This window comes from Prionailurus bengalensis, chromosome E3 (assembly GCF_016509475.1).
Source record: "Prionailurus bengalensis isolate Pbe53 chromosome E3, Fcat_Pben_1.1_paternal_pri, whole genome shotgun sequence".
Lineage (NCBI taxonomy): Eukaryota > Metazoa > Chordata > Mammalia > Carnivora > Felidae > Prionailurus > Prionailurus bengalensis.
The window spans coordinates 9,738,181-9,807,704 of NC_057357.1; the positions used below are offsets into that span (position 1 = coordinate 9,738,181).

Sequence of the window (69,524 nt, forward strand, 5' to 3'; positions counted from 1 at the left end):
ATCCTCCTCCCTTCCACCCTGCTTCCTTCCCAGAATTCTTGCCCACGCAGCCCCCAACAAGGAAAGTGTTAACCAGTAGGGCGCCCCCTACAACTCCCCAGAATGGGAAAGGTAAGTAGGGGCAACATGGGGACCACCTGGGTCATAGGAGAAGGACCCCGAGAGGAGTCTGCCACCCTTACCTTTGATGGTGGGAAGAGAGGGATTACCGATGGGTGAGCTGGGACATTCCCTTCCCATCCTGCCCCTTGGCTGCTCACAGTCTGGCTAGGGAAAGAGGAGGCATTCCTGTGGGATGATTAAAAATAGCACAGGGGCTCCGACTGACTTCAGCTCAGGTCATGATCTCACGGTTTGTGAGTTCGAGCCCCACGTCCGGCTGTGCAGACAGCTCCGAGCCTGGAGCCTGCTTGGGGTTCTGTGCCTCCCTCTCTCTTGGCCCCTCCCCCACTCACACTCTGCCTCTCTGTCTCTCTTTCTCTCTTTCAAAAGTAAATATTAGAAAATATATTTTTAAAAAAAGTCAGCACAGGGGCACCTGGGTGGCTCGATCAGTTAAGGGTCCAACTCTTGATTTTGGCTCACGTCATGATCTCATGGTTTGTGGGTTCCAGCCCAGTGTTGGGCTCTGTGCTGACAGTGCAGAGCCTACTTGGGATTCTGTCTCTCCCTCTCTCCTGCTCCTCTCTCTTGCATGCTATTTCTCTCAAAATAAATAAACTTAAAAAAAAATAGTCAGCTGAGGGCACCTGGATGGCTTGATTATTTACACATAAGACTCTTGGTTTTGGCTCAGGTCATGACCTCACTGTGAGTTTGAGCCCTGTGTCAGGCTCCGTGCTCCTGGTGCAGAACCTGCTTGGGATTCTCTCTCTCTGCACTCCTCCCGCATACACACACACACACACACACACACACACACACACTCTCTCTCTCCCTCTCTCTCTCTCTCTCTCAAAATAAACTTAAAAAACAGCACAAGTTGCTAAAGAGGTGAGGACCGGAGCTTAATCCAATGGGAAACTCAGATATGTACAGAAATATGGCTAATGACTGAGAACGAGAAAATGAAAAGTGCCCCCAAAGAGGGACAGATTAAATAAGCAAGGAAGCCCAGAGGAGGAAGAGGGTCTCACCTACTAGAGATATGGGAGGGCTTCCTAGAGGAAGAATTGTTGGCAATGCACCTGGAAAGGTGAGGTTCCTTTCACTGCAGGAGTAAGTGAGGAAACAGCAGAGTGTGGACCGGTACCAGGAAGGTTGGTTTGAGGCAGAAAATGACCCAAAGCCAGTTTGTCCTGATCCCACAAACCTCCCCCAATCTGGGACCGTGAGGAGGAAGTGCCTTCGGGTAATTGGGTGAGAAGCTTCTCCTCGGTTTTAGGTGCTGGGGCCCCATGCACTGTGGGTACGTGGAGGGCCTGAGGCATTGGGGAAGCACTGGATTGGGTGCACTGTTGGTGGGGGAGGCACAGCCCTGTGGGAAATGCTCCCGGCCCACCCCCCCACCAGGTGAGGGCAGCGTGCGCCTGGTTGGGGGCGTGGGCCCGTGTCAGGGTAGAGTCGAGATCCTTCATGGTGGCCTGTGGGGCACGGTCTGCGACGACGACTGGGGGCTGCCGGATGCTGCTGTGGTCTGCCGCCAACTGGGCTGTGGGGCGGCCCTGGCCGCCACCACCAACGCCTTCTTCGGTTATGGCACGGGGCACATCCTTCTGGACAACGTGCACTGCGAAGGCAGCGAGCCCCGCCTGGCAGCCTGCCTAAGCCTGGGCTGGGGTGTGCACAACTGCGGCCACCACGAGGACGCCGGCGCGCTCTGCGCAGGTGCGGGCTCGGGGGCGGGGCTGGGCGGGGACCGGGGCGGGGCCCCGTCCTGACGCGAGCGGAGGCGGAGGCGGAGGCGGAGGCGGAGGCGGAGGCGGAGGCGGAGGCGGAGGCGGAGGCGGAGGCGGAGGCGGAGCGGGGCTTGGTGGCTCCCCCCCGCCCCCCATGCACCCTAGTGCTCTCCGGGAAGGCCCCAAAATTACTTTTAACGTCTCAGTACTGCTCAGTACTGCTCTAGAAGTGCCTCTGAAAGTCCCAGTACTCTTTGTGGTAGGTTTCACGGTATTGTGCCACCAATACTCCAGAATTATTTAGCAGTACCCCAAGAAAGCCTCCGGAATTTTCTAGCAATTTCTAAGTGCTCTTCATGGAATACTCCAGAGTAAAGTAATAGTACTCTAGAATTACCCCAGAGCTACTCCAGAATTCTCTCACTGTAGCCCAGGTATGCCCCCAGAATTACCAAGCATAGCCGTCTGTAATCCTTTGTAATCTGTAACCACAATAGTGTGTTCACCCACCTGGTCCCTCTCCCATTTTGAGATTTTTCCTGAGCAAATAGGAATAATAGGGCCAGTAATGGCACTTCACAGATGGACTCCACTCTATAGCATATAAATTGTTTGCTCTGCCTCACAGCACACCAGGGGCCATTATTCCTGGTTTACAGATGGGAAAGCTGAGGCCCAGTGAGGCAGAGCCTTACCCGTGGTCACATAGTGAGTCCTGGCAAAGCCACAGCTAACCTTGCTGCACAGTCTCCAGCATGACTCTTGCCCTTTCTAGTCCCGTTTTATCTGCAGATGGGGATGAGTCTTGTGCTGTAAGCCCCTCAGGACTGTGCATGGCCCTCCCTGGTGGGTAAGGCCTTCTCTGTCTCTCCATCTTGGACACACACTGGGCTTCTGAAAACACTGGAGAGAAACGAAAGCATGTGTGTCAAAGCCCTTTATAAACTGCAATGTGGACACCTGTGCACCAAAAGTAAATTACAAACACTGTCAAGTAAGACAGATCCCCGCCCCCACCCCAGCTTGGGAGTAAAATCTGTTGTGCTCTCCACGGAGACCCTCCCATCCTCCCCTGACGGCGCAAGGCTGACCCGGAACCAAAACCTTGGCCTCTGACCCTGCTCCCTTCTCTCCTGCTCTAGTCCTGGGCCCCCCGACTCTCACCGCACTACCACCCTTGGCCACAAGAGAGGACTGGGCCGGGCACACAGAGCCAGAAGGTAAGGAGCCCAGCCTTCTGGGCTGGAATGGTAGGGACAAGGCAGACAGGGCTGGGAAATAGAAAGGCTGTTCTGGCTCTACTGGAAGGCGGCCCTGGCTAGCCAACCAGGACTTTCCGCCCGATGGTAAAGAGGTGGGCGAGAGAATCACGAGCAGATGGAGCAAGGATGAAATCCAGAGCTCTGAAAAGTTCAGCAAGGTGGGAGGAGACAGTAAGAGATTTCTTCAAAGCTCTGAGGTACAATTTGGGTGGGTGCTGAGGTTGGAAATCGAGAGACCTTGTGAGAGGGTTGAGCTAAAGGTTGAATGAAGGCTAGAAGCACATTGGGAATCCCGTCTGGAACTATCATTGAGATTCAAATTAGAATAATGCCTGGAAACAGGATTCGGTTCATTCCAATCAAGTTTCCTGAGGACCACACCGGACTACACGGCGACACTAGGATTGAGGCTGAGTGTGGGGTGCAGGTGTGGTACAGCTGGGGGCTCGTAGGCATCGCTGTGCCCTGTTGTAGGCCGGAAGGCCTCCTCGTCCCCTTCACATGCTCTAGAGGCCCTGTCTCTGCAGCTACAGGCGTTGGTGCCCTGCCTTCCAGGGAGATGGCACTGTTCACCACAGCCACCTGGGTCGCGGGGAAGAAAAGTAAGTGGCAGAGCCAGGGTTCTGTGGGGGTGGGAGAGGGGTAGGACCGGGGCTCTGTCCCGGAGCCAGCGGCCCCAGCCCAGCCCCTATGGCCACGGGCCTGTGCGCCCCGCAGGCGGGCGGCTGCGGCTGGTGGGCGGTCCGGGCCCGTGCCGCGGCCGCGTGGAGGTCATGTACGCCGGGGGCTGGGGCACCGTGTGCGACGATGACTGGGACTTCGCGGACGCGCGTGTGGCCTGCCGCGAGGCGGGCTGCGGGCCTGCGTTGGGCGCCACGGGCCTCGGCCACTTCGGCTACGGGCGCGGCCCCGTGCTGCTGGACAACGTGGGCTGCGCCGGGACGGAGGCCCACCTGAGCGACTGCTTCCACCTGGGCTGGGGCCAGCACAACTGCGGCCACCACGAAGATGCCGGCGCGCTCTGCTCAGGTGAGGTGGCGGCGGGACCGCGCAGAGGCGCGCACTGCCGCGCGGGCGGGGCCGCGCAGCACGGCCTCCCGGGAATGGGCGGGGCCGCGCGCAGACGCGTACTGCGGCGGAGGCGGGGTAAGGCTGCCTCTGAGAAATGGGCGGGGCCGTGCGTGAGGGCTCTCTGCGGCACTGCAGCGTGAGAGGGGCTGGAGAGGACGCGCACTCCGCAGAGAGGCGGAGCCCGACCATAGACGCGCTCTGCGGCTGCGCAGCATGGGCGGAGCCGGGAAGGGAGCGCCCTCTGCAGTGAGAGGGGGGTAGGGCTTGGGGCGGGCGCGCCCGCTGCGGCAGTGAGGGGAGGGCGAGAGGCGGAAAGCTAGGGACAAAGTCTGGAAATCTGTGTGAAGGGAGGGGCAGGGTCTCTTTCTATCTGCTGAATCAAGGACCCGCAAAGCTCTAGGAAGCAGAGTTGATCAGCTTTCGGGGAGCAAGCGTCTGACCTTTGAGAATCAATGGAAAGGGGTGTTTGTAGAGTCTGACCTATTTTAAAATGCTCCTGTTTATTGATTGGTGTGGGAAATGCGATCTTCACCCTCCTTTGGTGCCCTTGGCCTAGGAGCCTTGGCCGCAAAGGGGTAGCTACAAAGGGTCCTGCTTTGGTTTCCAGGGTGAAAGAATCACAACCCCATTTCTGATCCAAGTGGCAGAAAGCAGTTCTCCTTCAGGGTCCTGTGAGGCCCTCCCTGTCCCTTAATCAGGCTCCCCTTGGGAGGGTAGACGGTAACCTGGCCTCAAGGAACATGTTCCCTAATGTGACAGCCACCTCTTTTTCTTTGTCCTTGCTGAGCCAGGCCCAGAGGAGCTAGGACTTCAAGTCCAGCAGGATGGTTCTGAGACCACCCGGGCGCCCACTCCTCGGCCCAGGGACGGTAGGTGCCCACAGCCCCAAAGATGGAAGTAGAGGCGTTAGGATCGGAAGGACCAGAACTGGGGGAGATCACAGCCTGAGGTTACACAGCTCAGCAGATTTGTACCAGGTTTGAGAACCTTTGTTTTGTGTTAGTCTCTGTTCTCGTTAATAAGGGTATGGTATCCAGAAGAGGGAGGTGGATTTTAAGGGAGCAATCTTAGAGATTTCTAGAGATGGGATCAAAATAAGGGGCTCCTTCCTGAAGAGATGAAAGGAAAGAATTCAATTTTAAGCCTGTGGGTGAGGGGAGATGATAACCTCCAGGGGACACAAGCACAGTCTCCAGAGAGTGGCACTGGGGCTGAGGGTCTGGGGTTATGAACAGAGGACTAAGGAAAGAGCAGACATGAAGCACTCAGCAGGGACACAGCACCCCACAAAGGCTCGTACACATTCTTCCAGTCCAGAGACTGAGTCTAGACTGCCACCCAGCTTATTTTAACCTGATTTATCTGCCCTTGTCCATCGGCCCCCAGAGCAATGCTGTGTCTGACATCACTACCCTTTGCCTTTTCTGTCTACCCCTTCCAAGGCCTGGCATGGGCCAGCCCCTTCCAGCCCTGGGCCTTGTCTCTCCACAGGGCACCTGCGTCTGGCCAATGGAGCCCACCAATGTGAGGGGCGCGTAGAACTCTTCCTAGGGCAACGGTGGGGCACTGTTTGCGATGACGCTTGGGACCTGCGGGCAGCCACTGTCCTGTGCCACCAGCTGGGCTGTGGCCAGGCCCTGGCAGCCCCCGGCGAGGCCCACTTCGGCCCGGGCCGAGGCCCTATCCTCCTGGACAATGTCAAGTGCCGTGGGGACGAGAGTGCCCTTCTGCTCTGCTCTCACATCCGCTGGGATGCCCACAACTGTGACCACAGTGAAGACGCCAGTGTCCTGTGCCAGCCATTGTGACCCAGCCCATTCTGCAGACCATCTCTTCTGGGAGCCTGCTGTGGCCTGCCCCTCTTCCTCCAGGAAGCCCTCCTCCTCTGACAACTTCAGTTCACTCTGCCCTTCCCTCCTCTTGCCTGGGAGAGAGGCTATTCAGAGAGTGTGGTCCTGCATGGGGGAGCCTGGCTCTACCCAGGTGACATCACCTGTCACCAATTATTGTGGGCCCAATTCAATAAGAGTTCCCACTTGCGGCTCAGCCAGAATATAAAATGGGGGGAAGGGAATGACTCATAACTGTTTTCTTCGGTGGGGCTCCTGTTACAACACCTGACCCTGCCTTCCTGGACCCTGGTCCAGGAGGCTCAGGGGCTCTCTATAAATGGAGTATCCCCCCTCTCCCCAACCCATATTGGGAGCCCCAAGAAGAGGGAAGGCAGGAGAGACCCACAGCTCTTACCTTAGACTGCCTGTGGCTGCAGAAGAACCTGGGTCGTTGCCCTGGCCTTCTCCGTGAGGGCCCAGACTCAGATGGTGCTTGGCTGGACAAGGGGACTGGAGGGGCCAAAGCAGGGACAGCGGCCCCTCCCTGCAGCTGGAACCAACATCTCTGATTTATGCTGCCCCCACCACAGAGCCTCCACTTTGCAGTAGCGAAGAACCCTGGGGGCCTGTAGCCACCTGTTTATAGGTGCCAAGTCAATAAAGCATTGTCCCCCCCGCCCTCCACCCCTGTCTTTTTACTTGCAGGCACAAGTGTATCATTTGTGGCAGCAGCAAAGACTGGTTAGAACTCTCTGGAGGAAACCGGCTCGGGGATGGAGGGCCGTGCAAGAGCATCATCAGAGAGCTCTCAGCAGGCCCGCACAGTCTTGGAAGTGCTGACTCGCAGTATGAGGCCTGTAAGGCCCCGGAGGGTCCCCAAGCCCACCCCTGCTTGCCTTTTGCATATAGAGAAACTTAAGTCCTGCAGAAGGAAAGGGTCTGCTCCAAGACACGTTGCAAGGTGGGAGAGGCACTAGAGCAATACTCAAGAAAAAGCAGGGAGATAAAAGCAAAGCAGCACAGGGGCGTCCCCGGGGGCTGCTCTTGGGGCACCTCACCTGGAGCTCCAGGGGCAGAAAGAAGTGGGCGATCTTGCCAGAGCCGCTCTCAGCCCCAGGGTAGGTGACCTGCCTGTTTAGCAACTGTCCTGGTCAAGCCTCTGCCCTCCACGTCCAGCACACAGGCTCTCTCGTTTCCTATGGCTGCTGTACCAAATTATCACAAACTGAGTGGCTTAAAACAACACAAATTTATTATCCTACAGTTTTGGGGGGTCGCTAGTCTGAAATGGGTCTCCCTGAGCGAAGGTCAAGGTCTCGGCAGGATGCTGTTCTTTCAGGAGAGTCTAAAGAAGAATCCGTTTCCTTACCTTTCCAGCTTCTAGAGGCTGCCTGCCTCCCATGCCTGCTCGTGACCTCCTTGTAGCCAACAATTGTATCACTTGGACCTCTGCTTCCACCGCCTCATCTCCTTTCCTGACATTCCTGCCTCCCTCTTCCATCCTCTGAAACCCCTTGTGATTATATTAGACCCTGGATAATCCAGGGTACTCCCCCCATCTCAAGGTCCTTAACTTAACCACATCTACAAAATCCCTTTAGCCATTTAAAATAACACTGTTCAGGAGCTCCAGGGATTAGGACATAGACATCTTGGTTGGGGGGAGGGCATTATTCTGCCTCCCACAGGCTCCAGACCCGGGTCCTGGCTCCCAGCCAAGGAGTGAGGCAGACACTTGAGCTCCAAAGTCCATCAGCGCTTGGCAGTAATGGCTTTGTCTCCATTTGTTAGGGAGCTCCAAGACCCACAGTGTCATTGGAAGGATGAGGATCTGAGCAACGAAAGGAATGAAAATACTTAAGGACTCAGGGAGTCGGGGCAGAGGGACCAGCCAGCCTGTAGCCCCCAGATCTGAGTGCAGCACACTCAGATCTACTTAGCCACTGCGGCCACGCCCACATCCAAGTGTGTGTCTCCTTCATCCTGAGAAGTGTTACGGCTTCCCATCCCTGGATTCCTCTTTCGCATCTAAACAAAGTGCTTTCATCAGTACCAATGCTCTGCCCATTAACCCTCATAGCAGCCCTGCAAGAGAAGTAACATCGCCCCCTTTTACAGACAGGGAAAACTGAGGCTCAGGGAGGGAAACTGATTTGTCCAAGTTTCTCAGAGTTTCCCATGACAAAACCTAAGATTTCTCTATTTTTTTAAAGTAAGCTCTACACCCAGTGTGGGGCTTGAACTCATGACTCCAAGATCAAGGGTCACATGTTTTACCCACCAAGCCCACCAGGTGTCCCCTTAAAGCCTAAGATTTTGATGCCTCAATACTGGTCACCAACATGTCCAATACTCCCCTTCCTGGCACACGGTGGACTTGTACTTCCCTGCCCTCTTAAAGTGAAGCATGGCCCTGTGACACGCTTTGGCCAATGACATGTGAATGGAAGTACCCCTCATAGAGGAGCCCTCAAGGACCTGAGCACAGTTTGCCACATTCCTTCCTTCAGGGTGACCAGTGATGTTCCAGAGAGTGGAGGCCCCATCAACCTGTGTCCCTGAGTGAGGGCCACCTGGAGCAAAGCCTCTGTTGACTCAAGATGGGCTTAGAGTGAGTGAGAAACAAATCTTTGTAAGTGGGGCGCCTGGTGGCTCAGTTGGTTAATCGTCTGACTCTTGGTTTCCGCTCGGGCCATGATCTCATGGTTCGTAGGATTGGGCCCTGCGTTATACTCCACACTCAGCGTGAAGCCTGCTTAAGATTCTCTCTCCCTCTCCCTGTGCCCTTTTCCCCAACTTACGCACTCATGCTCTTTCTCTCTAAAATAAAACAAAACAACAAGAACGACACAAACCTGGGTTTCCCTGTTTGGTAAGTAGCACTACCAACCACTAGCTTAAGCCATGAACCTGGGTGTTATCCCCAACAATCTCCACCCCCCAAAACCAATTAGTCACCGAATGTTACTGATTCTATCTCCCAAACCTTGCTGGAATCTGTTCACTTCTCTCCGTCCCCCCCATTTCTTACTACGGCTTCTTCACTGTCTCCCTGTCTCTAGCCTGTTCCCCATGCCACAAGAACAGTGAGCTGTTTACAACCCCGATGGTACCGCTCCCCTGCTCAAACCCCTCCCATGGCTCCCCAGTGCTCTTCCTCAACTCTTCAGCTCGGTTTGCAAGGTCCTGTCCAGGCTGGCTCTGCCTGCGTTTCCGGCATCATCTCTTGCCACTTGCTGCCAGGATCTCACCAGGCTGAACTACTTTCAATTCCTCTAATGTCTGGGCTCTCTTCCCACCGGGCCTCTGCACATGCTGTTCTCTCTGCCTGGGATACGCGTCACCCTCTCCCCTCCTTCCCCTGAGTCAACTCTTTTTAGCCTCATGTCTCAGCTTTCATTTTCTCCAGAAGGCCTTCTCTGATACCACCTCCTCTCGGTCTGGACTAGAAGCAGCCAACATCGCACCCTGTACCTCCCCGGGGACAGCACTCACCCCTGCTGAGACTGCTGACTTGGCTGTCTCCTCTCCTAGCTCAGGGGGCCTTTGTGGGCTGCGGCTGGGGCTGTCGTGCCCAACTTCATGCACAGGACTACACATAGTAGTTGCTCAAATAATATTTGTTGGGTGAATGGAGGACATGAGCAAATATTTCTGGAGCACCTGTGTGCTAGGTCAAGCACAGTGCCGTGCTCTGGGGCTCCAGAGCAAGAAGAAATCTAAAGCAGCTTCCTGTCTGCGTGGCACAGGGATTACCTTCAAGAGGAGAAGACCAGTGATAAGCCATTGAACATATAAATAGTTGAGAGAGAGGCGCCTGGGTGGCTCAGTCGGTTAAGTGTCTGACCCTTGATTTCGGCTCAGGTCATGATCTCACAGTTGTGAGATCGAGCCCCACATTGGGCTCAGCGTGGAGCACAGAGTCTACTTGGGATTCTCTCTCTCTCTCACTCTCTCTCTCTCTCCTCTCTTTGCCCCTCCCCCTTCATGCACAGGTTTGCCTACAGGCGCTCTCTCTCTCTCTCTCTCTCTCTCTCTCTCTCTCTCAAAATAAATAACTTAAAAAAATAGTCGAAAGAATTTGAGCTAGTGATAAGTGCTCTAAAGAACATAAAGCAGGCTGTCCTGCTAGGGACTGGGTGGTGAGGGAGGGTCTCCAAGGAGGTGAGGCTTGAGTTGGGCCTCAGTAATGAGAGGAAGGTGGCCATGAACCTTTTGGCCACAAAAAGGTTTGGGGAGACACATTCCAAATCCCTCAGTGGGGATTTAGCCTGAGCTGTAGACGGGCCAGAGAGAAGGGCACTCTATGATTGGAGCAAAGAGGAACGTGCTAAGAGAGGAGTCAGGAAAAAGTGGTAGGGGGCGAGATCACTTGGGGCTTTCTAGCCTGTGGGGAGAAGTTTTTTTTCCAAGGGCAATGGGAACCCATTGGAAAATGAGTGATACAGGTGCCCCAGATGTCAGCCTCTTGCATATCTTCCATGTCTTTCAACTTGCTGAGTGCACCTTGCCTCTCAAAATTTACTTAAAAGGACCCAGCCACGTGTCTCCTGTTACAGTAGGACACCCAGCATCCCTACCAGAAACCTCAGGAATTCTTCAGGAGCTTAGATTCTGCCAAGCACTCCTGACTTTTGCTGATGTCTGAAACTTCCATCTGCTTTTGCCTCCACCGTGACTCTCCTTTTTCCTGTTCACTAAGCCCTTCATTCCTGGTTGCACCAATTCCAGGCTGTGCCTGTACCACACTTGGCTGATGCTTTGGAGCAAGGACCGAACCACCAACTGAAAATTGAGAAGCAGATACTTTGTTTTGACAAAGCCCTTCTATATTCATACACACCACCCCACACATTCACATGCCCAGATAACTTTTACTCATTTCCTCCACTCTAGCCCTAACGGCCTATGCCAGTGCTGAAACCCTCCCTTTCTCCTACTATGCTTCTTTCTTTCTCCTCTCTGTTTTGCAAACCCTCTGACTCCTGCCTTTTGGTCATTGCGCTTTTTTTTTCTCTTTTAAATAAGTTTCATCGAGATAAAATTTGCTTATTGTAAAGCGCACCCTTTTCAAGTACACAGTGCAGTGGTTTTTTGAGTATATCCACAGGGTTGTGCAACCATCACCACCACCTAACTCCAGAACATTTCATCACCCCTCCTCCCAAAAAACCCTTATGCCCATGAGCCATCACTCTTCATTCCCCTTCCCCCAGCTCCTGGCAACCACTAATCTACTTTCTCTGTGGATTAGCCGATTCTAGACATTTCATAGATGCGGAGTCATGCAATAAATAGGTGGCCTTTCTAGTCTGGCTTCTATCACTTAAAATAAATAACGTTTTCAAGGTTCATCTGCGTTATAGCATGTATCAGGACGTCATTCATTTTCTTTTAATTTAATTTTTAATTTTTTTAAATTTACATCCAAATTAGCATATAGTGCAACAATGTTTTCAGGGGTAGATTCCTTAGTGCCCCTTACCCATTTAGCCCATCCCCCCTCCCACAACCCCTCCAGTAACCCTCAGTTTGTTCTCCATATTTATGAGTCTCTTCTGTTTTGTCCCCCGGACGTCATTCATTTTCTGGTGGAATAATATTCCTTTGTGTGGACTCAGCCAATTGTGTTTATCCATTCATCTGTTGATGGATACTCGGGCTGTTTGTACCTTCTGGCAATTATGAATAATGCTCTGTGAATATTGACGTACAAGTATCCATTTGAGAATTTCTTTTCAATTCTCTTGGGTACGTACCTAGGAAGGGAATTCCTGAGTCATGTGGTAATTCCCTGTTTGACATTTTGAGGCACCACCAAACTTTTCCACACTGGTTGCGCCTCTTACATTCCCACCCGCAATGACCTGGGTTCCAACACTCCACATCCTTGCTAACTTGTTATTCCCTCCCTATTAAAAAAAAAAAAATTCTAAGACAAAAACAAATGAAATTCTAGCCAGCCTAGTGGTTGTGAAGCGGTACCTCCTGGTTTTGATTTGTGTCTTTATTTTTTAAACATTTTTGGGGGCACCTGGGTGGCTCAGTCAGTTAAGTGTCTGACTCTTGGTTTCAGCTCACGTCATGATCTCACGATTTCGTGGGGCCAAGCCTGGCATCAGTCTCTGGGCTGACAGTGTGGAGCCTGCTTGGGATTCTCTCTCTCCCCCCTCTCTGCTCCTCCTCCACTCATGCTGTCTCTGTCTCTCTCAAAAAAAAAAAAAAAAAAAACTTAAAAAACAAAAGTGTCGCATGCTCCACTGACTGAGCCAGCCAGGCACCCTACACCTTTTTAATGACTAATTATGTTGAGTATCTTTCCTTGTTCTTATTGGCTATTTATATATCTTCTTTGGAGAAATGTCTATGCAAGGCCGTTGCCCACTCTTCAATTGGGTTCTTGCTCATTTCTCATGCAGAACTGTCTAGCTATCTTATCCAAAGCCTAGCCTCAGGGCTAGCTTTCCAAAACTGCCCTTTTTGTTTTGCTCATCAAAGCTGGCTGTCCTAATTGGAATTTTGCTGCCTTCTGTGTATCTATGTCATTTTGTCTTATTTTCACCATCACAACCAGAGGATGAAGGTAAAATCCTTCTCTGATTTTACACACGAGTCTTTGGCGATTGGCCAGGATCCCACAACTGGTTAACTAGGGGGAGGGATTTGCAACCAGAGTAAATTCCCAAAAGCCCCACGCTCTTTCTACTAACTAGCTAGTCCTAGCTTGTCTCAAGATCTCCCAGTATTCTTATCTCTACTGCAGAAAAGGGAAACTACAGAGAAGGCTCTGGAGCTTCTCCGGATCACATAGAAAGATCGGGGAATCAGATGTAAGGACTCCCACCCCAACCCACAAATCCTTGCCCGAGTCCCACCCGCTCAGTGCTCAGTGCCGCGGGGCCGAGAGGGAGCCACACGGCTTGGCCTTTCCGGCCCAGTCGGGTCGCGCCTTCCAGCTGAGTCACCGCCCTGGCGCTGGCGGGGCGTGGCGGACAGAGAAAAAGCGAGTAGGAGCCCGTCCCGCGTGGGAACTGAAGCCCCACCCCTGGCTCCGCGCTAGCCTCCCAATTGGAGAGCCTGGGAACGGCACAGCCAATCACAGCAAGCTGCGAAGTGCCGTCGAGACGAACCTAAAGCAAAGGAGACGCCCTCTCCTCCCCTGGAAATAGCCCCTCCCGGACGCACCCGTTGGAGCTTTTGGGAGTGTTCGGCCCCGGCCACTGGACGGGTGGGGCTGGCCGGAACCTGGGCCAGGGAGCCCTGGTGCAGCCTATCTCGGCGGCGTGGGAAGGAACGATGGGGAATGACCGCCGGGAGCTTGGAGTGCAGGCGACATTTTCTAGTCTGTGAGGCCTTTCCCAGCTTAAAAGACTGGCCCACCACTCGGGCCCGGCTGGGGTCTCCACTCTTGTTTCCAGAGGGAAGGATTAACCTACAGAGGCTTGTTAAAACTGTAAAGCCAGTTTTTGAGTGAACAAATTAGAGAAGGGCACCCTTGAACACTCCCAGACATGCACACTAGACTGAGAGTCTAACAACCAGCCGCGCTCTTAGAGGCACCCGAGCAAAGGGACGGGGAGGGGCGCAGGGTCATACTCTGAGGATGTGGCCCATGTGGTCTCTGGAGTTGGCTCTCAGGGCTTTCGTGATACAGGCAAGGCTGGGAAGGTGATCTCTGGCTCTTAGTGGATTCTCAAACTCATAGTCAAGGCCAGATGCTCTGTCTCGGAGGCTGGCTCTGCCCCTCTCTCCGGCCACCCATCCTGGCCTCTGCTCCTGCTTGCGCTTACTCTCAAACACTCCTTGCAGTCTGTTTTTCCAGCTCACTCAGCTACTCATCAGATATTCTGAGCCCCTTCCTTGTGCCAGGCAGGGATGAAAAGCTCCATTGCAGGGCAAACCAGGTCTATGCTCTTCAAGAGTTTACAGTCCAGGCGGGAGATGAAGCAAAGATTCCATCAAAGCCTGATGAGCATAGCAATGGGAAAGAACAGTGTTAAGTGAGGGTCAGGTTACAGGGGCCCCTAATTTATACTGGGGGGAGAGGCCAGGGAAAACTTTGAGAGGAAAGTTACTTTTCACAAGAGGAAAAGGAGGCTGGCCTTATTGGGGTGGGAGGAAAATCAGATGGCTGGAATGGAGGTTCAACCGAGATGGTGGGTTTAGAAGGGAGGAGAGCCTTGTAGGCTCATTAAAGATTATGGAGATTATCGTGAGGGTACCAGTTGGCTAACTAGCGGTTTATAAGCAGAGGAGAGACATAAGATCTGAATTTTATAAAGATCACCCTGGGCATCCTATGGAGAAGAGAGAGCTTGTCGGGTAATAATATAGAAGTAGAGAGACTAGAGACTGCCGCATTAATGCAGGGGAGGTGAGGGTGGTTGGACTCTGGTGGGAGTGGTAGACAGTGAGCACAGGATGAGCTGTTGACCTGTCTAAAGGGAGCTCTAATGCTTCCTGGGTTCCTATTCATTCATTCATTCATTCATTCTCCCATTCAGCAAGTATTTGAGCACCACTCTGGCCCAGAAATGAATGCCCAGTCTGCCAGGGAAAGGGGCTGCTGTCTGACCCAGTCAGGATAGAAGGCAAGAGGTGATGTCTGCAGAGGGGTTGGTGCACTCCTCTTCTGTGACCCCACAAGTGCACAGTATTTGGACATTGATGTGGGGGTTCCTACGCATTGCAGCCCTCACCGGGGCCTCGCCTCCTCTCTGCTGCCAGCCCGGAATTACTATTCCCGCTTGGCAGATGGATAACCTCATGCTCAGAAAAGGGACTACCCCGACCAAGGTCACTCACCTTGAGCTAAAGGCAGACTTGGAAACTGGGTATCTGGGTTCCCACAGCTTCTCTCCTGCCCCTGCAGCCTGGCTGCCCACATTTGGGTTGTTTCAGGCTCAGAGAACCCCTCCACACCGTCAGGCAGGGGAAGCTACAGACAGAGGGGCGCCTGCTCCCTGCCTCTCTGAGCCCAGCTCCGGCCCTGAGATTGCTATATCATTAGCAACAGCCCATGGCTGCAAGGAGTGTAGGGCCTCCAGCTTGCCAGGGGACTTCGCATGCAATATCTCATTTGATCCATCTGGCCACACTCGCAAGTGAAGATTATTGTCCTCACTTTACAAGTGAAAAGACTGAGGTTTAAAGACAGTAATTATTATGCATCGTTGAGGTTCAAAGACTGGCAAATATGTATCCTTCGAACCCTGACCCCTTGCTACTGTGCTGGGCTCTGTAGGAGGCAAAGATGAACGGGGAGTGGGCTCTGCCTCCAGAAAGGAGACCATCTATAGGGATATAATGCATATACATTCCTAGACCTTGTATAAGACCCCAGGGTGTGGGTCTTTGGAGAAGTGTTATGGGCTCAGAGGTGGAAAAAGGCCTCAATCCTAGTAGACGTTATGGGAAGCCTTCTGGAAGAGGGAACATTTAAACTGAGGTTTGGATAGGCGGGGAGAAGGTGATTGATCCCCTCTGTGTCCTCTTCCCGCATCCTGGGCTCATCACACCTACCAGTGCACCTGGTAGACGTTCGACGTTTGAGTGAATGAAGGGGTAAATGAATGGCAGAGAGACTGGATGAGGCTAGTGTGCAGGTGGCCTTGGTGACCAGGAGCAAGAGTCTCTCCCAGTCCTGCTGCTGAGGGCTACTGTCTGGAGTAGAGCCCTTGGATGGTTAGGACAGAACGATGAAACTTGCCCCTGTCTACTTCCCTGTTGCTATGGGGGTTGGCACCGAGCATAAGTGCCGGGATTTGTAAGTAAGGGGAGCTGGATAGGAGCCCTTTACAGAGTTGTGCAACTCTGGGACCTGGGGTCACAACCTATTCTCCTGACTCACCACCACCCTCAGCCCAAACTGCTTGGCCAGATTTTTGGAACTAGCCCCAAAGGGTGCCAGGCACAGAAGGCATCTGTTCCCTTCATGTTCCTGTTGGACCTGAAGGACACTGTGACGTCCCAGCTCACCCAGGTCCCTGTTTCTGCGGAGCAGGTGAAAACATGTCAGAACCACTGAGGACCAGGGTGGTGGTTCTCATTTTAGAGCTGGGAATGAAGACAGCCCAGGGAACTCGATGGCCTCGAGACCTCACAGCTAGTGAGAGGCAGAGCTGGGGTCCGTGTCTCCAAAGCAGAGCCCTTCCTCACCCTCCTGCTGTCCTTGAGGAAGCTCCGAGGGCGCACCCCACCATCGGCCTATTGGGAAACAGGGTCAGCTGGCCAGGCTTTCTGCAGCGCGTCGTGCAGATGGGAGAGACGGCCCAGCTGCCCTGCCTGGCGGCCTCTCACCCTCCCAAAGCAGCCATCCATCTTGCACTGATTGGGTCCAGCCCAGCAGCTTCCCGGATGAGCCATGGGCACCTGGCCAGCCTGCTCAGCACCTTCTCTCCCCGTCTCTGTCTCAGGCGGTCTGTCTTCCTGTCCGTCCCTCTGTTGAATCCTTGTCTCTCTCCTTCTCTCTCTCTCTCTGGGTCTGTTGTCTCTACCACAGTGTGTCTATCTCTCTGTCATTACCGTTCTCTAATCTCTGTTTTTTTCGGGGGGGGGGGGGACGGAGCTCAGCCTCAGGACCTTCTCCCTGCTCTTTCCCCTGCCTTGGGAGGATCCCCAGGACATCCAGCCCCTTGGGAATGCTCTCTACTCTGCATAACCCAGTGGATAAAAAAACTACTAAAAACAAAACAACCCCCCCCCAAAAAACAAAAAAACAAAACAAAACAAAAAAACCCACAAACGACCAAGCAGGGTACACCGTGGTCACGCTCCTATTTGTTCAAGCCCTTGACTTCCTCTTCCCTTTGTAATGAAGCTCAAGAGGGCCTGAATCGTACCCATCTCAGAGGCGGAAGTGTGCCCCAGAGATCAGTTAGGGGAACAAGATGTGTGAGTGGCAGGCCTCTGTGCCAGGCAGAAGGGAGAGGTATGAAGGTCCAAGACATGAGGTGTCCTGCCAGTTCTGCTCCTTCCAAATGCCTCGAGCAAGTCCCCTTCCTTGGGGCTCGGGCCTTGCAGCTCTGTGACTTGTCCCTTTGCCCAAACAGCCGGTCCCGGTGGCATTCCTGAGGCCTGTGGCCTGATGGGAGTTTGCCTTTTCCCCAGGCCCTGCCTCCTGGGATTCCAGCATCCACAGGACAAGCGTCTTGCATCAGAGCCTCCAGGGGAAGCTCTTTAACCTTTAACCTTAGCCATGACTACTCCCCAGAATTTTCTTCAGGCCTTGGGGGTCCTCTGAGAATGACGACACTCCTGTGTCACATCCACGTCCCTCCTCCCCACTCCCTGCTCTTCCCTGTCCCTGAGGCCTCCCGCGCCTGACTCCCTCCTGGCCTCTATTTCCCTTACCTAGCTCAGGCCTTGGCCCATCTGGGCCCTCACTCCTTTGCTATATCAGGCTCCCTCCCTGTCCCCCAGACCCTCGGCCCCTCAACAACTTGGCCACAGCTGACCACTGCCTGCTCCGGGTGATCTGACCTTCGCCTTCTTAGCTAAGACTCACATTGCCAGGGCTGCAGGTGAAAAGCACAAGTCTGTGCGGACAGGGGCCCTGTGTGGTGGCCTCTGGGTCCAGCCAGTCCTGGAATGGCCGGTCTTTCCCCAGCTCACTCCCCCATCCTCCCCAGATACTTCCTCAAACCTCCCTCCTCCTCTCATGACTCAGCAGCGAATGACTTCAGCTTCTCCTTCTCAGAGAAAGAGGTTCCCAGGAACCTCCCCGCTTTTCACTCAGAGACCCATCCACCCACCTGCCATCCCAGCTGACCCCTCATCTGGGGACCCTGCCCTCTCCCACGTCAGCTCACCCCCCTGTCCCTCCCAGTCCTCTCCTCTTCCAGCCACTCCTCTGAGCATTGAAACAACCCTCAGCCTCCTCCGGAACAAATAAAACCCTCCCTCTGCCTGAGCTGCCAGAACATAGGCTTCTCTCTCCTTCATCTGACCATTAAATTGCGGATGAAAGCAGTCGGCTCCACATTTTAACTCTTCACCCCTTTACCCCTTGCTGTCCAAATTGCTGGCCTAGGTCAACAAGGACGCCCTAACTCAAGAAAAGGCCTTCCTGGGGCTCCTGGGTGGCTCAGTGGGTTGAATGTCTGACTTCGGCTCAGGTCATGATCCCGTGGTTCGTGCGTTTGAGCCCCGCATCGGGCTTTGCACTGACAGTGTGGAGCCTACTTCAGATCCTCTGTCTCCCTCTCTCTCTGCCCCTCCCCTGCTCGCTCTCTCTCTCTCTCTCTCTCAAAAATAAATATTGAGAAAGAAAGAAAGAAAAAGAAAGAGAGAGAGAGAGAGAGAGAGAGAGAGAGAAAGAAAGAAAAGGTCTTCCTTTCTGCCCTCACATGAGTTTTCTGCAGGCATCTGGCAACATGGCCATAGAGCACCAGGAGGATCTGGTGATCACATCATTCCATGATCCCTGAGACACAGGAACTCTGGTTTTCCTGGTGCTCCCTCCAGGTCTCCTCTTGAGCCCATGCGTGAGGGCCTGCTGTTTCAGATTTCTACTTCCAGCCCCAACCTGGGCATCTCATTCGGATATTCTTTCTTTCTTTCAACTAAATTAAATTTTAAATTTTATTAATTTGTTTTTTATATTTTCAGCCCAGCATAGTTAACATACATATAGTGCTGTATCAGTTTCGTGTGTGCAATACAATGATTCAACAACCCTATACTTAGATACTCTTTTTTTTAAATTTATTTATTTTTGAGAGAGAGAGTGAGCACGAGTGGGGGAGGGGCAGAGAGAGAGGGAGAGAGAATCCCAAGCAGGCTCTGCCATGTGAGGCGGAGACGGATGCAGGGCTCAGACTCAGGAACTGTGAGATCATGACTTCAGCTGAAACCAAGAGTCAGACGTTTAACTGACTGAGCCACCCAGGCGCCCCTAGATACGCTTTCACACTTGTCACTTCCCAACTGAGCCCATCACCTTTCCCTTAAAACTGTTCTATCTCGGAGAATGGGATCATCTTGGGAGTCATGCTGGGTATGTCCCACCTCCCACAGCCACTACAACGGCCGGCCCTGACCCAACCTCCCACCTCTCACAGGAACCCCCCAAGTGGTCTCCCTCCCTCTGGCCTTCTTCCCATCCAGTCCATCCTCTGTCCCAGCTGCCACAGTGCCTGTGTTCTAAAATGCCAATTTTTTCTGCCTTGCGTGAAACCTCTCCTAGCTGAAGATTCTGAAGGGCTGGTCCATTCTGAGATTCCCAACCTTGGTTCCTCTTGGCACCTTTTTACTTGTTCTCTCCTCCCTAGAACCCAGGAAAGCCCCGTGATATCACAGATAGCTAGCAAAGCCCCGTGACATCATTGGGCGCTTCTGATCTGCACGGGAGAACCTGAGTTCAGATCATTTTAGAGAAGGTATCAAAATGTAAAGGTTTTAGTATTAGCCCAAGTGGCTTGTTTTGACCTGATGCATCATGAGTCATTGGTTCCTCATTTGGCAAAGGAGGGACAGAGTTCCAGAGAAGAGAAGTAATTTGTTTGAAGTTATTCAGCAAGTCATTAGTGGAGCAGTTCTGTTCACTGTCCCAGGGCCCGGAACCCAGCATGGATGGCCACCCCCGTGGGCTGTACACCTGGAAACTGCGGTCCCTCCAACTTCTCTGGGAGGGCTTTTGCTCTGATTCACTCCCCTAGAGACCACACTCCTTCCTGTGAATGAGTAAGTCACTTACTTCCTCCCTCCATTAGAAACAGACCCAGCTGGGGGCGCCTGGGTGGCACAGTCGGTTAAGCGTCCGACTTCAGCCAGGTCACGATCTCGCTGTCCGTGAGTTCGAGCCCCGCATCGGGCCCTGGGCTGATGGCTCAGAGCCTGGAGCCTGTTTCCGATTCTGTGTCTCCCTCTCTCTCTGCCCCTCCCCCGTTCATGCTCTGTCTCTCTCTGTCTCAAAAATAAATAAACATTAAAAAAATTTTAAAAAAATTAAAAAAAAAAATTAGAAACAGACCCAGCTGGGGGCACCTGGGGGGCTCAGTCGGTTGAGTGTCCACCTTTGGCTCAGGTCATGATCTCACGGTTCGTGAGTTTGAGCCCTGCATCTGTCAGTGCAGAGCCGGCTTCAGATCCTCTGTCCCCCTCTCTCTGTCCCTCCCCTACTTGTGCACCCTCTCCCCCAAAAATAAACATTGAAAAAGTTAAAAACAAAACAAAACAAAAACAAAAACCAAGAGGGGCGCCTGGATGGCTCTGACATCGCCTGGATGGTGATGAGCCCCTGACTTCAGCTCCCATGATCTCGAGGTTTGTGAGTTTGAGCCCCACGTCAGGCTCTGTGCTGACAGCTCAGAGCCTGGAGCCTGCTTCATACTCTGCGTCTCCCTCTCTCTGCTCCTCCCCTGCTCACACCCTGTCTCTCTCTTTCTCTCTCTCTCTCAAAACTAAATAAAAACATCAAAAAAGAAAAAGAAAAGAAATAGGCCCAGCTGGGTGCTTCCAGTTGGTGGATAAGGAGTAAGAGACACATGAACCTCCTTTATGACCCAAAGCCTCCATTTACTAGCTGTATGACCTGGACAGGTTACTTATCTTCTGTGTGCCTTGGGTTCCTCATCTGTGCTATGGGTTCTCTAGTGTCTATAGGGGCATGGGAACAATCACATCCGCTCTCCTGTTGTTTTTTCTCTCCTGTTGTTTTTTCCTATTGGTCTTTCCCGGCTCTCTGAGATTAGAGACTAAGGTGAGGACTTGGGGGGAGGAGCATCGATTATAGACCCCCAGGTAAGACTTGGATGTAGCTGGGCACCCAGCCTGGGTTGGGGGAAGGGGCGCTGCTGCCATGAGGTTGGAGACCAAACCCCTCCTCTTTGTCACGAAGTGTCCTTCGGCCTCGTAGAAGCCTCTGTGCGTAGGGAATCGGTACTGCGTGTCCTGGCAATCTCTTTTTGGCCATCTTTCCGTTTGCATCGCATATCAGGCACTCTGGAGGCAGAAAAGCATGTGCTCAAACCTACTCTCCGCTGCTGGGGAAACCGTCCAGTGTGGAGACCACAGGGTTTCAGCATTCTGGCCTTACACATAAAAGGTTTTTGGGGAGAAGCGTTCTCCTCCTTCTTGCAATGCTGGGAGGCAGAATGAGGAACAATGGACAGATGCTCTGGGAACAGGAGTGCTGTCCCGAAGAGGAAGGGGGACCTCAGGAGAACAGCAAATGATCTGTGGCTGGAGGGGTGCTAGCAAGGGCCGACGCCCAGGAGGTGGGGTGCCGCGTAAGGAAGGGATTCCTCTCCTGGACTAACAGGAGTCCTCCTATTGTCCCTTCCAATTATGAACCCCAAACTCCAGGAAGACAGAGAGGAAGCCTGGCTGGGCCCGAAACTCAGAGCACGGTGCAGGTCCCATGCTCTCGAGTCGTCTTGGCTCACTCGAGGCTTGGCATGGAGGGAGTGCCTCTGGCCCTTGCCTGTCCCGGGGCCCGGAGTGAGGAGTTGGTGCGGAGTGTCTGTCCCCTGGTGCAGCCTGGGCTCCCGACTGCCTGCTGCGTCAGCACCAGTGTTCCTATTACATGACCGAGTGGGATTTGCACTCTGGAAGCATTAGTGCTGGGCTGACTCGGCAGAATGGCCAACACGAGAAAATGCCAGTTCCCCCACCTCTCCCAGCCAGTTCTCAGAAGGCCTCATGGCCGCTTGACTTCCTCTTCAGGCAACCCAGCCTCGCCTCCCTCAAAGTCACCAGGGCCTTTTGAGGTTACCCTGGCAGGCCATGGGTGATAGGAAGAATCCCCCAGAGAGCTTTGAAAGCATACAGTTCCCTGTACCCCACCCTTAGAGATTCTGACCCAGGATGTCTAAGCTGCACCTGGGACTCTATATTCTCGACACACTCCCCCAACCCCAGGTATTGGGAAGCAGTGATGTCCAGCCAGCTTGAGAATCACTGTTTATCTGCTGACCCTTGACCCCCGATTCCTGCCCCAAGCCCTCCAGACCCGCTCGTGTCATCACCATACAGCTCCAGCTGATGGAGAAATTGCTTCCTTGAGATGAGCAGGCATTGGTGGGCTCTCTGAAGCTTGCAATCCTCCAAAGATAGAAAGGTCCACCTCACTCCGTGTGATCAGTTGGCAGGCTGCCACCGCCTCATCACTATCAGTCTCCCACGAGTCCTCCGTTGGAGTTCGAAGCCTCAGAATGCTGCTTCAGACCCCTCTACCGAGTCAAAGAACATATTCCTGCCATCGTATGATTCAGAGAGCAGGGTGGAGATTTCTCTTTAAGATTCGGTGGGGAGGGGCACCTGGGTGGCTCAGTCGGTTGAGTGGTTGAGCATCTGATTCTTGACTTCAGCTGAGATCATGATCTCATGTTTCATGGGTTCGAGCCCCATGTTGGGCTCAGTGCAGAGCCTGGTTGGGATCCTCTCCCTCCCTGTCCCTCTGGCCCTCCCCGACTCGTGCTCTAACTCCCTCTCAAAAAATTAAATAAACTTAAACAGAAAAAGATTCAGTAGGGAATCTGAGGTCCAGATTGGTGAAGCATTTGGCCCAAGTTTACATAGCTGAGTTTTGGAGAAGATCCTAGCTCAGGCGCCTCTGCTCTGGAACACCTATCTCTTTCTTTTCACTTTATTATTGTTATTTTAAAGGTTATTTATTTATTTATTTATTTAATGTTTATTTACCTAATGCTTATTTATTTTTGAGAGACAGAGAGAGCATGAGTAAGGTAGGGCAGAAAAAGAGATAGACACAGAATCTGAAGCAGGCTCCAGGCTCTGAGCTGTCTGCACAGAGCCCGACGCAGGGCTCGAACCCAGGAACCATGAGATCATGACCTGAGAGGAAGTCGAACAGAGCCACCCAGGCACCCCTATTTATTTTTTGACAGAAAGTGCACCACAGCAAGTTGGGGAGGGGCAGAGAGAGAGGGAGAGAGAAATGCCAAGCAGGCTCTACATTGTCAGCACAGAGCCCAGCACAGGGCTCGAACTCACTAACTGCAAGATTACAACCTGAACTGAAACCGAGAGTCAGATGCTTAACCCACTGAGCCACCCAGGTGCACCAGGAACGCCTATCTCTTGGGAATGGCACAGTTTATCTCTTTGTTTGAGACAATGACCTTTTTTTTTTTTTTTTTTTTTTTTTTTTACTGTGACAGACATTCCATTGGTGTGGTAAATTTTGAATTTGGTTCTTTTTAGGGGAATGCAAAACTTAAAATGTAAAGATATGTCAGGAGCACCTGGATGGCTTAGTTGATGAAGCATGTGACTCTGGATCTCGGGATTATAAATTCAAGCCTCACACTGGATGTAGAATTACTTAAAAAAAAAAAAAGAAAATGAAATCTTCAAAAAAAATATAAAGATTTATTAGACTTTTCAATCTCTTCCTCTTCATAGGAGATTTTAGGGGATTTGAGAGTTTGGTCCTGGAGTAGGGAAGCTGGTTTGGTGAGGAGTGGTCAGCCTCCAGGGAGTCAGAACAGAGAATTTCTGCTGGTAGTGAGCCCCATGTCAACAGGCCCTTCTTTGAAATCCTATACGGATGCTCTTCAAAACTATCCTTTCTGGCCATAGCCCTATCTGTTCCTGGGATTGTTTACGGTTCTGCTTTCCCGAGTTTTTGCTGCAACTTGCCCATGACCATTGCTTTTGGGGTAAAACTTTTCAAATCCCCCTCAAGAGGCTAGACCATCACCAGGCCAATCCTTTCTCGAAGTGGAGAGTCCCTTTCATTGAACCAAACTGCCCTGAAAACCTACTCCATGCTAGGCTTGGAGCTCAGAGGTGGCTCAGGTGGAGCTCTGTCTTTGAGGAACCCGTTTGTAAGACCTCAGGGAAAGACAGACTCATACATATAAGGGTAATAAGGAGATTTAAACCCCTTGCCGGAAGTATTGTAGCATAGGAGCCGGTAGGGGCTCCAAAAGGGAGCAGTTCAGTTTAACTTACAGTATCTGAGTCTGAAAGATAGGAGGTAAGGATTGAATGGGGGTAGGAGTAGAAGGAGTTCCCTGCAGAAGGCATAGCTTTTGAGAAGGCCCGGAGTTGGACGAGGGTACTACATGGCTAGGAAATGCCAATCGAGTGCCCTGTGAAAAATGAAGCTAGAGACGTAGGCAGGGGCCCTTAGGAAAGCCTTGAACTCCAGGCTAAAGCAAAGTGACTTTGGCCCATATGCAAGGGGAGTGACATGTAGGGTGGAGCGAAGGCAAGGGAAGGAGAAGATGGGATGTCTATTTGGAAAGATCTTTTAGATCTTTTACTGGAGAGGCTGGGAAGACATTGAGGCGGGCCAGCTGAAAGGCTGTTGCTACCGGCTGGCAGATCTTAAGAAGCAGCCGTCTAATTCTATTCTTTTATAGATGCACAGTCTGAGGCCCAGAGAGGTCAAGTGACTTGCTCAAGGTCACCCAGCAAGATCAATAGCAAAGTCAAGGCTTCAACCTGTGGGTCCTGCCTCCCAGCACAGGCTTCCTTCACTGCCCCACTCTCCTCAGGAGGGTGGGCCACCCACTGAGATTTCTTTTTCGTCCTTTGCTTCTGAATCTGTTATGTGCTCTGCCCCTACCACAGCCCAACCCTCGAGGAGAGTGACAGGGAAGTGTTCCCAGAGGACAGGGCGGGGAGTATTGCCTGCTTCAGAAGATGTTGCTGCTGCTGCTGCCACCGCTGCTGCCGCCTCCCCGCCAATCAGGGAGCTTTCTAGCCGCAGGAGGAAGCCAGGAGCCAGGGGATGGGACTGCAGTGATTTATGACTGCACAGAAACAGCAGGACACTAATGTCTCTGGCCGGCCTACTTGTCTGCCAGCTCAGCCAGAGAGCATGGATCTAAAGGTCACGTCCTCCAGGGCTGGAGATGGGGCAGAGGGTCAGCCATACAGGGTGCTTGCCCAGGGCGCTCGTGTCAGGCCCATCACCAGAGGGCAAGGCCCCTCCCTTCCTGAGCAGATGCCAAAGGGTAGATCCTCACAGCCTGGGCAGGGAAGGGTGCCCTTGCCATTGGGAGTCTGGACGATCTCCCTGGGTTTGAATTCAGTCACTGATCATCTCAGTCACTGATGTGTGATCTTTGGCTGGTCATACAGCCTCTCCGTGCCTCAGCTTCCCAATCTACAAAACAGGGATGATTTTGAGCCTCTCAATCCTTGGGATTGAATCATCTCCCAGGTCTGCAGGTACAGATTCCCTGTTGCTGAGAGGCTAAAGAGGAGGAACAAGCCGAATCTAGAACTTTGTCTTGTCGCGGCTGGGTGGGGCATGTAGCACTCACTTCATTTGACTTCTCACTTCAAAGTTGGGGAAATTAAAACCCTGAGAAGGGGCAGGCTTTGCACATATAGCCGGGGGTGGGGGGGGGGGAGGTGGGGGTGGGGGTGGGGGAGGTGGGGGTGGGGGCAGGCAGAAGCCAGGATGCTAGTTTTCCACCTCCCTGCTCCAGGTGTTTTTCAGCAGTACCAGGCAGTGGCGAAAGAAGCCAGAAGATTAAGCCATTTGTTCTGTGTAATGTCGCTCTACCTCCGAAGCAGCCCTCTCAACAGCCAGGCACGGCTGGGCTGCTGCAGCTTTAAGCTTAGAGTCTCAAAAAAAAAAAAAAAAAAAAATCAAAAAGGAAAGGAGGGCAGGGCCAGCTCTCCCCTGCACCATTGGAGGGAAGCTTTGATGTGGGGACTGCAGATGTCATTCCTCTTTGGCTTTGGAACATCCTTTTCTTTGCATCTGCTTTCTTTTCCCAACCAGATTTGGCCTGGATTTTTATAGTAATAATAATAATTATTATTATTATTTTAATGCCCATTAAACTGGTGGGGAAAGGAACTGATGTGGAGAGGTCAGAGAGGCAGCCTGAAATGAGCCAGGAAGTTCCCAAGATTTTGCATCTGGGGCCTGAATCATCGACACATTTAATGCACAGGAGGACAAGCAGGGTTGGCTATGAGGGCTCATTGCCACGGGCCTGCGATGCCCAGGCCTGGACCAGAGAGGAAGAGAGAGGAAGAGGAATGACTTGGTGAACACTCATGTAGGAGACAGGAGAATTGGGGAGAGTTTATTCACCCCCAGGACTGCATTTTGCTGAGTGTTGTAGTAAGAGAGGAGGGACTAGATGCTATGTCAGTGGTGGGGAGAGCAATTTCTAGACCCTCTCCTCACTCAGTCCATCTCCTCCACTTCTGCCGGGGCAGCCTCCCTAAAGTGCATGCATTCATTAATTCATTTCTTTATTTCATACATTCTACAGATTTACTGTGTGCCAGGCACCGTGCAGTGCTCTGAGGAGGCCACGATGATGGACGCAGGATGCAAATCTCATCATTTTTTGCCCTCATTAAAATCTCTCACAGGCTTCCTACTTATTTCAGGATAAGGACTTCACTCCCTTGCCTGCCATTCAGGGCTCCTCCTGTTCTGGCTCCAGACTCCATCCCCAACCCCACTCCCGGTCACTTAAGGCAACAAACACTTTGGATTCTTTGCCTAACAATAAATATGTCAGGGGAAAACGTGCCTCTGAGTCCTGCTGCCTGTGTCCTTTCCATGCTCTCAAATGCTACACATCCTTTTAAGAGCTGGGTTGGAAACGTTACCAACCTTCCTGGAGAAGCTTTTCAGAACCTCTTCCTATCCGGCCTGAAAGAATTAACAAACAAACGAACAAACAAACCTTAACAGCACTTAAAACATTCTAAATTCCTTGAGGGCAGGATTCTGTGCCCTCTTCCTCTACCATCTAGCATAGAGCCTGAATAGTCCTTCACAGAGACTCCTTCATTCTAGATTCTCATACACAACACTTCATATCCTGTTGTTTTAACTCCTTATCACTTCCTAACATTTTACTCGACATATTTATCTTTATCTTACCTGTTTTTTGGGGGGTAGGGTTTTTTTGTGTCGTTCCTTGCTGTACCCCATTGCTTAGAACAGTGCTTGGAACACAGTAGGTGCTCAACAGATAACTGCCGGGGGAAAAAAAAAAATGAAGCCAATAAAATGTGCAGTCAAAACTATGGATGTGTAAGCTCCACGGAACGTTGAAAATGGAAGCATATGAGCAAGAATTTGTCAGCCCGACCTCAGTGTGTGCGTCTTGGGTGGGGAGAGAAGGGTTGGTCAACCCTCAGATAACAACCTCATGGGAAGCATACAGTAGGCTCTCGGCAACAGAACTTAATCTTTGACACTCCACGCTGGAGAGGAAGGAGCTCCCCCGGGGGTCAGCCTGAAGACAGCTGCATCCTTTCTGTAAATTAACCAGTATGCCCGGCCAGTATTTGTCCTTCCATGTTTTCACCTCATCGGGTCCAAGAACCTCAAAGTGCGTGTGGGGAAATGGAAGCCTGTGGGGGAGGGTGACAGTTTAGCTCCCAATATTAAGCTCCGTAATTCAACCCATCCTGCCGGCGGGCACCACCCTGGCAAGTTTGGACCCACGGTGGACGCGTGTCCTCTCCTCTGTCCCTCCTTGGCCTGCTGCTACTTTATCTCTGAGACGGGGTCCAGGGCTGAGGTCCTGGCCCCCTCACCTCGTAATTTCCCGGAGAATACGGGGCGGGGCCGTGAATCAGCACTCGCTAAGACTGAAGCAGCCTCAGTCCCCGCCAGGGGTCCCCCGTGGCCGCGGAATTAGAACCCCTCCCTTCACCTCCGCTCGTGCGCTATGACCATTGGGAGATGTAGTCCTAACTGCCCCTTTGTCCTTGATCTCTCCAACATATCACCCCACTGCCGGGCAAACTACAATTCCCAGGGGCCCACGCGCTGGGGACCTGGCAGGGCGGGGGGCGGTGTGAGGGGCGAGGTTGGGGGTGATCTGGAGAAGCTGAGAAGCAGGAACCGGGGTAAAGTGAAGAACGGGGAGCACTGTGGGGGGGGGGGCGGGCAGCGGGGAAGGGAGGGACGCCCAGAAAGCGAAGGTAAACTGAGTTGGGGAGGAGAAGCCCGAGAGGCGGAAGGGCCGGGGCGGGGCCGGGGCGGGGTGCGCGGGCGGGTAGGCGGGACCGTCTGCGTCACGCGGCGTGGGCGGGGCCGCAGGGGGTTGTCCGCCCGCGGCACGCACAGCAGCCGCAGCCGCCTCGCGCCTGGTCCCGCGGTCGCAGCTCAAGCCGCAGCCTCCGCGCCGCCGCCGTCGCCGTCGCCTTAGCTGCTCGCTTCGTGGGTCGGTCTCTCCGGCACACGGGCCCCAGCCGCGCCGTAGCTGCCCTCCGAGTCCTTCAGGCCGCCCCGGTCTCCTCACCCGGCCCGATCCAGCCCTCGAAGATGGTGGACCGCGAGCAACTGGTGCAGAAAGCCCGGCTGGCCGAGCAGGCGGAGCGCTACGACGACATGGCCGCGGCCATGAAGAACGTGAGTTTCTCCTCCCCTCCCCCCGCCTCGCCCCAGTCCCTTCGCAGACGCTGGCCTTCGCGTGGACGGCCCAGGGATTAGTCGCCATTCACGACTGCAGCGTTGACTGCCCCTCCCCACCCACTCGGGGAGCTGGGGAGGGCCCCGGCAGCGATAGGGACCCGGGTTGTGACGCGGCCTCTCCCCGAGCGTCCCCCAGGGCCGGCGGCGCTGCCTTCTCGGCCCTCCCCGGACTCGGGCTGGGGCGGGATCTTGCAGGGCTGGTCTCGGGAGCGGGGTCTCTGGCCCCCGCGTCTCCGGGTCCGCTGGGGACTTGAGCGGGGGCCGTGAACATCCTTTGTGCCCCACTTCCCCTCCTCCCAGCCTGGGCGTGGGGGCGGGGGGACCGCATGGATGCGGTTCCTCTTTCTCTCCCTGGTGTCTGGGCGGCGCCTTTCCCATTCACTCATCAGGTCTCCTGGTTTTCTAATACCCCCCCCCCCCCGATATTCCCCATTGCCTCTCCTGACAGATCCTTTAGAACCTCCACAGAAAAAACGTAGGCTCTCCTGAAAACCTGGGCTCAATGGTGCAAAATCGAAACCTTGCTGCTCTCACGTTTTTGTTAACAAAAGGCTCCTCTTTCTCTATACCCCAAAGCACGTCCTCTTGCGGGGAACGTATTTCTCGCTAGCGTTTTCATTGATCGTTCTCGACATGTCATCTCCGTTTTTTCCTAACGTGTTTTGTATTGAAAAGGGTAGGTATTGTCTTTAAAATAAAGGTTATGCATTTAGCTGACTGGTTTAATTTGTGACAAATGCTGTTTCTTTTTTAAATAGGCACACATCTGTTGAAATTCTTATAAGTCGAAAAAATATTCTCCCTAATCTGATATTGCAAACAAAGCAGTGGTGGGAGGCAGTATCAAGTCATTCTAGAAGATTCTGCATTTGTCATATTGCAGAGAGCCTAGACTGGGTGGAGGCTGGGAGGAGTTATTTTAAAGGAGGAAAAAGTCTTTTTTTTTTTTTTTTTTAATAATTTGTTCTGTTAGATACATCCGAGGCTTAAAAAAAAAAAAAAGCTAGCGCATCCTCATGCTGATGAAAAGAGAATACTGATCGCCAATTGTCGCATTTTGTCTGGGATGCAGATTCCTGCCTGTATTGCACCATTTTGTCAGTAACACTACATTTATCTAATGGGCTATCAAAGAGTTTGATATTAGAGGAGGGGGCAAATATTGAGCATTATTAAATAAAACATGGGAAATTATCTGGTTAATGATTTAGGTCTCCCACTGTCTTAACATTTAACTTCCTGTCTTATGTAACAAAGGTTTTTAAAATGCATCTCCAGTGTGAAGTGGATTCAGGAGTGTATCTTGCGTGTTAATTTTTTTTTAATGAAGCAATGTAGGTATCCCAGCTTAATCCTTGAACAACTTTGCTGGTTCATAAAAGATAACAATGCTGATGCTTTTTTATTTAAGCCGGCTACCTTACCAAAAGATTTTTATCTCATTAAGGAAGAGACTTGATTCTGAAATGGGGAGTATTGCTGTGTTAATGTATTGCCACAGATGCTACCTTAAAACATTTTAAAGCTCAAATGAGAAGTTCTGCTCTTAATAGGTATGAGTGTTGGAAATATGTTTAGTTCATGTTATTTAGACTCTTCTAATTTTTCCATATTTCTAGTTTCACAGGAAAGTGAGTGACCTCGCACCTATATCCATAGCAACCCAGTGATGTCACACACAATGACACAGAGGCTGCAATGCACCTAAGGGCTGGTAGGGAGTATGCAAATGGCATTTGTCCAAGGTAATGCAGAAATTAGCAGATAAGCAGGTGGAATTGAGGACTTCATCTTATCCACCAGATAAGAATTGGTCCAGAAAATAAGAATATCATTTACCTTTAGGCATGCAGACAGTGACCTCTAGATATGCCAATTCATTTTCCAATTTCTAGTTTACCCACAAAAGTTTATAAGCTACATTTGTATTTTTAAACATTTGTCTCATTGTTAAAATTGGACAATAATGGAATAAAGATAGAAATTTTAAACAAGAATATGTCTTAATCATAGTGCTGGGGTGGGCTGTATACTTGGGTTTTTTGCAGATTATTAACTTGGCAGGTGTTAATAAAAACCTTAAAAAACTCTTGACTTCCTACTGGGTCGTTTTCAGTAATGTTAGAGAGTGAGAACTGGTTACAAAACACAAGGCAAAAGTTCTCTTGTGCCTCTGGTCCTTGTCAGTATGGAGGAAAGGGCAGTTGTAAAATAAAGCAGACCTTTCTTCAAACCTACTTACTGAGGAAGTGTGCTTACCTCTCCGACCCTCATTTTCCTCATCTGTGAAATAGGTCAATATCCCCTTGAAAAAGGTGTGAGGATTAAGAAATTAGTAGGTGTTTGAAAATAGTAACTATTTCTAAAACTCTGATTCTTCCCCTGTTTATGAGAGTCATCTCCTCATGGAGAATTTGGGAAAGACAGAAAGATACAGAGAAAAATACTCTGTCCTGTCACTCAAATGAGTGTTCTTCTAAGGCTGAAATCATCCTAATGGTAGAGGGATTAAGATTATTTGCATTTAATGAAATTATCCTAGTAATAATGTCACTGGGGTCTGTGTGGAGGAATAAATTGTGTGTGGGTGACATAACACAATAGGAATGAAAATCGGCATGCAATATTTTGAAAAGGAAGAAAGAGGGAAGTTTAGTGTTGGGTTTTTTCCTTAAGTTATTATTTTTTGTGTTAGTAATCCCTATGCCCAGTGTGGGGCTCGAACTCAGGACCCCAAGAGCAAGACTCACACACTTCCAAATGAGACAGCCAGTTTATTTATTTATTTATTTATTTATTTATTTATTTATTTATTTCTGTTTATTTTTGAGAGAGGGAGAGACAGCATGCAAGTGGGGGAGGGGCGCAGAGAGAGAGAGAGAGAGAGAGAGAGAGAGAGAGGGATCTGAATCAGGCTCCAGGCTCTGAGCTGTCAGCACAGAGCCCGACGCAGGGCTCGAACTCACAAACTATGAGATCATGCATGACCTGAGCCGAAGTCGGACACTTAACCAGCTGAGCCACCCAGGCGCCCCGAGGTTTAATTTTTAAGAGAAGTGTGTAGTCTTCCATTTAAAGGGAGAGGGAACACCTAGATGTTTCTTGTTAGATGGTTCTGTCCTGTCCTTTGGATTCTAATAGCCTCTGAAGAGAAGCTAATAATCTAAGTAGGATACTAGTATTCGCCTCCGGAGGGAGAAAAGCTTCTGGGCTCCTCTTGTTGAAGTGACCCGATTGGGGGGTTTGCTTGCAAAAGGCCTTCTTAATTCTATTTAAAAAAAAAAAAAAAAAAAAAAGTCTTGCTGGAATCAATATAGTTGAAAATTCTTCCTATCTTAAATATTGTGTTTTTCCTACTAGCCCTTCCAGGAGGGGCCAGATCAATAGCCATTATCACTAATGGAGTAATGACACCTCTGTAGACTTCAGAGGTGGAGTTCTGCCAGCCATTATTCTAAGTCATGTGGTTTCAATTGTTCTCTTCTTTGGGGTGGGAAGGATACAGATAACAGTTGGCTTTTTATGTAGTAGTCTTTGCAGTAACTGAAATGATGATTAAGTGCCTTTTCTAATTATTAAAAAAAAAAAAAAAGCAACCTCCCATGGATCTTTTGAATTCTATCCAGATGAAAGGTGCTGCTAAACGTGTATTCTTGTTAACAGAGCTTTGTGTTAACAGCAGACCGTGGGGGAGTTTCATCCCCTAGTATTGGCAGGAAGCCTTATTTATTTGTTAAGCCTAACTCCTAATCGTTAAGAAGAAAAAATAATTTTGTTTTTATTGAGGTAAAAGTCAACGTAACATGCAGCAAACCGTTTTCAAGCGTACGGTTCAGTAACATTTTGCACATTCGCAATGTTGTGCAACCGTCCCCTCTAGCTGAAAAACTGGGAGAATGCCGTTTCTAAAAAGGATGATGGCTTGGCTATAACTGGCTGGATTTCAAAACATTACTGATTCAGGAATGTGTCAATAATGAAGTAACCACAGCAGCTTACAGCCACTGGTAATCGGGATCCTTCTCTTTGTTTTCTAACATCTGGACCTTTTTGGCATAAATTGAAAAGAAAAGAGACTTGTCTCAGCTAGATTAAGATTTCCATCGAAGTTCCAGAGCTTAAAAACCATATGATGGTCCCCCAAATAAGTAACAATGTATCTGAAATCGGAACAAACTATTAATCATTTGGAGATTATGGAAATTTTGCTGGGTTGGTACTAGGACTCATTTTCCACTCCAGTGCTGACTTCGTTGTAAATGATTTCTCTGCTGTGTGGCAGCAGTCCCCTAATGAGCACCGCACGGCACCCTAATGAGCACCGCGCAGTGCTGAGAGGGTGAGCTGTTCAAGCACGGATGCTACACTGATAGTCCCGTGTATATGATGTCACACACATCGTTTGGGGGCTTCTGAGGCTGCCAGGAGCTTCTCCCTCCCATAATCACCAGCCTTCACCCTTTTATCTGGCAGGGCATCTGACTGTTTCTATATTGCTATCAGATTCCGTGGGATGTGGGAGAAAGAGAGCACAGGCCATCTTACGTACTTAATAGTCAAAGGAGGAAAAAAATTACACATAAACCACCGTCTTTTGTTCGTTTGAGTAAGCTCTGTGCCCAAGGTGGGGCCTGAACTCAGGACCCTGCAATCGGGAGTCACATGTGCTACCGACTGAGCCAGTCAGGCGCCCATCTTTTGTCTTATTTTCTAAGTTCTATTAGTGCTTAACCAGATATTTAAGGTTATAATCAGGATGCTATGTTTGCTGCCTTTGTAGGTTGTGAAGGCTGTCAATATCATCTGCCTTTTGGCCTTGCCTTTCATAATCCCTTTCCTCTTCTCCCCAAATTCTGTTTTAGGTATGAGCTGTTGAGTTTGGTTCACTACCACTACATCATCCTACTTTTTAAATTGGGCACTCCTAGAGATCCTTGAGTTTTGTTTTTTCTAATTTATAAATTTGAATGGTGCACAAAACCGTTCTGTGAGAAATGATCAGAAGTTCCCAAAGGAGAGCTTTAGTTTAAAAGTAAACGGTTAAATAATTGGTTTGGTCCCACGATCTTGCAGCGACAATAAAAATTACGTCTTAAGGACTTGGCATGAGTCTTTTGTTTCTTTCCTTTTTAAAGAACTGGCGAAGTCTAAGCTAAATTTTCATCAGCATTTCACCTGTAAGGGTGTGTCCTACAGAGGGAGACTTTTCCTTGCATAAGTTGAATACTGTTAATGTGCTGCGTAACGTTAATTCGGTTGTGACTAGGTAAATGGAAATGAGAGTGTTCTCACATATACAGATTTTTTTTTTTCCCTTCTAAGTTTTTACTTAAGTGATCTCATGACCCCGAGATCAGGAGTCGCATGCTCTTCCGACTGAGCCAGCCAGGCACCCCACATACAGAAATTTTTAAATATGAGGTTTAGAAAATAAATTTCCAAAGAAACTCCTCGGTCTTATCCTCCTAATCTTTGGAGTAATACCGTATTTTTGGAGAGATGGATGAAAGCTGAACTGAGTAGGACCCAGGTGTAGTGTCAGCTTTCTCCTCTTAATTCTGTTACTAGAACGGGGGTGTCAGAGCTGGGAATAGGACAGTGACAGCAGTGGGCAGCTGCACATGTAATGACAGGAGCTTAAGAGGAATCCCTTAGCCGCCCTCCCCCACAGCCAAGTGTGTAGGGCAGCTGTGGCGGTGGAGAGAAGGGTAAGAGGTAATCAGAGGAAGGGTTTCATTTTTATTTATTTTAATGTTTGTTTACTTTGAGAGAGACACAGAGTGAGCGGGGGAGGGGCAGAGAGAAGGACACAGAATCCCAAGCAGGCTCTGCGCGCTGTCAGTGCAGAGCTGGACTCAGGGCTCGATCCCACAAACTGAGATCATGACCTGAGCCAAAACCAAGCTTGGACGCCACCCAGGCGCCCCAAGAGGAAGGCTTTTTTTTAAAGACGCAGGTTTGTTTTGAGATAAATCATTTAAATGTCCAACACCTGAGCTCCCATACTTTCATAACCTGGATCTAGGAAACCGTGGTCTCTGGTGCCAGTACTTTAAGGATGTGGAAATAAACTTTCTTTTGCCTGAATTGTTCCAGTTCCAGACCCTTCGGTTCAATACAGCGCGCCTTTTGAACAAGAACTAGCAAATGAGTATGTGTGTGCCCTGGTGGCCCAGCATGGATGGTAGCCTTGCAGGTAATCCCATGCCCCCTGCCAGTGCAGTTCTGCTGCTTGAGCTGGACAGGCTGGGTGGGATAGAAGCGATTGCCAAATGAAGCCCCACTCTTCACATACGACCTATATCTAGTCTTTGTAACTACATCTGTGTAATAGAAATAGACGTTAGACACTAAATTTTTTCTACTAAGTCGAAAATGACCCAGTCCAGAAGGGCAAGGAGAATTCATAAGATAGGCTCAGAAAAGAGCATCCTGAAGCAAGGAAAAGCTAGTTGGGAACAAGTGGGTAGTAGAGAAGGAATATTCCTTTTTTTTTTTTTTTTTTAGTTTTTTAAATTTTTTAGAAAAGGTTTTATTTTTTTTATAAATTTTTAATTTCTTTTTTCAACGTTTATTTATTTTTGGGACAGAGAGAGAGCATGAACGGGGGAGGGGCAGAGAGAGAGGGAGACACAGAATCGGAAACAGGCTCCAGGCTCTGAGCCATCAGCCCAGAGCCTGACGAGGGGCCGAACTCAGGGACCGCGAGATCGTGGCCTGGCTGAAGTCGGACGCTTAACCGACTGCACCACCCAGGTGCCCCAGAAAAGGTTTTATTTTTAAGTAATCTCTACACCCAGCGTGGGTGCTCAAACTTACAACCCTCAGATCAAGAGTCACATGCTGCACCAACCGAGCTTGCCAGGTGCCCCTAATTTTTTTTTTTTTAAGTTTATATTTATTTATTTTGAGAGAGAGAGAGAGGGTGGGTGGGGAGTAGGGGACAGAGCGTCTGAAGCAGTCCCTGTGCTGACAGCAGAGAGCCCGATGCCGGGCTTGAACTCACAAACTCTGAAATGATGACCTGAGCAAAAGTTCAGACGCTTAGCTGCCACCCAAGCGCCCCTAATTTGTTTTCTTTTGGGAAGGAATATGGTAGAGTATCTTGAATTTGGGGATGCTGTTAATTAATGTCCTTTTTTTTTTCTTTTTTTAATTTTGAAAATTTAGTTATTTTGAGAGAGAGAGAGAGCGCGCAAGTTGGGGAGGGGCACCGACGGCTAGCACAGAGTCCAGTGCCAGGCTTGAACTCGTGAAACTGAGATCATGTCATGACGTGAGCCAAAATCTAGCATAACCAACTGAGCCACCCACCTACGGGCCCTGGGATGTTGTTAATTTCTGAGGGAGTCTTTGGAGTCATCGTTGGGAGTGATGACTGATGACAAAAATGTCTGACCTTTATGATGCTAGAAAATTTTGGGGAAAAAGATAGGTATCCCCATAATTCCCCATGCAGGGGTATATGTCCATCATGTCTTTTTTTTCCTTGGGGTTTAGGCTTGCTTTTGTACCGTGCCTTCTTCCTTGACATTCATTATTTCAAGGAGTTTTTTTTTTCTGTTACTACTATGTTCAATGGCTGAATTAAGCCTGTGGATGTGTCATAATTTACTTATATTTTTATTTAACATCCATGCTCTTTGCAAATTTGTGGTAATAGTGCCATGAATATCTTTGTGGCTAAAGCTTCGACCACAGTTGATATATTAGGACCGAGACCCAAAAGTGGGATTTTTGAAAGCATAAAATTTTAAGCCTTTTGAAATCAGTAGTACTGCGTGTTCTTAAAAGTAGTGAAAGATGTAACTGAATAGGTAAACATACACAGGGTTCAAAATTCAAGGATGCCCTGTTGCCCTTTTACGACATGAAGAAAAATAAACTGAAGACATCTGCTCTCAACAGATCTCTCTTTTGTTACTTTTTTCTGGTTGGAATGACTGCCTTTAAAAAGAAAACCCTGGGGGCACCTGACTGGCTCAGTCTGAAGAGCATGGGACTCTTGATCTCTAGGTCGCAAGTTCAAGCCCCACGTAGGGTGTAGAGATATTCTAAAAAATGGACGTTAAAAAAACAAAAAGAAGGGACACCTGGGCGGCTCAGTTGGTTAAGTGTCCGACCTTGGCTCAGGTCATGATCCTGTGGTTCATGGGTTTGAGCCCCGCATCAGAGTCTGTGTCTCCTTCTCTCTCTGCCCCTCCCCCATTTGTGCTCGGTCTCTCAAAAATAAATAAACATTTAAAAAAATAAAAAAATGATATGGAAATTTTCACAACATTTGTCGAGATGAATAGCGGAGTAAACCTCCCCATAACCTGCTTCACCAGGTGGCAGCATAGCAGTCAATCTTTTTATCTACGTACTTGCCTACTGGTTGGTCCCCTTGGGATTTACCATCTTGGAAGATGGCTTCTTACCGACCTAAAATTACCCCTTTTTTGCTGTAAATGGTCAAGTTAGCAGCAGGGTCTCCCTACATTTATTTAAATTTGGCACCCTGCAAAGTAGTTTCTTGCTGAAACCATTTAATCCAGATGGCGGCTGATTGTCACTTTTCCCTTGATTTTAAGGTGCTTCTCTTCAGTTGACATGCAGGTAATGTGTTATCTGTGGGGTAAGAGTGTGATCACTAAAGGACTGGGATTCCTTTCTTGCTGCCTTTTTTCTTTAGGGTGGGGGAGGTAGATTCTTCTGACAGAAGAGCTAAAACCCAATGAACTTGCAGAGGATGAGGCAAGTAAACACGTTTTGCTTTTGTTTCGCCTTGTTACTTGCCAGGCATTTTTTAAAAATCCTTTTTGCCTTAAGGTCAGTGTCCTGCCGAGTGTGGGGATGCATGGGCGGGTAGATAGTCGGCATACATAATAGCTGTCTGAGCCCAGACAGCCTGGCTTTGAATCCATGCTCAGAAGTATGGAGCGGACCAATCTAATGATGTTAGCAGTAATTTAGATGGATATGCTGCCGTTCTATTTATTTTTTGCCATCTGAAGGTCCTGCAGTTAAAACTTGAGATTTTTGGGACAGGATCCGTTTATTGAGGAAAGGAAAATAATATGGTAAACTTCAAACAGGTATAGTAACGGCGTAATAGAGTAACATGGCACCGAAGTCACACTGGACTTCAGTGGCTCTTTCCTAAAGAAGTGATGCTGGCATAGTGTCTTGGGGGACTGCAAGGGAGGGGGGAACATGTAGAGGAAGGACTGTCCTGGGAGAGGGAATAGCATGTGTAGGTTCAGAAGAGCAGAGTGTGGTGCGGGATTCATTTATTCACTGTTGGTTGCTGCAGTACTGTGCATTTGAGGGAATATTAGCAAAGGAGTCCAAAGAGGTAAGTAGGACCCAGTTTATTGAAGGGCCTTGTGGAGTTTGAGTTCTTTCTCTAAGCTCTGGAGAGTCATGGAAGGATTCTAGGCAGAGGAGGATCGTGATCTGATTTTTGGCCTGGAGAGATTTGGAAACTCAAGGACAGTGAGACAAAGGGAGGGAGACTAATTAGAGTATTACAAGGGGTCCAGTTTGAAGGAGGAGAACCTGGACAAGGATAGCGAGGGTAGATCAGAGACAACTTGATGGTCGGAGATAGAATAAGAAAGAGGAAGAAGGAAAAGTGATGGAGAAGAGGAATGCAGCTGTCCTGCAGAGTTTGGGGAGGCATTTAAGTGGAAGTAGATAAAAGATAATGGCTACAAGATAGTACATGAGGAGCACTTACAGTAGTGCCTGGCACAGCGTAAGCGTGTGTGTGTGTGTGTGTGTGTGTGTGTGTGTGTGTGTGTATTTTTAGATGTTAAATATCTTTAGTTATTTTGAGAGAGAATGAGCAGGGGAGGGGCAGAGAGAGGGAGAGAGGATTCCAGGCAGGCTCTGCAGAGCTGGACGTGGGGCTCAATCCCACAAACTGAGATCATGACCTGAGCTGAAACCAAGAGCTGGACTCTTAACCTACTGAGCCACCCAGGTGCCCCAAGTAAACATATTTTTTTAGGACCAACTATAGACTACGTTCTGGTCCAAGAGCTGGAGAACACGTGTCCCATTCCCCTCCTAGAACTGCCATTCTAGTGGGGGTCACTGTATATCCATGGTGGTTAAAACCAGGCGTAGTAAGGTCACCTAGGGAAAGCAGAGAGTTGGAGTCAAAACATGTAACCCTGGGGAATAGCACTTCTATAGTTACCAGAATGAGGAAGCTGAGTTGGTAGTGATGAAGGCAGAAAACCAGGAAAGAATGCTAACAAAGGGAAGAGAGTGTCAAGAAAGGGGGAGTGGTTTTATTTTATGAATAAAAATTTAAGTTGACTTAAGGGAACATTGGTTGGGGATATGAAATGGGAAGGATAGTTAATGGCATTTTATTAGATGGGTACAGGGGTGGTGAGGTGGGGAGTGAATGAAAGGAAATGCTAGGAAGTATAGACTTTATTTTTTTTATTAAAAAATTTTGTTTTTACATTTATTTATTTTTTTAAGAGGTAGAGCACAAGTCAGGGAGGAGCAGAGAGAATGAGACACAGAATCTGAAACAGTCTCCAGGCTATGAGCACTCAGCACAACCCCAACGCGGGGCTCAAACTCACAAACCGTGAGATCATGACCTGAGCCGAAGTCGGACGCTTAACCGACTGAGCCACCCAGGCGCCCCTAGACTGAACTTTCAGAAGCTTGATTTTGTAGGAAATAAAGAGATGGGAAAAAAATGAGATTAAAAGGCATCACTTATTTTCACCCTAAACTTGGGTTATACGTTAATGGGAAAGAGCAGGAGAGGAGGAGGGAACATACAGGGAAGAGAATGACCACTGGGCACATAGAGGGAAGAAACACTTAGTTGGCGCATAGGGAGGAGGCAGCGATAGAAGTTGTTTGCCAAGAAAAGGCCTTGGAATCTGCTTACCTAGTGGTCGCTTTTCCTCTACAAAGAGGCAGTGGTAAGCAAGGATCGCTAGGCAGTGAGTGCAGAGGGTCAGAAAAACCCTAATGCGCAGCGGCTGGTCTTCTCTTGGTGTCTGTCTCGGTCTCCCTCCCTGTCTTTACTCGCTTCAGTTTTGGGTGGAAGAATAAAAAAGGCTGAGTGGTTGGACTGATTGCGCATTTGGATGCCTTAGAGCTCGTAGAACAGAAGGACAAGCAAGGCACAGGAAAGTTTATATTTAAACAAAAGCAATTGGTGAATCTTAGAAGAAAGGAGTAAAGTCTGAAGGGGAAGAGAAAGGATGGGATTCAAGAGCACAGTGGGAGTGCCAGTAGGTGGGAGTGAGGACTGGTATTACTGGAGGTTGTAAGAGTTTGATTTTAAAAGTGAGTGATTTCTCTGGGGGTCGCCTGGGTGGCTCAGTCAGTTAAACATCTGACTCTTGGTTTCAGCTCAGGTCATGATCTCATGGTTCGTGAGTTCGAGCCCCACATCAGGCTCTGCGTTGGTATTATGGAACCTGCTTGGAATTTTCTCTCTCCCTCTCTCTTTGCCCCTCCCTGGCTTGCACTGTCTCTCTCAAAACAAGTAAAATAAACTTAAAAAAAAAAAAAAAGCCAGTGATTCTGGAGCGCCTGGGTGGCTCAGTCAGTTAAGTGTCCCACTCTTGATTTCGGCTCAGGTCATGATCTCATGGTTCATGTGATTGAGCCCTGCATCAGGCCCCATGCTGACAGCATGGAGCCTGCTTGGTATTCTGGCTCTCCCTCTCCCACTTGTGCTCTTTTTCTCTCTCAAAATAAATAAGCAAACTTGTAAAAACTTAAAAAATAAAGTGAGTGATTCTGAACAAAGAGGTCAAGGGTATAGCTTGGGTGAGAAGTTGTCAAATTTGATGAGATAGCTGAACTATTGTTCATAATGGATTTGGGGGAATAGCCTTGGATAATGGAGGTGGAACAAGGGATATGGACATAAGTGAACAATCCCAACGAAAGTGAACGTGACGTTGATTCTGGGAGAAGTTGTAGAAGCAAAGAAAAGGCCTAAAAGTGGAACTTATTGTAAAAGAAAGTCAGTTTGGGTTTGTAGAAGAAGCTGTTTAATTTTTAACTAATTTTGATTGAATTACTTTTTAGAATAGGGTTATTTGACTACCAGCCAAGGGAACACTGGAATATGTATACCTGAATTTTTTCAAGACATTCAGGTCAGGTGTTTTTCCTCCTATGTGGGGTTACACAGCAAAGTTTTGACAAATGTCCTAGTTGTTAGAAAGTGAGATCAGACTGGAGCAGTGGGTGGAATCTAGGGTAATGAAATGGCCTTATTTTTTTGCTTAAAGTCTTGTATTTTGGCCCCCAAATTCAGCTTTTCATTATTCCATGTGGTGCAGATGGCACTTAACAATAGCACCTGTTGGGGGCAAAGAGACCTAGGGTGTTGATTGAGATTGCAGTAGGAATTCAGTCTGATTGATTTTCAGAAGTTAATTTAAGCAGAATTTAACACTGCAAGATAATATTAAAACAAGTATATAAGTTAGTTTTTGTTGATATCAAATTACCCCAAACAAAGATTTCTTACTTCTCATGATTCTGTTGGTTGGCCACATATTTTTGGTTTAGGCCAGCCTCAGTTTGGCTAGATGAAACTACAGTGGCCGTGGAAGTTTCCTAGCAGCAAGCCCTTCCTGACTCTCGAGCACTTTTCAGGCCTTTGCTTGCCTTATACTCGATAATATTCCACTAGTTAATGTAAGTCACATGACCGAGTGCAGCCTATGGGGTGGAGAACTATATTCCATTTCTTCATAGGAGGAGCTACAAAATCATAGTGAAAAAGGAAGATGTGTACAGGGTTGGGAAGAAATATTATTGCCACTTTTGCAAACAGTCTGGGCTTGATACATCATGTGTAAATTCATGTCACTTACACATTCAGAAGTGACTGTTAGGTAACATGGTGATTCATTGGTGAGTGCAAGGTGGTACCTGCCCCTTAAGGACTTCAGTCTTCTTGGGGAAAGGAAAGGTATATAGTTAACGGTACAAAGCATTAGGAATTGGCAGCATGTTGGGGTGCCTGGGTGGCTCAGTCGATTAAGTGTCTGACTCTTGATTTCCACTCGGGTCATGATCTCACAGCTCGTGAGTTTGAGCCCCGTGTTGGACTCTGCACTGGCAGCACGGAGCCTGCTTGGAATTCTCTGTCTTCCTCTCTGTGTTCCCCTGCCCTCCCCCACCCCCTGCCCTCAAAAATAGATAAATAAAACTGTACCAAAACCAAAACAAAACAAAACAAAAAAACCAGTATAAAAGGTGGAAGGTAAAAGTTACACAGAGTAAGCAGTGATTAGAGCTGCCTGAGAATTTTTCAAGAAGTGTATGTAGTATTTGAATTAGGACCTGATGGATATATAATTTTTCTTTATGGGTTCTGGAAGTGTGTTTAGGTGGTTGGAAAAGCATGAGAGCACAGAAGTGTGTGGTATGAGGAAGAATGTGAATATCATGACCCGAGTGTCGGTAACTTGGTGCAGGGTTTTTCTACATCGATATTTGGACCGTATTATTCTTCGCTCCTGTAGGATGGCTGTCCTGTATATTGTGTGGCAATAGCATCCCTGGCCTTTGCCCGATAGGTAATATCTCAGTAGAGTGGTTTTTCAAGAAACTGCTGTGCTGTACCATAGTTTATACAGCACTTTCATACACGCCAGTTTGTTTCATTTTCAGCTGGGGGAGTTCCCCCTTTCCCACCAAAACAGATCTGTCATAAAAGCAGCAGTTACAAATATTAGCTCATTTGTTTGCTGAAGCTTGCAGTCTTGCATTCTAAGTAGCAGGCTGAAGGGCAGTGACCAGGGAGCCTCTTTGGGGGAAGAGAGTCCGGATGGGCAGGGGAATTGTATCCAGATCATAGAAAATAGTAAGCAGGCGAGATCCAGAGATAGGAGGGCTCTCTTCACCTGTATGAGGAATTGATTCTGGCCCCAAAAGATAAAATTCTTAAGGCTAGCCCGTGGCAGTTGTAGGGAGATGAACTAGGTTTTAACATGAAGTGAATCTCTAAAGGTGGGTTTAGGCTGAGTTCTTCCGGAAAGCATGCAGGTAGAGGGTAGAAGACATTCACTCGGTCTGTAAGAGGGAAGGGAGCTCTGGTTTGCTATTCGTGTGGATTGTCTGTATTTCGGGAAGTTAAGTAATCTTAGTATGTTTCTCTCCTTGGCATTTCCCTCCCCTAATGACAGGATTGGATGCTTATTATCATAATGGAAAAATAACCTGTGGTAGGGAATGTAAATTTCTTAGCCCTTTTCAGGTTTATGTAAGTATGCGTGAGCAATAAACATAACACAGTACTCTTGTTCTCATTTTGAGGAGAATTAAAAACACAAGGTTTGTGCTCTGTTATAGTTACTTTTCTTTGTATAAGGCCATGTATTATGAAGCACGAAGTATCTGGAATTCTGAACTCCTCAAACATGTGAGTTAATGTTTAATTGCTGGTATGTGTGAAAGTGCTGTGTAGACTATGATACAGTGCAGCAGTTTTATTTTTATAGCTTTATTGAGGTAAAATCCACCTACCAGTCACCCATTGAAAATGTACAATTCAGTGATTTTTTTTTTTTAATGTTTAATTTTGAGAGAGAGAGAGAGAGAGCCAAGAGCACGAGCAGGGGAGAGCAGAGAGAGAGGAGACACAGAATCCGAAGCAGGCTCCAGGCTCTGAGCTGTCAGCACGGAGCCCGACGTGGGGCTCGAACTCAGGAACCACGAGATCATGACCCTGAGCCGAAGTCGGACGCTTAACTGACTGAGCCACCCAGACACCTCTCAGTGGTTTTTAGCATGTTCAGGGTTGTGTAACTGGCACCAGTGTCTGAGTCCTGGAATAAATACTGTCATTCCCCACAAAGAAACCCTGTACCCATTGGGAGTCACTCCCTACTCCCCTGCCCTCAAAACCTCCGAGCCCTAAGCTACCACCAGTCTGTGTTTCTAGAGATTTGCCTATTTGGGACATTTCCTAAAACTGGAAACCTACAGTATGTGGTCTTGTGAGGGGCTTTTTCATTCGGCATAGCATTTCCAGTGTCCCCCATGTTGTAGCCTGTGTCCCTCCTCTGTTGTTTGGATAATACTGCATTTAATTTTGTCTGCTCACCAGCTGACAATTAGATTGTTTCCACTTTGGGGCTGTTTTGACTAGTGCTGCTGTGAACATTTGTTGACAAGTTTTTGTGTGGACGTTATGTTGTCAGTACTCTCCTCTGTACTTACCAAAGGGTGGAATTGCTGAGTCGCGTGGTAACTCCACATTTTGAGGAACGTTGTGCCGCAGTTCTTAACCTGGAGAAACAGAAGTATGGATTCCACCCACTACTGAGTCTTCAAGGGTTAGGGTTGCGTAGGGAGATACTTTAAAAAAGCTTCCCCCTCCTTGGTTAAGAACTAGGCCTATAGTGGAAGGCATATAGGATTTTGAGCCATTAGGTAGGGGTTCCATTCTGGGGCTCTGAGCCTTAATGTTCCTAACTTTAAAATGGGAATAACAGTACTAAATCATAAAGCGTTATCTGGAGGACCAAAATAGAAGTTACAATTTGGTAAAGAACCCATTTCTAATATGACGAAAGTTACTTAGAAAGATACAGAATAGATGGATACTTTCTCAACATGGTAGAGAAATCTCTTTTAAAGCGAAAGTCAGTATTTAAGAATGAAACACTGGAAGTATTCCATTAAATTCAAAACCAAACAAAGATGCCCATGATCAGCGATAGTAACATTGCTCTTGTGCATGCAGGAAGATGTGATTACAAGTATAGGAAGTATAACTACGGGAAAGAGAGTGATACTTGGAAACCAGAAGATTATGTAGGGAATAGGGGCACCTGGGTGGCTCAGTCAGTTAAGCGTCTGACTTCAGCTCAGGTCATGATCTCATGGTTTGTGAGTTCAAGCCCCGCATCGGGCTCTGTGCTGACAGCTCGGAGCCTGGAGCCTGCTTCGGATTCTGTGTCTCCCTCTCTCTTTCTCTCTCTCAAAAATAAAATAAACATTAAAATATTTTTTTAAAAATTCGAAAAAGTGTTGGATTTAACAAAGATTATGTAGGGAATAAAATGGGAAAATATACGAAATAACAATTGGTTTAATGACAGGGCTGAAATCTATGGTATATATACTATATACTGGTCCTAATCTGTATAAAGATACAGTGAAAGATTTTTATACAACTAAAATGAATGGAAAAAAGTTGTCCTTGGTAGGGGTGGGGTAGTGAGCACTAACCAGCAGATGTACAATCATTTATATCAATAAACTAGTTTATATAAAATTACTGGCTTCAGCTTTTTTTTTTTTTTTAAACTCGTTTTTCAAAATTGGCTTTAAACTTTAATTGTAGATCTGATTAACAGGGTAAATTGTGGAGCGGGTTTGTTTGGGTATACCGTAACAGGTCAAAATTCAACCTTCTCAATCTGGACTTGCCTCCCAGCCACTCTGTTTTCAGACCTTTCTAGAAAGTACACTGAGAATACGCACTTTTTTTTTTTTTTAATTTTTGAGAGAGAAAGGGAGGAAGACACAGAATCTGAAGTGGGCTCCAGGCTCTGAGCTGTTAGTATAGAGCCCGATGTGGGGCACGAACTCCTGAACCTCGAGATCATGACCTGAGCTGAAGTTGGCCGCTTAACCAACCGAGCCACCCAGGCACCCCTACACAAATACTTTTTGATTGGCTGTCTTAAGAATTCCACTGTATGGATGTGTCCTAATCTAATAACTAGCCTCTTACCGAAGACCATTTAGGTGGCTCCAGACTTCAGCTGTTAGCAATAACGCAGTGAATCCCTTTCAAGAAAGGGAATTGCAGAGGGTCGCCTGGCTGGTTCATTTGGTAGAGCACGCAACTCTTGATTTTGGGGTTGTGAGTTCAAGCCCCACGTTGGGCATAGAGCTTACTTTGAAAAGGGGGGTGGGGATTGCAGAGTCAAAAGGTTGTTGAGCAGTTGTAATTTTGATAGTCCTTTCCAGATTGCCCTCCGATAAAGGTCTTGCCCGTTTATAGTTTCCCACTGTAAGCGAGTGCTTTACCCACGCCATCACCTTCATAAGTCGTCTGACTTGAGATATTGCCCGTCTGATCAGAGAAAAAACGAACGATGAGGTTTGGGTGCTCTGCTTGTTTCCCTTTCTTTCAACTGTCCGTTCCTTTTACTCCTTTTGCTATTGCTGGTTGGTCTGAAATTCTTTTTTAGGTCTGTGTTAGAGAAATCAGCCCTTTCTCTGTGATGTGTCAGCAACGTTTATATCGTCAGAGAAAGAACACAGGGCTTGAAGCCACAGGGCCCACGTTTATGTCCCGTCTCTGCTGTGTGTTCGTGGTGTGCTTTGGGGGAAAAATCATTTCGTATCTCTGCCTCACACCCGTGAAGTAAGTGTGATGTGCGCCTCTGTAGAGTGGTTGTGAAAAAAACTCAGGACTTGGTGGCTGTCAGAAAAGCCCGGGTGCTTCGCCAGCTCTCCTGTCACCTGTGAGACCTTGCAGTTGGCCGTGATGAATATGAAGTTGCATGACTGTTGTAGGATGTTCCTCTTCCTGAAATGTTTCCCTTCCGCACAGTGTTTATCCAGGATGGTTGCTGCCGGGTTTTTTTTTTTTTTTTTTTTTTAAAGCCCAGCTGATGTTATTTTCTAATTAAAATTTCCTCTAAACTGCCCAGGTAGCATGCTACTCTCAGAAGGTCCACCTGTGTGGCTGGTGACCTAAAGTGTGTGCCCCCTCCAGGATGTCTGTTTTCTGTCTTCACAGAGTGGTGGCGTGGGACACGTGCTAGATAGATGCTCAACAAATGTCTGGTGGATTATCTGATGGCATGGCTTTTCAGTACATTTTCCTTGTCATCAGACCTTACAGGACACATTCTATCAAGTTTTCCAGAATGAGTGTACTGGTGGTCTCCAAGATTACCCCCCACCCCCTGGGATGTGCATACAGTTGTGCTCAGGGCTGTTGATTTATTATGGTGAAGCCATACTGAGCGAAATCAGCAAAGAAAAAAGGTGCCTCGGGCAAAGAGTAAACCAGGCCCAAGCGAGAATCCTCTCCCCCAGGGGACTCCTGCTAGGGACTCCTACGTAGGGTGTGTGTGTGAAATGGTGTCTGCCAAGGAGTTTCATAAGAGATTTAGTGACCATGGGTTTTACTGGGACTATTCACATAGTACTTCCTGCCTAGCACATACCAAAAATGAAGACTCCTAGAAGGAAAACAGGTGTTTACCATGAACCACATTGTTTGCGCGAACAGTTTAGGGACAGGGAGCCATTCTTATCTGGGAATGATGGGAACCCTTCCAAAATTCAAGTTCTCAGATGCCAGCCAGGGGTCAGCTTTGCCAGCAGACCTTTCTAAAGATAGCAGTCAGTCTCCAGTTAACTCTTCCACGCAGACTATAATTCAAGTTTTTCAAGTTTAAAGGCGTTTTACTCAGGCGAGACATAGCTTCAGGTTATTTTGTAAAGTTTTTGTAGTTATTTAGTAGACTGGTCATCTCTAGAATACAGGATTCGTTCTGTATTCAAGCAGAACACTTGAAAGTGTTTCTTTCCAATGGTTTATTCTTCTGTCTGTACAGCATATAGATACTGTGTCCGTTACATGGACGCTGATGCCCATCCTGCACGTTGTCACCTTGTTTTTTCTGTTTTTGGCATAGGATTTTCGTATACAGCAGTCACTGTGTTTATCTTTTTCATTTCTTCTTGGCCCTTCTGGGTGGTTAGTACTCCACACCTGACGGCCCTAAAAAATGGAAGACGGGGCCAAATGTTATACCTAGTGTCTGCTAGCCCTCTTTTTTCTACTTTTCTTTAATAGACTTTTTCTTTTTTTTTTCTTTTTAAGAGCAGTTTCAGGTTCACAGCGAAATTGAGTGGAAAGCACAGAGTTCCCATGTGCCCCCTACCTGCCCTGCCACCGCCTGCCTGCACAATGCCCTGTGCTGTCAGTGTCTTTTGACTGGTCTGTTAGAGTCAGTGGGCCTAGACCTACCGTCCATGGTTTGTTTACATTAGGGTTTATCCTCAGTGATACATGTTCTATGGATTTTGACGAGTGTGTAATGACATGTACTCGCCATTAGGGTATCATACAGAATAGTTTCATGCCCTAAACATCCTTTTTTCCACCTGTTCATCCCTTCTGTCTTATTTTTTGGGGATGTGAACTCAGTTCTTTCTGGAGATTTTCAGCTTTCTTAAATCAGGATGTCTTGTGGTCACCACCATAACTGTTGTTTTGTAACTTCTTCGTAAGCATCTGCAAGATAGGAATAGATATTATTTATTTATATATTTTTTAATGTTTATTTGTCCATTTTTTGAGAGCACAAGCAGGGGAGAGGCAGAGAGAGGGGGAGACAGACACAGAATCCAAAGCAGGCTCTAGGCTCTGAGGTATCAGCACAGAGCCTGATCTAGGGCTCGAACCCACAAACCATGAGATCGTGACCTGAGTGGAAGCCAGACACTCAACCAACTGAGCCACCCAGGTGCCCCAATAGAAATAGATTTTAAATAAAGTAAGCCTGATTCAAGTTTTTTCTTATTTAAGAAGATTAAACATTTGAAGTTGTGTTCATTACGATTTAAGGTCCTTGATAGAGAAGTTGAGGAAATTGTAAATGACTCAGTGCTCTGAATCTTGGGGTCAGAAAGTCCTCTAAATAGCTTTCCAAGAATCTTGAGGGTTGCTGATCTTTGGTTGAAAAGTCTCTGCATCAACTCTTAGGGGAGAACAGTTGACACTAATTAATATCTGATTCCTTAGCAGCTGGGATTTGGGGAGTTCTAGTTCTTAACCTGTCTGAGAATATCAGATTTTCTGGGTCTTTTTACTCCTCTGTTTATCTTGAACTCACCGAAAGAAATTTGAACTTGGACTAGTATCCTAGGAGTTGAAAAGACAGAAAGTTTCATTTTGTTTTTAAGCGGAACATGTGACACACCAGAGAATACAGACTTTCTACATTTTCCAGCAGCCGTGACAGTATATTTTGGGGACCATATTTAAATGTGTTGCATTCGTAGAAACAATTCAGTGACTGTTTTTGAAAAATAAGTCTCTCCCTTCCCAGATGATACATCTCTCTCATCTTCCCACATCGAACACTCTCCTTCTATCTTGGTTAAACCTTTTTTTGGACACTATGAGAATAATTTTTTTTCTCCCCTTTTCAAAAGTTCTCTTGACTCTTAAAACTAGCCTGTTTGGGATCTCTTGTTTGAACGTAAAAATCACAGGTTAATTCTCACACAAGTCATTTTGATCTTAAGGAGTTTTTGAAGTGCTTGTTTAAGGCTCCTAGAGGAACCTCATCTTTCCTTTGAGCGGACTTTTTAAGAGTCAAGGTTTTTCCCTCTCACTTAGTTCTTCAGTGGCAGAGAACATCTGGGTATGTTCCAAATGTGGTCGAGTTAGTATATCTAAAGGCGATACTGCCGTTTCATAATCTCCGTGTGCCCGTCTGGGGCAACCGTGCCGTCTTGACATAAGCACATTTCTGCCCGTGGGCTCTGCAGCCCTACTGCATTTGCAGCAGGAGACCTAACAGTATAGGGTACTGGTGAGGTCATTTGAGCTTTAAATAGTTGCCGGCTCTGGAAATAAGGACAGCATGATTTAGGGGAAAGGCCAGAACTCGATCTCAATGGCCTTAGGCACTCTGGCTTCTTTTTGCATCAGAGACAGTTATCAGGTTGCACTAGAGGCGAGTGTCCAGTGAATATAGGCTGGAGTCCTATGGTTTGCGTGGCTGAGGCTTACAGAGGCCTCTGCCTGTTTGAAAGCCAGTCTGGGGAGGTTTTTGTTTTTGTTTTTTTTCAGGCTACATGATGTTAAAGTTTCTGGAAAGGAAGTGATGTAAGGTAGCTAAAGAAATTTCAGCTTTGAACAGAGAACAGGATGAAATGGAGAAGCGATACTTGATACAGGGATGTAAGCTAGCAGATTGTTACGTAAGAAATTTAGAGGCTGCTTATGCTGAGAATTAAAATGGAAAACTATTCAAGGCATTCTCAAAAGTAATTGCTCACCTCTTTGTCACTTTATTGAGTCAAGAGCACTTTACCGTTCATCTGATACGCTTTTTTAATTTTGAAAAAAATTAAAAAAAATTTTTTAATGTTTTATTTATTTTGAGAGAGAGGTGGGGGTAGAGTGAATCCCAAGCAGTCTCCATGCTGCCAGCACAGAGCCTGATGCAGGGCTCGATGCAGTGACCCATGAGAGCATGACCTGAGTGGAAACCAAGTCAGACACTCAACTGACCGAGCCACCCAGTCGCCCCTCATCTGATACACTCTTAATAGTAATTTTATGAAAGAGGCAGAACTCTTACTTTAACGGATTAGAAAATGAGATGCCAGGAGGATGAAATGCTTGTACCCAAGGTCACTTAGTAAAATGGTGGGCCTGGGAAAACCCCAGTCTTCTGGGTTATCTGAATATGCCTCAAATCATCAGGAGTGACAGTGTGGTCTGTGGGCTGAGAATAGTGTCTCCAGAGCCTAGAACATATAAAGAATTTGACGTGAGATGATACAGGCCGCCTTATTCTGGAGAAGTGGAGTTTCCACAGGGGCACGGGGGTCAGAGGTCATGGAACAGAAAGCACCTGTGTCCTGATTTCCTTCTGCACAAAAACCCTGTCTCCTCACTCTGTGTCTCATGTAGGCCATGTCTGGGGAAGGTCCTGTTCTCCAGCATTATAATGGGGAACCAATAATGCATAGCAAAAGGGTAACATAAGAAAAGCGGCTGATGAGTTTAAGAAATACTTGCAGATACGTCATTTGCCGGATATTGTGGGAATTATCGAGCAAAGCATGATTAATTCTTTCAAAGAATGAATTGCTTGCCGTAAATTAATATGCATGATTTGGTTTGTGTTCTGATTTAATTATCTCCTCAGAGATACTGTTTAATTTATACAACCAGTTGCACTAAGCATAACCCCCCCCACCTCCCCAGTTTATAAAAGTGCCATACAGACCGAATGTGAATGATTCACACGTACAAAAAAGTCTCTTGGTATCCCAACTCCTCAAAATAGTTTTGGTATATCATTTTGGATTATGTCCTCCCCCCAACTCTTCACATCTATAAGTAATATAACACTATGTAGAGTGGCCAGTTTTTTGTTTTTTTTTTTAAATTTTTTTTTTTAGCGTTTATTTATTTTTGAGACGGAGAGAGACAGAGCATGAACGGGGGAGGGTCAGAGAGAGAGGGAGACACAGAATCTGAAACAGGCTCCAGGCTCTGAGCAGTCAGCACAGAGCCCGACGTGGGGCTCGAACTCACGGACCGGACCGTGAGATCATGACCTGAGCCGAAGTCGGTCGCTTAACTGACTGAGCCACCCAGGCGCCCCTAGAGTGGCCAGTTTTAACTGGGGTTGGAGGGGGAAGGGGTAGAGATGGGGAAGGTTTCAGAGAGGATACGAATAGAGGATATTAACTTTTTTTAATGTTTATTTCTGAGAAAGAGAGCTCAAGCCGGGGAAGGGCAGAGAGAGAGGGAGACACAGAATCCGAAGCAGGCTCCAGGTTCCAAGCTGTCCACACAGAGCCCAGTGTGGGACTCAGACTCACAAACTGTGAGATCGTGACCCAAGCCGAAGTCGGATGCTTAACCAACTGAGCCACCCAGGCATCCCTTAACTTGGATTCTTGACGCTTGTATAGTATTTCAGGGAGGGGAAGAACAAAGGGCAGAAGTGCGAAGTTTTTGTTTTGTTCAGTTGCAATTAAGGTGTCGTGACTGGAGCCACAGGTAGGAGAGGACAGGACAAGGGAGGTGTCTGGTCTTCTGTAAGACTTTATGAAATAGTGAATGAATCGTGGTTCCTGATGTTGTGGCTTAGCCATTGACTTAGTATAACTACCAGTGTAGATAGGATAGCCAGACAAATAAAAAATGTGCCTTTGGATAGGAATAAAAAGCCCTATCCTTGTAAAATTTTCTATTTCACATGTTGTCAGACAGTGGTGTCTGGCTCTGATATGACAGACATCAGGTAATATAAATTAAGTCAGTGCAGTGTTACTGACTTTCTTATTCTAAGCAGTTGTGTGGTAGTCCTAAAAATACAGATCATTGGTGGGACATTGCTTTAACTTCCTCAGGGTGATTAATCTTTGGGGTGATGAAGATCGAAACTTGTCGAAATGCCCACATGGAAAGAAGCATTAATTCCTATTGGCCACCTCAGCTTAGAAATACCTTGCTCATCTCTCCATTCTTTTGTGTTACTCGTAGCATTAGGCTGAACACAGCAACAGGTCCGTGTTCTCCCAGTTGCTGACGTATCTCCGTGGCCACACTCAGCCCCATGCCCCCGGTGGTTTTGATTTCCCTTCTGAGATTTGTAATTCATACAGTCTTAACACAAGAGCAGAAAAGCCTTCTCATTTCTCGAATGTCAACTTGAAGTTGACTCACAATATTCTCCCTGAAGAGGGACGGAACTGAGTAGACAGGACGAGGTTAGAAGGAAAGGGTCAGTCTGATTTCCTAAAAATCTGTTGAGGTAGGTTGGCCACCTGTGCTTAACGACCCCCGGGATTTGGTAGGTAGGTATGTAATGTTACAGGAGAGATCTGTTGACCTTTTGCAACGTAGATCAAATTTTGGTTTGTCCTCTAGGAGCTCGACTTTGATCGTTCTTCGGAACACCTATGTGCTAAGGCTGTGTCCTTTCCCGGGGAGGAAGCAGGGGTTCAGGCACCACTGATGAGCAGCAGTGTTTTCCTTCTTTGTTGTTCGTTCCGCCTCCATCCCCTTCCGTACACCCACACGGCCTCAGTTCTCGGCTGTTAATCACTTTAATCAGCAGACGAGTCTGTTTGTGTTTTAGTGGCACAGAGATAGGATTAATCCACTGTCATCATCTGGACCATAACGACTCCTCGTTCTCTCCTCCTAATAGGTGACAGAGCTGAACGAGCCACTGTCCAACGAAGAAAGAAACCTCCTGTCCGTGGCCTACAAGAACGTAGTCGGGGCCCGCCGCTCTTCCTGGAGGGTCATTAGTAGCATTGAGCAGAAGACCTCTGCAGATGGCAACGAGAAGAAGATAGAGATGGTCCGTGCTTACCGCGAAAAGATCGAGAAGGAGTTGGAAGCGGTGTGTCAGGATGTGCTGAGCCTGCTGGATAACTACCTGATCAAGAATTGCAGTGAGACCCAGTACGAGAGCAAAGTGTTCTACCTGAAGATGAAAGGGGACTATTACCGCTACCTGGCTGAAGTGGCCACTGGAGAGAAGAGGGCGACTGTCGTGGAGTCCTCCGAGAAGGCCTACAGCGAGGCCCACGAGATCAGCAAGGAGCACATGCAGCCTACTCACCCCATCCGATTAGGCCTGGCTCTTAACTACTCCGTTTTCTACTACGAGATCCAGAATGCGCCGGAGCAGGCGTGCCACTTGGCCAAGACCGCTTTCGACGACGCCATCGCCGAGCTCGACACTCTGAACGAGGACTCCTACAAGGACTCCACTCTCATCATGCAGCTGCTCCGCGACAACCTAACGCTCTGGACGAGCGACCAGCAAGACGACGACGGCGGAGAAGGCAACAACTAAGGCCCCCAGGTGGACTGGCAGCGCACGCTGATGCTCCTACCGCAGTCTTTATTTTTTTCCCATGAGTGGGGGGTCGGGTGGGGGAGGGGAAGGGAGGGACGACCTTCCCAGGGAGAAGCCCACGACCTGTCCTGTCTTTGATCGCCTCTTTGACGTTTTTGCCAAAACACCACTAGTGGAAAGTCAGGTTAGCTGTGCTGGTATTGGAATAGCAGCCTCACACTGGCATACGGACTGTTCTGTAGATGAATGCAGGTGGAGCTGTCTGTCTTGAGTCTAACTTATTGCCAGAGTAGGGTTTGGAGTCCAAAAGAAAACTGAAAAATGGAATGGCCCTCATTCAGGAAGTTCTGTGGTTCCAGTAAGGATTTGTATGTACATACGCTCTTAATCTTAAGTTCTGGGTACTTCCTAGCTCATCTGTTTTTAGCCGTGCATTTTCGTTTTGTTCCGTTGTGTTTTTTTTTCAGGGTGCACTCGACCAGCCAGGGAATAGTTTAAATCCCAAACTGACAGACTTGGGACAGAAGGTATATTTATCCTTGTGGTTTTAGGCCTTGCCAGTTTTCTGAAGTCTCCGATTAGTTGACAGTATTAACACTAAATTGCAGTTTACAGTATTTCTACATGACAGCCATATGTAACATCAAGCCATCGAGTGTGCATTTTTCTTTGCTGGTTCTTTTGGCTTTCCATCCTTAGTCAGCCTTTACCCGGGTTGGTGTTGCTGTTCCCTGTCTCCTAGGCCAAAAAGGCTTGCCTGAGGAGAATCCGAGCTACTTTAGGTTTTGGTTAATAGGTGCTTGGCAGGTGGCTGTGGGATTTTTGTCTTTCTTTCCTCTTAACTTCAATCCGCCACAAACATGGATTACTCGCTTTAATAGAAACGTTACACACCACAAAAATAGAGAAAATTCAGGTCTGTATGTCATTTATTGTGTTGATATTTTCAGAGAACTCCTGATTTTTAAGCTGCCACAGCTCCTTCCTCAGGGATCATGCTGCCATTTCACTCTTCACTTGAGTGCTCCCCACTGTACCTTCTGCTGGCGGCGCCCAGGGGGTGGAGACGCTGTGGGGCTGCAAAGGCTGGGCCGTCCTCCTGAGAAAGTCTGCGGTGCAGTGTGTGAAAATTCAGGTGCTAGAAGCTTACTGGTAGAAAAATCCAGAAGGAAGAGCTCTTCTAGTCCTACACATTCTGTCCAATGGCGGGAGCCTCCGTAAGCATGTCAGTCTTTTCCTCCCCGAAAACACTCCTTCCCCGAGTAATTGTTGTAGGAAGATGAACTAAAATCATCCTCGGATAATAAATAACTCCTATTTGACCAAAACTTTTTCTATATATCTATATTTTTTTTCTTTTTAACGAAAGCATCGAAGCTGGAGAGTCCTTTTCTCTCGCGCGTGGTCGACGCATGATTTGGAATTGAAGGGAAACGACCTTGCTGTTTTCCACAAATTTGTTCTCAGTTAGCCTTCGGTCCTTCATTTCTCATTTTGGAAAAAATCTGTCTGAAAACGCGAACCGTTGAGTATGTGTTCAGTCTTTTTTAGAAGATCAGTAACAGTGTGAACTCCCGAGACAGGTAATGACGCCAGACTTGTTTTGTCTGTTTCTTTGTTTTATTTAGTCAGGGAGAGGTATGAGTAATAATTGAGGAAACACTGACCGTTGCTTTTGCTGTTACCAAAATTGAACTTACGGTTAGGAAATGGATACGTGTGACAGGATCCAGGTGACCGTGAAGACCAGAAGTACAACGAATTGATGCTCTGTGGCATCGCACAGTTTATACAGCGTGACTTTCCTTAGAAGGTTCCCTCCATACGCTAGAGCAGAAGTCCCAATTAACTGAACCCTAGCAGTAAACTCCTAGAAGAGAGCTGTACAGCTTTTGTGCCATCACTGGGGCCTAAAGTCAATGCCATGGATGGGAAAAGATTGGGGGTGGGGGGAGGGGGTAGGTGGGGCTTTTCCTTAACTTATCTTCATGTCCAGTGAGCAGTGTTGTGTCCTTTCTTGTAGCATTTGGAAATGATTTACTGGAATTACAAAACCTATTTTTTCTTTCAAATTTCAGCTTTGGCTCTGGCTGCTTTTTAGAATAATGCAAGATAAAATTATACCCGAGGGCTAAAAATGAAGAGGGGATGGGAGACTTGATATTTAAGCAGCTTGAATGGTTTCTTTTCTTTTCTTTATTTTTAAAGAAATGCACTTGCCTCTGATACTGTCTCTCCAGTGAAATGATTACTCCTCCATTACTCTATTGATACAATATTGTGCATGCTAGTGTTGTATTTCTATACAGTAGCTTGAAATTTATTAACTTATACTGTAGGTGTTATGTATTCCTATGACAAAAAAAATTAAGTCTTCAAATTTTTTAAAGTTTTTTTAATTTAATTTTTCCTTTTGGGGGTACAGTTTGCTCTACCAAATAGTGATCGTAACAAATTGATCTGTTTTGGATGTTGCTATAGTGACATGCAGTTATATATTTTGTTTTTAAGGGGGGGGGGGAAGCAAAAGAAACACCAGTGTTAGCTTAATCTTAATGTCTGGTGTTTGTCATGGTGAAATTATAACTATTACAGTGTAGGAGAACAATGAAGATGTTCTCTGAATGAGCCTCTGTGCTTTTTTGTCATGTTATGCAGTGAACTATTTTTAAGGTCTAATCAGTGATTATTTTTCCAACTCCGTGTTTCTCTAAGGAATTCTTTCACACACGGACCATTCTTAGCAGTTTTCCTCAGTGATGGAATATCATGAATGTGAGTCATTATGTAGCTGTCGTACATTGAGCAAATAAACTTACAGATCTGATGTCAGTGCCACTTAGTTTTATTTAATGAGTGTAATTTGCCTTTGAAGGTTTGCTTGGACGGGGGCGGGGGGGGGGGCTTTGTCCCCCTGTTGGCTCAAAGAATGAAGTTGGACTGGGGGCAAGGGACAAGACTATCGAAAGCGCCTCTAGCTAGGAGTCAGACCGGGTTTGCTGACCTTGAAAAACCATAGCACCTTTGGAGCGTCCGTTGTTTCTCTTACAAGAACGAGCACGTTCAAGTAGATCTCTAAAGGTCCTTCTGGGGGTATCATTTGGGAGAAGCACAGACCTGAGTTTGAATCTGGCTCCCTTCTGGGCCTCGGGCAAATTACAGAACTTCTGAGCTTTGGGAGTGGGGGGGGGGGGTGTGGGTGTGAATGAAAACTGGGTCACGTGCCTGGTTTGGTAACTCCATTAGTTTCCCAGTATTGTTGGAGATGTCATGAAGTCTTAGATGAGGTGGTTCTTTGCACTTAAAGGTGTTGGTAAGTAAAACTGTCTTGTGGTTTTAGCCCCTCTGAGGTGGCCAGCAGCCTTAGTTGGTGTGGGCTGAGCTCTCAGTAGCCCACTGTCGGCTGATGGCAGCTGTCAGAGTGTGGCCACCATGAGAATTGCATCCCTGGGCGTGTGGGGTGTGTCCTGCCTTGATCACTGTGGGGAGGGATATTTGTCTGTAGGAAGGAAGAATGCCAGGACAAAGGCTTTCCTCATCAGGTTGGGTTTGCTCCAGGAAAGAGGTGGAGGGTTGTGGGTTTTTTGTTGTTGTTGTTGTTGTTTTAACTTTTTGAGTAATCAGAATTCACATTTTAGGAATAACAATTTGTGTGACCGAGTTTTTGCCACGTGCTGGATGAATTCACCCATGTTGGCTCGTTTGTCACTCAGAACCACCCTGAGAGTGCCCTTGCAGGCATAGCTGTGGAAATAGAAGTGGCTGCCGTGCCCAAGTTCCCAAGATGTCACAGCCCCAGTCCTGGGCCCTCCTGAACTTGGCCTACAAACACCAGGCTGCTTTTGTTCAGCCAGGAAGACTAAGAAACTGAGCGTCAGCCAGCATCAGCACATGGTGATGGAGCTCTTTCAGTGCAGGAGATACTGAGGGTATAGACCATCAGACGACATTTTGCCAATAGGACAGTAGAGGTGTGGGCATCATCACAGCAGTCAAACTGGGTTAAGTAAAGTAACAGGCTCACCAAGGCTCATCAGAAAGAAGGGTTAGCTCCTGGAAGGTGCTGCCATTATACTCCTATTTCTTCCGTGTAACTTCCCATTATGAGTGCCTGGAATTTGCTCAGAGTACTTGGACGAACACTTAAATTTCTCTTGAGCTAGGATGCTGTCTGTTGCTGCATTTCTATCCAGTTTCGAAGAATATCAAAAACCAGATATTAAAAATAACTCATTTGTTTAATAAAAACCCATGACATGTTAAGTAATAACTTCAAGAACAGTAATTGTGTGCCCCGCTTCCCCCCTCCCCCCCCCCGCCAAGAAAAAGAGCATTATTGTTGTTGTTTTTTTTTTTAATTTTTTTTTTTTTTAACATTTTTTATTTTTGAGACAGAGAGAGACAAAGCATGAACGGGTGAGGGTCAGAGAGAGGGAGACACAGAATCTGAAACAGGCTTCAGGCTCTGAGCTGTCAGCCCAGAGCCCGACACGGGGCTCGAACTCACGGACCGCGAGATCATGACCCGAGCCGAAGTCGGCCACTTAACCGACTGAGCCACCCAGGTGCCCCAAAAGAGCATTGTTTTTACAGTTTTCCTGATCTCTTAGTAGAGGTCAGCTGGACTCTCTATACCTGCTCCTGCACTCGATATGTTGTGATGTTTTTTTGAGCTGAAGTATTTGGAAAGGGAAAAAAAAAAAAAGGAGAAGTAGTTGGAAATGGATGGCCTTGAAGAGGTCAGGAACTGAAGGATGCCCCATGTTAGGCACCAATGATCCAGTCCTCTTCCTCAGTGCACTCCAGAGTGTTAAAAATAACATTGTGTGAAGCAATTAAATAATGGTGATGGGTAGGGGTAGGAGAGCAATTAGGAAGAGTGGATCCACTCTACTTGGGTCGTCCCTGTAAAGCAGAGTTCTCCATTCCAAGGCAGGGGCGGAAGGGCTGTCAAACGAGATTTAGTGGCAGGGCACTTGAGTGTAGCAAGCGAGTTGCTGTTCGGTGCCAGTGCAGTTTTCCCGCACTCTATTTATGTGTAATTACCACACGCGTTGGCCTCTGCGCTGGTCAGCTGAGACTGCGTGTTGACTAACGCTGGCTGATCGGAGTGGCTGAGAGTGGCGGTCCCCTCCTGGGTGTACAGTTCTCTGAGCGTGGAAAAACAGCCTGCCGAAAACTAGCTGGGTAACACTTGTCTAATTCTCGGAGTTGACAGTAAGCGGTAACCCAGCCTAATCAGAACATTACAGTGTGGTATACCAGCTTGCTCATTAGTCTGCTGGTTTGAATTTTACAGTTCTGGTATGGATTGGGATAAATGGTCGAATGGGAACGGCCACAAACCCTGCCTCCAATGAACCAGATATCTGTGGTCAGTGAGAGAGGGGTGGGGGCAAGAGTGGCTGGGTCAAGGTGACAAGAGCCTTCAGTACCAGGTCAAGTTTGTTGGTATCTTGTGTTTGTACTTCATCCACACCTGGCAAGACAAACAGGTCAGGATTTCCCACTTTAAGTAGTACTCTGAGGTGGCATTCAATTATCCACCTGCAGGAGAGGAAAGTCAGGAATTTGGGGAACATTAGCTGGTTTGGGGGGTTTTATATCAGTAGGTAGTGCAGGCACATGAAAGTACACCAGGGTGTAGTCTAAAACAGGCTTTTGTATTGTCTTTGAGCTAAGACTGGTTTTCCATTTTAAAAGGGTTGTAAAAAAAGTGCAAAGGAACAGTATATTGCCCACGAAACTTAAAGTGTTTACCATCTGGCCAGCAGTTGGGTGACCCCTAGTTTATCAATAACTCACTCTCCCACACCCTTTTCCCAGCCATCCGTTTCCTCCTCTTAGAGGTAAACCCCTGTTCTCTATTCTTAACCTGGCTCAGTTTGAGACAGTAGAGTTGACTCTGGCTTTGAGATGGAAGGATTTCTGCTTCCGAGCAGTGACTATTGGTCCAAAGAAGGTTTTGCCTTGTGATTTTAAATACGGTTAATTGAAATTTGGTGATCTCATTGAGTACTTCTTACTTGGATACTTTAACCGTGTTTAGGGGCACCTGAGTGGCTCAGTCGGTTAAGCATCCAACTCTTGATTTCGGCTGGGTCCTGATCACAGGGTTTGTGAGTTTGAGCCCCACGTCAGGCTCCACACTAATAGCGTGGGGCCTGCCTGGGATTCTCTCCCTCTCTGCCCCTCCTCTGATCATGCCCACACTCATTCTCTCCCCAAATAAGTTTGGGGGGGGGGGATTACTCTAAAGATATAACTCCATTTAAATGGAGGTGGTGTTGGGTGGGGCACTGAACCTCCAGCATTTTGAGAAATTTCAGACAAAAAAGCTGAAAAGAATGGTATAACCAAATACCCACTGCTTAGTACGGTAGTTAGCATTTTGTCATCTTTGCTTTATATTTCTCTGTATCTTGTGGAACTTTGAGAGTAATGACATTTACTCCCTATATTCATATTTCTCTCAAATATCAGGACATGCTCTCACATGACTACCCCCATTGTCATCACACCTAAGGAAATCAATAATTGCTAATGTCACCCCATATTCAGGTTTCCTTAAGTTATCCCCACAATGCCTTCCCCACCACCAGCTCGGATCTAATTAATTCATTAACTGGATTTCATTATTAGGTTTCTTTAGCCTCTATTCCTTCTACGTAGACTCTTTTAGGATAATGACTTTTTCAAGAAACCAGGCATCTTCACAAGATGGGTCTTTTTTAGAGATTTCATTTAAGTAATCTCTACACCCAATGTGGGATTTCAACTTACCACTCCCAACATCGGAGCCAGTCAGGTGCCCCTCAAGAGATGGTCTTATGGAATGTCCCACATTGCAGGTTTGTCCAGTTTCCTCCTGTGTCCTTTAACTTGTTCCCAGCCCTGTGTGGGCACTTGCCTTGCACAAGGGTTTTGCTTTGCCCCTCTGTCCAGTCTTCAGTGGTTTACGTAAAATTAAATGGGAGCCTCATAGTGCTCTACTGAGAATCAGGTGATCTTAAGCAGTAGCCAGCACCAGGGCCTGTCCCCTGAGCCTACTGGACAGGCTAGAGGGAGTGCCTGCTGCCCAAGGGAACCTGAGTCTTCTAGGCTAGGATGTTTTGCCTTTCAGCCCTCTCGTCTCCCCCAGATGGAGAAAGTCTTATGTAGGCACCCAGTCTCACTTTGACTTCGCAAGCCAGCACACGTGCACCCCACAGGGTGAGTCCTGGCGGTCTGCAGTTCTCCCCCTCTGCCTGGGGAAGGTGGCAAAACAGTGTCACCCACCATGTTCCCAGGAGTTCTCAGAACAGGCAGGCATGTCTGAGAGGCTGTCTTCATACTGAATGAATGTACATTAGGAGAATAAATCTAGACTCGTTTTAAACCAACCTTGGTATAAACTGGTTCTTCCCACAATGATGGACAAGTTCCCCTACTTACTGACTCTTAGGGACCAGGAAGAGACCTCAAACCCTTCCTTCTACCTCTTAGGCGCTAAGTCCAGATTTTAGGGATGGGGTTTTGATAGCTGGTGGGTTCCTTAAAGCCTAGTGGGATTCTGGGTTCCATAAGGTTATCAAAGCATATTGCCTTCCAAAAGTCCTTGCCTCCCCAAATATGGAAGTATAAGGTCATCATGGTTTACAGGGTTTTTGCCTTCTCCATTTGCAAACTGCTTAGTCTTAAAAACAGTCTAATTTTTAGGCTTTGCGCCCAGTGTGGGACTTGAACTCAGAATCCTGAGGTCAAGACCTGTGCTGAGATCAAGAGTTGGATGCTTAAACCGACTGAACCACCCAGGTGCCCCTGAAAACATTTCTTTTGGGGAATGTTGTGGTCCCTCAGTGATGAGTTCCAAGAGGCAGGGCATTGGATTGTAGGCAGACTGAGAGTGAAACATATTCTCTTGCCCTAAATTTGAAGATCGCATTGAAAATAGAGACGAGAGATGTAGGAAATAATGGCTGGGTAGCCGGGTATAAAGGACGAGCAGCTTTTATGGCTGACTCATTTGGGGGCGAGTCCCTTCCCATGCAGTCTCCCTAAATTCTGTCCAGATCTCCAACATCAAACCATCTACTACATCCCACTGCTGGGCAAAAGCAAAAGGAGCAATAATAATTGCTCCCCCAAGTATTCTTTAGCCTGGTGGGGACAGGGCCAAAATAAGCCCGCATAGCAGAAGTAAAACAAAATAAAACAAAAAAAACAACAACCTTGGCCCATCCCTCACGGCTTCCCCCCAGAATTGACCAGCGACGAGCGGTTAGGCCGCTCTTGCACCATTACTTTGGGGTGCTGAATGGTTTGCTGGGCCCGAGACTCGGGGCGCGCGCGGCAGCGGGTTGGGGGGGGGGGGTGGTTCGGCATCCACCTGGGCCCGGCCCCGCCTAAGCGCTGTCCCCAACTGGGCCCCGCCCGGCTCTGCAGCAGGTCCGCGTCTACGGAGCCCCACCCTCCCCGGGATTCCGCCAGGATCCCCCCGGGTTCTGCTTCTTGCAAGCCTCTGCGACACCGAGGCTGGACCCAGACCTCTGGGCCGCCTCGGCGCCAACCCACGTAGAAGCTCCATCCTCCGGCTTCTCGGGTCGCCTCCCATCCCAGACACCTGGGCCCGCCAGGCCTCAGTTCTGCGCGGGCACACGGGCGAGGCCGCGTGAGTAAGCCGCACAGCCCCGCGCGCTCCCCGCAGGTGCTCGCCCCCCCCCCCCCCACGGTCCCGCCGCGGGACTAAGAACGAGCCCGCGCGCGCCGTCAAGAACTGGGGTGGGGAGGGGGAGGGCGTCTGACCAGCAGGAATCGCGAAGGTTCCAGGACCAGCCAGATACCCGGATGTGAGCTGGGCGGGACACGGCCCGCCTTCCAATCTCCGGCAGTGGCGAAAGCCAATCACGGGCCGGTCTGTCCCGCTCCTCCAATGGTCGGCCTGTTGCTAGCCGTGCTCCCCGAGCTGCCCCCGCAGCTGCCCAGGTCCGATTCGCTCCCGACCCGGCGCCCCTCCCACTCGGTCCTCCCTCTTCCGCCCTCCCCCAGCCCGCCTCCACTCTCCTCGTGCGCGGTCGTCACCCAGAGAGCAGCTGGGCCTGGGCTGTGCGGTGCGTTCTGAGGCCGTGTAGGCGATTGGCCACGTCTCCGGGCCCTGTCCATTGCCGCGGTCGGTGGAGGGAGCGCGTTGGAGGGGACAGGGCCTCAGGCGTCAGCTTTCCCCCTGACCCCGTGCCTGCCCCTCAGTGTGTGAACGGCCGGCACGACCGCAGATGCCCTGTGCGGGTTTGCGGTGCTGTCTTACCTCCGCAGCCGTCATCCGGCGCCGGCCCCAGCGGGCACGTTTCCCGCAGATTGCGGAGGAGGAAGCCGGGCTCGGCACAGCCTGCTCGACCCGCACAGCTGAAGAGGGCTCATGGCTGGTGGCGACTTGGGTCTGGCACATGCTGGCCCCGTGGCCCCGTAACCTGGCGTCCGGATGCAACGAAGCCCCCCCCCCGCCGCCTGTCTTTGGCGGTCAAGGCTTCTCCAGCCTCACCTGCCGCCCGCCTCACGTCACAGCCTCGTCCACCTTCGGCCAGTGCTTGTTCCACCCCTGAAAAAGCCCTTTCTTCCCCGACGCCTTTGAAGAGCGACTCCCGACTTGGAACTGCGTGGTGGCCGCCCAGGGCCAGCCCCAGAATCGGACGTTGGAAAGGTTCAGGAGGGCACGCACCCCAATCTCCGCCCCAAACATCTCCCCAGGCAAAGAGCTAATTCAGCCTGAGGGCCCGGGAGGGGAGACGGCTGGGTCCTGGCTACGGTTCTCGAAGGTGAAATTTCTGTCGCTCAGCCATGTCTGTCGTGTTCCAAACGGAAGGGCTGTGTCAGTGGCAGAAAGCTTAGGAGGCCGGGCTTTGAATGCCCACCCTACCCCGTCCTAGCTGTGTGGTGTAATCTCTCAAGTCCCTTAGCCTTTCAGGCCGACAGTTTCCCGATCTGTAAAATGGGACTAATACAGTCTACCTCATAAAAATGCCTAGTGTGGCTGGGTGTCCAAGACTGGTATTTGTCCGTGTAGTCGGCTTCACTCTGCAGAGGAAGAAACCAAGACTTTGTAACTTGCCCGAGTTCCCACAGTTAGTATGTGGGCCCAATGAGGGCTTGACCCAGGCAGTTTTGACCCAAGAGGCAGAAGTCGTAACCACAATCCTCTGCTGCCTCTCAGTGGCATAGGGTTGCTCCGAGGATTTCCTAAGCTAAGCGGTGATTGACAGCTAGCAGGTGCCCAGTGCTTGCTTGCCAATTGTGATAAGAGAAATGGGAAATGGTGGCGAGTATCTATGCAGCAGGGCAGAGAAGGGGCCTCCAGGCCTTGGCTGCCAGACCCTGCAAAGGCAGAGAAAGGGGTGGCTGGGGGTGAGCTGGGTCCTCCAGACCCGAGCTTCTAGGAGGCTTGAGGGCTCTCAGAGACTGAGGCCCAGGGCAGAGAACAGGGCCAAAGGTACGGAAGGCGCGGAGCTGAGGGTGCCCGTCCCCTGCCCCATTTCTGCTCTGGGCCTGGCAGGACCTAGAATGAGGGCAGAGACTCCTGAGGGTTCTGGGGTAGGCCATGTTGGCTCTCTGGGAGAGCACCAGGGGGCAGTCCTTGACTGTCCTCTTTGGGCCTGGAGGAGGGGAGGGTGAGGATGCCCAGCCCCAGAAGGTCCGGCAGGGGGCAGTCAGAGCCTGCCTTGCTTGGCACTTGGCTCCGTCCCCCCTCCCAGGTGGGGCCTAGGCTGGGCTTCCTTTCTGGAATTGGCCAGTACCACCAGCCCAAGGTCCCAGCTGGCAGGGCCTGCAGCATGCTTGGTGGGGATTGGTTTCTCCTCCTCCACAACCTCTCTTCTACCCAGGAGGCTCCAGGACCCCTGCTGAAAGATTGGCCTGTGGGGCCACTCTTAGGGTTCAAGGCTTCCAGGCTGCTCAGGCCTAGAGAAGGGGGTTTTCAGCAGGCCCACTGAGGGGATTGTAAAAAAGGTAGCTTACCCACCAGGACTCAGAGAGAGATGGGGGTGGAGTTCAGATGGGGAGGGGCTCAGAATGGAAGGGGGCATGATGAAGTGAGAAAGTACAGCGATGGAGGGTGGGGGTGCAGTGAAAATGGAAGAACTCTGAGAAAAGGGGGGGAGGTTTGGAGAAGGGGGTTGGGGGTGGGGAGGGATGCAGTGAGGGGTGGGTCTGAGTAAGGGGGGGTGCAGTGAGAGAGACAGGGAAGGGCAGCAGAAGGTCAGAAGGGTCTGGGAGAGGGTGGGAGAATTCAGAGAGAGAGGGGGCTTAGGGGAGAGGGCTCACTGACCTCTCTGGTCATTCGTTCACCTAAGTAAGTCCTCAATGCCCCTGTCCCATTGCCAGCCTGAATGAACACTCAGACTCAGCCATCCTGGAGGGACTTTCAGAAAACCTTTCAACCTATCTTGTGGAGGGGAAGGATGTGAGAAGGGAAGGGTTAGCCGGACCTGCCCTGGAGTCAGGGCCAAGACTGAAGGAAGGCCTGCCTTCCCCATGCCAGGCCTTGTTGGTCCTGCAGAGAGCTGTCCTTATATCCTTGGGCGCCCCTGGGACTTTGGCCTTCCTCCCGTTGTTAGGAGACCCTGGGCAGCTGCCAATCTTCACGATTCTCCCTTGATGCCCGTTCTGCATAGGGCTGACAACACTGACAACCCAAGGCAGGAGGGGCCTCAGAGGTCACCCAGACTCTCAAAATGGAAACTGAGCCCAGAGCAGGGTGGGCCCCAGACCATATCTCCAACAGGGACAGAGCTGGCCTCAGCCCAGTGCTTTTTCCTGAACACAACTGCTTATGCCACCTCGATCCATTTTGTTTTTAAGTTTTATTTATTTAATCTCTACACCCAACTCAGGGCTCAAACTCACAGCCCCGAGATCAAGAGTCGCATGTTCCCTGGACTGAGCCAGCCAGGCGCCCCTCAGTCCATTCTTTAATCCAAGCCTTCCTAGTAAGTTCTGCCCTGTTTGGCCCAGGGGAAGGGGCGGGGGTAGACTTTCTTCCTCTGAGGCAGCCCCCTGGACCACTGGTGCCACATCTTGATCCAATTACTGCCACCATAGTCCGGACAGGGTGGTTATACCAGGCTGGTAGGTGTGCAAGGCTGGAAGGAAGGGTGGCAGGGGCCAATATGCTATACAGACTCCTTCCAGGGCTGGTGGGTTTCCCCAGGGTCCCCAGATGTGACCTTTTCTCTCTGGGTGTTGGGAGCCCTGGCTGGGCACTTGACTTTCCTTTGCCCTCAGTCTGCCCCTCGGAAGAGAAGGAGGTGGCTGGCTGGCCAGGGCTCTTCTGCCCTCCATGCTCCTACATGAAACCATCCAGCGGTTCTGTTACTGATCTGAAGCTGTCCCTTCTTCACCAAGCCTGGGATTCCTGGCATTTTTCACGCTGCCAGCTCTCCCAGCACAAGGAATGGTTGGCAGAACTGTCTCGTGAGAAGCCCATGAGAACATGGCTCATCCTTGGGATACAGAGTGAGATGCACGCAGTGAAATCCAAAGTCACCTGGCCAGGTGGAAGAAGGGAGGACCCAGAGCCCTTAGCTAAGAGGGTTGTGCTGGGGATGGAGATGTTTCCTGCTCACGTGTGGGTCTCCCCCCGTGCAACCCTATGCCCCTCAGGACTGGCACACAGGGGCATTGTCTGGTGGACAGACAGTACATATTTTGGGGTGGGGGGCCACTTTCCTGGGAGGGCAGCATGGGAGGGGGAGTGGGGCTTAGCCCCCATTTCACTGGGTCTGAGCTGCCAGGCCCAGTGCCAGATTCTGGCTAAGAGCAGCCTAGGCTTGCCCTCACCTATGCAGCTTCCTCCCTGCTTTGGTCCTGAGCTGGCAGCTCACTGCTGCTGTGCAAGTCTGGGCCAGAGGCCAAGCCCTGAGCTCCGGAGCTGTCTCAGATCCCCAGGTCCCACCAATTGCATGGGGTGGTGGGGCAGGGTAGGGAGGTGTAGGGGAGTCCAAGTAAAGTGAGCCGATAGGACCCTGACCAGCCTGAGCCCTGCCTTGTCTTAGGCTCTGCCAGGAGACTTTGGGTGGCTGCCAACAGACCAGGGGGTCCGGGGTCTCTATCAACCATGGGCCAGGCTCTGGTCCTGCCTTCTTTCTCTGCCTGGTTGCCCCTTCCCCATCACACAGGTGCTCTGACCATGCCCTTTGGACCCAGCACTAGGGTCCTCTGCAGCCATTCTTTGGGCTTTTGCTTCCCACCCCAACCTCTCCATGGAGAAGTCTGTGCCTGGCAAACCCTGAGTCGATTTTGTAGCAAGGAAGATGATGCTATCTGGAAACAATTCATTCCCCAGCAGCAGAGGTCTGGGGGTCTGCCTGGACTTACGGAAACTGGGATCAGCAACCTGGGCAGGAAGCCACAAGAGTCAATGGCTCAGAGCCTCAGCGGATCCCTTTCTTCCCTGCCCCCCACATCCCCACACTGCTGTCTGTTACCCCACACCACGGAGCCTACTGCTGCCACATCCTGACATCTGTCCTCCTTTCCCTCTCCCCCTGGCGGGACCCATGCCCACTACACCTCAGCAGCACACTGTCCCCTGCCTTTTGACTGGTTCCTGCCAACCACTCTCCTCTAAGATCTGGACCCTTTTTCCTAAAGCAGGAATGCTTAGGGAACGCCTGGGTGGCTCAGTCTGTTAAGCGTCTGACTCTCGATCTCGGCTCTGATCATGATCTCAGTTTGTGAGATCGAACCCCATGTCCGCCTCTGTGCTGACAGCACGGAACCTGCTTGGGATTCTCTCTCTCTCTTCTTCTGCCCCCACCCTGCGCGCTCTCTCTGTCAAAATAAATAAAATAAACTTTAAATAAATAAAGCAGGATGCTTAAACCTCTCCACTATGGTCGCTTACACTTAGCGTGGCCTTCAGGGCCCTCTGAGATGGGCCCCACTCACCTCCCTCACTTGCCCTCTTGCTCTCCTTCCTCCAGCCTGACCTTGCCAGTTTGCCACCCCTGGCCTATGTGATTCCCCCTTGCCTATCCAAGGGTCACTCCTGGAAATCCCTTTTTCCTACTCCACTAAGACCCCACAGGATGTCCTGCCCCCCCACCCCCCACCCCATCTCTAATGGTATAATACTGCTTGTCACTGGGAGGTTTCCTCCATTTGGTCCCTTGAGCAGAGACTCAGACTGACTGGCTGGGTCCTATGCCCAGAGGCAGTGCCAACAGGGATGGCAGATTTCACAACTGGGAGGGAGAGAGAAAAGGAGAGACCCAGGGATTGGGCTGGAACTGAGGATGGCTTGTGCACTCCACAGATCCTAGGGAGGCTGGAGCTGGTGAGAGGTGGCCACGGGGACTTGCGGTCCTCATCAGTCTGGAGCACAGAGCATTGCCTCTCAGGCACCCTTCTGCTGAGCAGAGGGGCCCTATTGCTAGTATTCATTGAATCAAGGCCAATGTCTGGAGTCTGCAGACCTGAAGGACATCAGAGGCTTTTAGAGAGGGTCCAACTGAAAATCAGGGAAAGGCCTGGAGAAGCTTGGAAATGCTCCTGGACCACAGCAGGTGTCCCAGTGCCCAGTGCCAGCCTGTCCAGGTGGAAACCCGCAGACATGAGCCAGCCAGTCTACCCAGGGGTGCTGGCCCAGACCCCATATCTGAGTGGTGGTGCTCTGGGCATAGGGCCAGCCCAGCCTCAGACTCCCCTCTTGTCTCTGCCCCATGGTGGCCCAGGCAGGCTACAGTTTTCCTTGTCTTCTGCTTCATTTCCTCTGAAAACTGGGGCCTGTTTCCTTTGCAGGAACTGAATCCCTTCCCGCCCACCTACCCTGTGCCCAGCTGTGTCCCAAGTGATGGCCTGAACCCTCAAGACCTCAAAGCTGCTGCCCTTGGACTCACTCCTGTGGTAGGCACTGACAGTCCCCTGAGCGCTGACCTCTACCTGCCCCAGGCCATGGCCTTGGACGCTAGGATCCCTCAGCCCCCTCGAGCAGCCCTGGCCCCTAGGCTCACTGCATCCCCCCTTCTGCTGTGGCCCCACTGAGCCTCTTTCGGTTGTACTTCAAGCTTGAAGCGTGGGACACTTCCATATGCCCTCCTCCTCTCCAGCCTTCCTGTCTGAGCTAATCTGCCCTCCCCTGCCTATGGCCACACTGATGTCCCTCCCCCCCTCCAGGACTAGCCGTGTGGACCCGGGCAAGTCCATTCACTTCTTTGAGGCTCGAGGCGCCCAGGTGGAAGGCAGGACCAGCCACACCTCTTGACGCGAGGATTACCTTGTCAAAGCTTGGCACCAGCTTTCCCACACTTCCAGTTCGCTGGCAGCCTTGCTCCCACTCTGACAAGACGTGAGGAGGCAGCCACACCCCTGGAGGCCAGGGCCATCCTGCTGCCAGCCAGAAGGGAGCTGGCGAGCAGAGTGAGGGCGAGCCCTGGACGGGCTGATTCAGTTGGGACCACAGGAATGTGGACACGTCCAGGAGACACCTGAGATGCGGCATGTGTGTTGTCAGGGAGGAGGACGGCAGATTGAGGAGATAGGAGCTCAAGAAATGAATAGTGGTAGGGCTGGGTAGGTGGGGCAGTGCCCTGGCCAACAGGCCCAGACCTGTGCTGCCAGCCGGGCCGGCACAATCCTCGTTCCATGTGTTTATTTATTTCCCTTGTTGGCTGCCCTCCAGGTCCAGCGAGGCCTTCGAAGCCAGGGACCTGCTTTGGCCTCCTGCCTGCTCCAGATTGTGGTATCCCAACGGGGAGCCCCGCACCAAACAGTGGCAATTAAGGAGCCGCGCAGTGTTGAGGGTAACGCACTCGTGTGTATGTGTGCACGTGGCTGCTCTCACAGACCCCGGGCAAGTCGGGCTGTGGGCTTAGAATGTCACGGTGTCTTGCCGCAGCTTCAGGCTCCGTGACCTTGTAGGTGGAGATGGTGTGGGATCTCTCAAGTTCTCAGAGACTTCACCCTGGGCTCCCAAACCCCCATCTGCTCTGTTCCTCTCCCAGATCCCTCCGAACCCTTCTTGGGCCAGGTGAGATGAGAGGGTGGTGGGTAGGACGAGGGCCAGGGAGAGGACCCAGGCAGGTGTGACTCTTCCTACCTGGGCTCGTCAAGGCAGGCCCTTCCTGGAGTGCACGTCTTCCCTGTCAGGGTCTTTGCCTCTTTTCCATCAAAGCCTGGGCCGCACTGCCCTCACCCTCTGCGGAGCGCCCTTGACCCGAGAGCCCAGGCCTGCTTCCTGCATGCGTGGACACTGGGGGATGGAAACTTCGACAAGGTCAACCTCCTCTCAGAAAGTCACCTGGAGTGCTATACCTCCCATACCTTCTACAGGGTCCTGCCCCTCCCGGGGAGAATAGTGAAGTCTCACTGAAGTCAGCAAGGGACTCCGAGCTCCCAAGAAGCTCCCCTCCCCTGGCCCTGCTCTGTCCCTCTGCACCTGACTGCAGCCTCTGAGTCCCTGACTGCCCAAGCGTGGACCTGGTTTCCCCAATCACAGCTAGTTACAATCATTTCTTCTCTCTTCGTGGACTCAGGGCCTAGCATCGGGCTCGGCACACAGGAGACCCTGGGCAAAAGTGATCAGT

At 49.5% G+C, this 69,524-nt stretch overlaps 2 protein-coding genes across 3 annotated transcripts in view; both read left to right on the forward strand.

Annotated features, from left to right (window-relative positions):
- SSC4D (scavenger receptor cysteine rich family member with 4 domains) overlaps positions 1-6,687 on the forward strand; it is a 14,239-nt gene extending 7,552 nt beyond the window's left edge. Inside the window, exons 5-11 of one of the 2 annotated variants that reach the window (XR_006294175.1) lie at positions 34-111; positions 1,513-1,827; positions 2,981-3,058; positions 3,628-3,702; positions 3,818-4,129; positions 4,963-5,148; positions 5,663-5,772. Coding sequence is in view for 1 of the 2 variants with exons in the window: in XM_043559820.1 (XP_043415755.1) it covers positions 34-111; positions 1,513-1,827; positions 2,981-3,058; positions 3,628-3,702; positions 3,818-4,129; positions 4,963-5,040; positions 5,663-5,979 (1,253 nt within the window). In the remaining variant the exon portion in view is untranslated. Of the gene's footprint in view, positions 1-33; positions 112-1,512; positions 1,828-2,980; positions 3,059-3,627; positions 3,703-3,817; positions 4,130-4,962; positions 5,149-5,662 lie in introns of both variants that reach the window. The other variant, XM_043559820.1, reaches the window with a different exon arrangement.
- Positions 6,688-27,792: 21,105 nt separating this feature from the next.
- Positions 27,793-55,798, forward strand: YWHAG (tyrosine 3-monooxygenase/tryptophan 5-monooxygenase activation protein gamma). Its single transcript, XM_043559821.1, has 2 exons — positions 27,793-28,318; positions 52,312-55,798. The coding sequence occupies exons 1-2, from the start codon at positions 28,232-28,234 to the stop codon at positions 52,966-52,968; spliced, it is 744 nt and encodes a 247-aa protein (XP_043415756.1). The 5' UTR covers positions 27,793-28,231; the 3' UTR covers positions 52,969-55,798.
- Positions 55,799-69,524: the final 13,726 nt, after the last annotated feature.

Bases quoted from the DNA above. Each gene is read 5' to 3' on its own strand.
- YWHAG (XM_043559821.1), top strand. From the start codon at position 28,232: ATGGTGGACCGCGAGCAACTGGTGCAGAAAGCCCGGCTGGCCGAGCAG. The intron at 28,319-52,311 runs GTGAGTTTCTCC...TCCTCCTAATAG, and splicing joins TGGCCGCGGCCATGAAGAAC to GTGACAGAGCTGAACGAGCC.